This window comes from Triticum urartu, chromosome 7 (assembly GCF_003073215.2).
Source record: "Triticum urartu cultivar G1812 chromosome 7, Tu2.1, whole genome shotgun sequence".
In the NCBI taxonomy this organism is placed as follows: domain Eukaryota; kingdom Viridiplantae; phylum Streptophyta; class Magnoliopsida; order Poales; family Poaceae; genus Triticum; species Triticum urartu.
Window position 1 is genome coordinate 23,168,119 of NC_053028.1, and position 72,089 is coordinate 23,240,207.

General features: G+C 44.5%; 1 protein-coding gene and 1 pseudogene across 1 annotated transcript; both read right to left on the minus strand.

Moving 5' to 3' along the window:
- Window positions 1–29,361: 29,361 nt before the first annotated feature.
- On the minus strand, window positions 29,362–29,883 carry LOC125518203 (probable calcium-binding protein CML28). The gene has a single exon (XM_048683125.1). It carries the CDS (start codon window positions 29,881–29,883, stop codon window positions 29,362–29,364), a length of 522 nt encoding a protein of 173 aa, XP_048539082.1.
- Window positions 29,884–34,476: 4,593 nt separating this feature from the next.
- LOC125518204 lies at window positions 34,477–39,316 on the minus strand (annotated as a pseudogene).
- Between the last annotated feature and the right edge of the window lie 32,773 nt (window positions 39,317–72,089).

The window sequence follows — 72,089 nt, forward strand, 5'->3', positions numbered from 1 at the left end:
ACATGTTTATTCATAATAAGCTGAATCAAGAAGGAGGGACTCATCATATTTACAAAAAACAAAAGAGGTCGAGTTCATACCAGCTTTTCTCATCTTAGTCAGTCCATCATATATCATCATAATTGCCTTTCACTTGCACGACCGAACGGTGTGAATAATAATAAGAGTGCACGTGCATTGGACTAAGCTGGAATCTGCGAGCATTCAATAAACAGGAGAAGACAAGGCAATATGAGCTCTGGGTTAAATCAGCAATAATGCATATAAGATCCACTTCAGCAATTTAATTATGGTCTTCTCCTACTGACCCCCAAAGAAAAGAAAAGAAATAAAACTATTTACACGGGAAAGGTCCAAACAAGCAAAAGAAGAACGGGAAATATTTTTGGGTTTTCTTTTTAATTATTACTACTACAGCAGAAAAATAAACTGCTACTATTTTTTTTGGTTTTTCTTAAGGTTTAACAAACACACAAGAAGAAAACAGGAAAAAGAAAATAAACTAGCATGGATATTACAGTGAAAAAGTATGAGCACTGACATCTCGCAATGAGTGTGTGTGAACATAATTGTTATGTCGGTGAGAAATACGTACTCCCCCAAGCTTAGGCTTTTGGCCTAAGTTGGTCTATGGCCACGGCTGGCCTGGCGGATATCCATAATAGTAGTTGTTGGGGTCGCACTGTGATGAGGAGGAATAGTTGGGATCATACTGATGTGCAGGGGTTATTGCTTGCTGAGCTGCAGCGTGGAGTCGAGCTGCCTCCGCTCTCCTCTTGTACTCTTCCGCCTCCTCTTTGGTAATAACATATCTTCCTTTTGTCTGTGAATCCAAGAAGGCAGGAGCAGGGAGAGTAATACAAAAAACACGTCGTTTATCAAAAATTAAGCGATATAAGAGAGGTGATTCAGGCCTCTCGACAAACTGGTGCGAAGCCATAGAGTCATAATCTAAATATGTAGGAGGCAACTCCATATCACCCTCACGAATGTCTATCTCAAGAAAATGAGCTAAGCGGGTTGCATAAATTCCTCCAAAGAAATGTCCATTATGTCTATTATGATGCAACCTACGAGCTACAATGGCTCCCATATGATAAGATTGGTCTCCTAACACAGCACTCCTAAGAATGCTAAGATCAGGGACACACATGTGACATGCTTCGTCCTTAGCATTTATGCATCTACCGATGAAGAGAGCAAAATAATGTATAGCAGGAAAGTGAATGCTCCCTATGGTAGCCTGCGTTATATCTCTAGATTCCCCCACAGTTATACTTGCAAGAAAGTTTCTAAATTCAGATTTAGGGGGATCCCTAACACTACCCCATGATGGAAGTTCGCAAGCAGAAGTGAAATCCTCTAGGTCCATGGTATAAGATTTGTCATAAAGATCAAACATGACTGAAGGAGAATTACGTGAAGATGAATACTCAAACCTCCTCACAAATGAACTTGTGAGATCATGATACTGGGGGCATTTGTTAGCCTCAAAATCCTCAAGACCGGTATTACGCAAATATGCTTTAAATTCTTCTTTAATTCCCGCATGGTCCATAAAATTTTCCGACGGCCATTCGCAAGGCCGTACTGGAGCGTCTCTTGGTGGAACCTCGTCAGCATCGCGCATGGCAATCTTGGGTCCTTGCTTCTTAGAGGAACCACCTTGGAACATCTTCCTAAACATATTGTTTTTCTCTAAAAAAATTCTGAAATTTTTAGTAACTTCAAAATAAAAGTAAACCAAACTCAATAATATTGATAGCAACTACTCCTACAAGTGCCTAGAGCCTATATCAAGCATTAGAACTACATGGAACCATATAAATTTGACATGCAAGCTCAAGAACATGGTCACCTATGCATCACAAATTTGCAAAGGATAAAGCACTAGAACAAAAACTAATCGGACCAATGGAGGAGTCACATACCAAGGAACAATCTCCCCAAGCAGTTTTTCGAGAGGTGCTTTGAGCAAGGAGATCAAAAATCACAGCAAAAGTGGCTGGAACTCGTGCTTGAGTTGGTTTTTTGGGTTTGTGTGAGACAGAGGAAGAAGATGGGTGCTGGGATAAGTGGAGGAGGGCCACCGTGGGCCCACGAGGCAGGGGGGCGCGCCCTATAGGGGGGGCGTGCCCACCACCCTCGTGGCCAGGTGGCAGCTCCTCCCGCGGTAATTTTTGCACAGTAAATCATCAAATATTCCCGAAAAAATCATATTAAATTGGCATGGCATTCTGAGGACTTTTATTTTCGGGATATTTTTATATTGCACGGATAAGTCAGGAAACAGACTGAAAAATACTATTTTTACTTTATTTAAGCTAAATAACAGAAAGTAAAAGTGGGTACAGAAGTTTGTGCTTCTAGTTTCATCCATCTCATGCTCATCAAAAAGAATCCACTAACAAGGTTGATCAAGTCTTGTTAACAAACTCATTCCGATAATCATGAAACCGGAGAAATTTCGAATAACACTAAGTTACCTCAACGGGGATATGCACATCCCCAATAATAAGAATATCATATTTCTTCTTGACAGTAGGAAGAGGAAATTCAAAACCTCCAAATATAATCGATGAATTTTTTTCCAATAGAGTTGATACTATGAACTTGAGGTTGTTTCCTCGGAAAGTGTACCGTATGCTCATTACCACTAACATGAAAAGTGACATTGCCTTTGTTGCAATCAATAACAACCCCTGCAGTATTAAGAAAGGTCTTCCAAGAATAATAGACATACTATCATCCTCGGGAATATCGAGTATAACAAAGTCCGTTACAATAGTAACGTTTGCAACCACAACAGGCACATCCTCACAAATACCGACAGGTATAGCAGTTGATTTATCAGCCATTTGCAAAGATATTTTAGTAGGTGCCAACTTATTCAAGTCAAGTCTACGATATAGAGAGAGAGGCATAACACTAACACCGGCTCCAAGATCACATAAAGCAGTTTTAATATAATTTCTTTTAATGGAGCAAGGTATAGTAGGTACTCCGGGGTCTCCAAGTTTCTTTGGTATTCCACCCTTAAAAGTATAATTAGCAAGCATGGTGGAAATTTCAGCTTCCGGTATCTTTCTTTTATTAGTAATGATATCCTTCATATATTTAGCATAAGGATTTGTTTTGAGCACATCAGTTAATCGCATACGCAAAAAGATAGGCCTAATCATTTCAGAAAAGCGCTCAAAATCCTCGTCATCCTTTTTCTTGGATGGTTTCGGAGGAAAAGGCATGGGTTTCTGAACCCAAGGTTCCCTTTCTTTACCATGTTTCCTAGCAACAAAGTCTCTTTTATCATAACATTGATTCTTTGATTGTGGGTTATCAAGATCAACAGCAGGTTCAATTTCTACATCATTGTCATTACTAGGTTGAGCATCATCATGAACATCGTCATTAATATTTTTACTAGGTTCATGTTCATTACCAGATTGTGTTTCAGCATCAGACATAGAAATATCATTTGGATTATCAGGTGGTTCAGCAATAGGTTCACTAGGAGTTTGCACAGTTCTATCATTTTTCTTCTTCTTCTTTTTAGAAGAACTAGGAACATCAATATTATTTCTTTGAGAATCTTGCTCGATTCTCTTAGGGTGGCCTTCAGGATACAAAGGTTCCTGAGTCATTCTACCAGTTCTAGTAGCCACTCTAACAGCATAATCATTTTTCTTATTATTCATTTCATTAAGCACTTCTTTTTGAGCCTTAAGTACTTGTTCTACTTGAGTGGTAACCATAGAAGCATGTTTGCTAACAAGTTTAAGTTCACCTTTAATATTAGCCATATAATCACCCAAGCGTCTAATCATGTAAGCATTTTCTTTTAATTGTCTACCACAATAAGCATTGAAGTCGTCTTGCTTAAACATAAAGTTATCAAACTCATCCAAGCACTGACTAGCAATTTTAGTAGGAGGAACTTCAGTTTTATCATATCTATAGAGAGAATTTACCTTTACTACCTGCGTCGGGATATCGGGATCAGGAGGTTCTTCAGTAAATAAAGAATTGAGATCATATGTTTCTTCAACGGGCGGTATATTAAGACCATGTATTTCTTCTATAGGAGGTAAATTCTTAACATCTTCAGCTTTAATACCTTTTTCTTTCATAGAATTCTTTGCCTCTTGCATATCTTCGGGACTGAGAAATAAAACACCTCTCTTCTTCGGAGTTGGTTTAGGAATAGACTCAGTAATTGGAGCAGGAGCTGGCTCAGGAGGTGGCTCAGGAGGTGCCCAATTATTTTCATTTGTCAACATATTATTCAATAGAATTTCAGCTTCATCCGGTGTTCTTTCCTTGAAAAGAGAACCAGCACAACTATCCAGGTAATCTCTGGAAGCATCGGTTAGTCCATTATAAAAGATATCAAGTATTTCAGGTTTCTTAAGAGGATGATCAGGCAAAGCATTAAGTAACTTGAGAAGCCTCCCCCAAGCTTGTGGGAGACTCTCTTCTTTAATTTGCACGAAGTTGTATATTTCCCTCAAAGTAGATTGTTTCTTATGAGCAGGGAAATATTTAGCAGAGAAGTAATAAATCATATCCTGGGGACTACGCACACAACCAGGATCAAGAGAATAAAACCATATCTTAGCATCACCCTTTAATGAGAACGGAAATATTTTGAGTATATAAAAGTAACGCGATCTCTCATCATTAGTGATCAGGGCAGCTATATCATTTAACTTAGTAAGATGTGCCACAACAGTTTCAGATTCATAGCCATAAAACGGATCAGATTCAACCAAAGTAATTATATCAGGATCAACAGAGAATTCGTAATCCTTATCAGGAACACATATAGGTGAAGTAGCAAAAGCAGGGTCGGGTCTCATTTTATCTCTAAGTGATTCTTTGTTCCATTTAATTAATAACCTCTTAAGCTCATATCTATCCTTGCAAGCTAAAATAGTGGCAAAAGATTCCATATCAAAAAGTTAGCCCTCAGGAATAACATGCATATTTTCATCATCACTATCATCATCATATTTAGATTCAATAATTTCTTTTTCTCTAGCCCTAGCAATTTGTTCATCAAGAAATTCACTAAGGGGCACAGTAGTATCAGGCATAGAAGCAGTTTCATCATAAGTATCATGCATAGTAGAAGTGGCATCATCAATAACATGCGACATATCAGAACGAATAGCAGAAGCAGGTGTAGGTGTCGCTAACTTACTCATAACAGAAGGTGAATCAAGTGCAGAGCTAGATGGCAGTTCCTTACCTCCCCTCGTAGTTGAGGGATATATCTTGGTTTTTGTATCTCTCAAGTTCTTCGTAGTGTCCAGCCGATATAAATCCCAAGTGACTCAAAGAATAGAGCTATGCTCCCCGGCAACGGCGCCACAAATTAGTCTTGATAACCCACAAGTATAGGGGATCGCAACAGCTTTCGAGGGTAGAGTATTCAACCAAAATTTATTGATTCGACACAAGGGGAGCCAAAGAATATTCTAAAGTATTAGCAGCTGAGTTGTCAATTCAACCACACCTGGAAACTTAGTATCTGCAGCAAAGTGTTTAGTAGCAAAGTAATATGATAGTGGTGGTAGCGGCAACAAAAGTAAAGACAGCAAAAGCAATGTTTTTGGTATTTTGTAGTGATTGTAACAGTAGCAGCGGGAAAGTAAATAAGCAAGAACCAGTATATGGAAAACTCGTAGGCACCGGATCAGTGATGGATAATTATGCCGGATGCGGTTCATCATGTAACAGTCATAACATAGGGTGACACAGAACTAGCTCCAATTCATCAATGTAATGCAGGCATGTATTCCGTATATAGTCATACGTGCTTATGGAAAAGAACTTGCATGACATCTTCTGTCCTACCCTCCCATGGCAGCGGGGTCCTATTGGTAACTAAGGGATATTAAGGCCTGCTTTTAATAGAGAACCGGAACAAAGCATTAGCACATAGTGAATACATGAACTCCTCAAACTATGGTCATCACCAGGAGTGGTCCCGATTATTGTCACTTCGGGGTTGCCAGATCATAACACACAGTAGGTGACTATAGACTTGCAAGATAGGATCAAGAACTCACATATATTCATGAAAACATAATAGGTTCAGATCCGAAATCATGGCACTCGGGCCCTAGTGACAAGCATTAAGCATAGCAAAGTCATAGCAACATCAATCTCAGAACATAGTGGATACTAGGGATCAAACCCTAACAAAACTAACTCGATTACATGATAAATCTCATCCAACCCATCACCGTCTAGCAAGCCTACGATGCAATTACTCACGCACGGCGGTGAGCATCATGAAATTGGTGATGGAGGATATCCAACCCATCACCGTCTAGCAAGCCTACGATGCAATTACTCACGCACGGCGGTGAGCATCATGAAATTGGTGATGGAGGATGGTTGATGATGATGACGGCGATGAATCCCCCTCTCCGGAGCCCCGAACGGACTCCAGATCACCCTTCCTAAGAGGTTTTAGGGCTTGGCGGCAGCTCCGTATCGTAAAACGCGATGATTTCTTCTCTCTGATTTTTTTCTCTCCGAAAGCAAATATATAGAGTTGGAGTTGGCGTCGGAGGGTTTCCAGGGGGGCCACGAGGTAGGGGGGCGCGCCCTAGGGGGAGCGCCCCCCCCCACCCTCGTGAGAAGGGTGTGGGCCCCATGGTCTTCACCTTTGGCGAGGATTTTTTTATTGTCTTTTCGAAGATGTCCCGTGCAGTTTCAGGTCATTCCGAGAATATTTGTTTTCTGCACATAAAACAACACCATGGCAATTCTGCTGAAAACAGCGTCAGTCCGGGTTAGTTCCATTCAAATCATACAAGTTAGAGTCCAAAACAAGGGCAAAAGTGTTTGGAAAAGTAGATACGATGGAGACGTATCAAGGATCAAACACATAGCTACTGGTACATAACCTCAGCCCCAAGGGTGGACTACTCCCTCCTCGTCATGGAGAGCTCCGGGATGATGAAGATAGCCACCGGAGAGGGATTCCCCCTCCGGCAGGGTGCCGGAACGGGTCTAGATTGGTTTTCGGTGGCTACGGAGGCTTCTGGCGGCGGAACTCCCGATCTATTGTGCTCCCCGAAGTTTTTAGGGTGTATGGGTATATATAAAAGGAAGAAGTACGTCGGTGGATCTTTGGGCTGTCCACGAGGCAGGGGGCGCGCCCAGGGGGGTGGGCATGCCCCTACCCTCGTGGGCAGCCCGAGACTCTCCTGGTCCATCTCCGATACTCCGTGGGCTTCTTCTGGTCCAAAAATAAGTTCTGTGAAGTTTCAGGTCAATTGGACTCCGTTTGATTTTCCTTTTCTGTGATACTCTAAAACAAGGAAAAAAACAGAAAGTGGCACTGGGCTCTAGGTTAATAGGTTAGTCCCAAAGATCATATAAAATAGCATATAAATGCATATAAAACATCCAAGGTTGATAATATAATAGCATGGAACAATAAAAAATTATAGATACGTTGGAGATGTATGAGCATCCCCAAGCTTAATTCCTGCTCATCCTCGAGTAGGTAAATGATTAAAACAGAATTTTTTATGTGGAATGCTACCTAACATATTTATCCATGTAATTCTTTATTGCGGCAAGAATATTCAGATCCATAAGATTCAAGACAAAAGTTTAATATTGACATAAAAATAATAATACTTCAAGCATACTAACTAAGCAATCATGTCTTCTGAAAATAACATGGCCAAAGAAAGCTATCCCTACAAAATCATATAGTCTGGCTATGCTCCATATTCACCACACAAAGTATTTGAATCATGCACAACCCCGATGAAAAGCCAAGCAATTGTTTCATACTTTTGATGTTCTCAAACTTTTTCAATCTTCATGCAATACATGAGCGTGAGCCATGGACATAGCACTATAGGTGGAATAGAATGGTGGTTGTGGAGAAGACAAAAAGGAGAAGATAGTCTCACATCAACTAGGCGTATCAACGGGCTATGGAGATGCCCATCAATAGATACAATGTGAGTGAGTAGGGATTGCCATGCAACGGATGCACTAGAATTATAAGTATATGAAAGCTCAACTAAAAGACCTAAGTGGGTGTGCATCCAACTTGCTTGCTCACGAAGACCTAGGGCATTTTGAGGAAGCCCATCATTGGAATATACAAGCCAAGTTCTATAATGAAAAATTCTGACTAGTATATGAAAGTGATATCATAGGAGACTCTCTATCATGAAGATCATGGTTCTACTTTGAAGAACAAGTGTGTTAAAAGGATAGTAGCATTGTCCCTTCTCTTTTTTCTCTCTTTTTTTATTTGGACCTTTTCTCTTTTTTCATGGCCTCTTTTTTTTAGTCCGGAGTCTCATCCCGACTTGTGGGGGAATCATAGTCACCATCATCCTTTCCTCACTGGGACAATGCTCTATTAATGATGATCATCACACTTTTATTTACTTACAACTCATGAATTACAAGTCGGTTCTTAGAACAAAATATGACTCCATATGAATGCCTCTGGCAGTCTACCGGGATGTGCAATGACTCATGAGTGACATGTATGAAATAATTATGAACGGTGGCTTTGCCACAAATACAATGTCAACTACATGATCATGCATAGCAATATGACAATGATGGAGCGTGTCATAATAAACGGAATGGTGGAGAGTTGCATGGAAATATATCTCGGAATGGCTATGGAAATGCCATAGTAGGTAGGTATGGTGGCTGTTTTGAGGAAGGTATTTGGTGGGTTTATGGTACCGGCGAAAGTTGCGCGATACTAGAGAGGCTAGCAATGGTGGAAGGGTGAGAGTGCGTATAATCCACGGACTCAACATTAGTTATAAAGAACTCACATACTTATTGCAAAAATCTATTAGTTATCGAAACAAAGTACTACGTGCATGCTCCTAGGGGGTTAGATTGGTAGGAAAAGACCACCGCTCGTCCCCGACCGCCACTCATAAGGAAGAAAATCAATAAACAAATCATGCTCCGACTTCGTCACATAACGGTTCACCATACGTGCATGCTACGGGAATCACAAACTTTAACACAAGTATTTCTCAAATTCATAACCACTCAACTAGGATGACTCTAATATCACCATCTTCATATCTCAAAACAATCATCAAGTATCAAACTTCCCATAGTATTCAATGCACTTTATATGAAAGTTTTTATTATATCCTTCTTGGATGCCCATCATATTAGGACTAAATTCACAACCAAAGCAAATTACCATGCTGTTATAAAGACTCTCAAAATAATATAAGTTAAGCATGAGAGTTCATCTATTTCTTCAAAATAAAACCACCGCCGTGCTCTAAAAGATATAAGTGAAGCACTAGAGCAAATGACAAACTACTCCGAAAGATATAAGTGAAGATCAATGAGTAGTCGAATAATTACACAACTATATGAAGACTCTCTAACATTTAAGAATTTCAGATCTTGGTATTTTATTCTAACAGAAAGCAAAATAAAAGAAAATAAAATGACGCTCTAAGAAAAACACATATCATGTGGTGAATAAAAATATAGCTCCAAGTAATGTTACCGATGAACGAAGACGAAAGAGGGGATGCCATCCGGGGCATCCCCAAGCTTAGGCTCTTGGTTGTCCTTGAATATTACCTTGGGGTGCCTTGGGAATCCCCAAACTTATGCCTTTCCACTCCTTATTCCATAATCCATCGAATCTTTACCCAAAACTTGAAAACTTCACAACACAAAACTTAACAGAAAACTCGTGAGCTCCGTTAGTATAAGAAAATAAATCACCACTTAGGTACTGTTGTGAACTCATTCTAAATTCATATTGGTGTAATATCTACTTTATTCCAACTTATCTATGGTTCATACCCTCCGATACTACTCATAGATTCATCAAAATAAGCAAACAACACATAGAAAACAGAATCTGTCAAAAACAGAACAGGCTGTAGTAATCTGTAGGTTCCGAATACTTATGTAACTCCAAAAATCCTGAGAAATTAGGAAATCCTATGCAATTTCTTTAATGATCTACTGCACTTGGAATTGGTATTTTATCGCTCTCTAGTAAGAAATGAAAATTATTCTCGTGAGCGCATACTTTCTGTTTTTTACAGCAAGATCAAATAACAAACACCCAAGAAGGTCCTAAAGGCTTTACTTGGCACAAACACTAATTAAAACATAAAAAACACAATCATAACAGAGGATAGATGATTAATTTATTACTAAACAGGAACAAAAAGCAAGGAACAAAAATAAAATTGCTTTGCCTCCCAACAAGCGCTATCGTTTAACGCCCCTAGCTAGGCATGATGATTTCAATGATGCTCACATAGAAGACAAGAATTGAAACATAAAGAGAGCATCATGAAGAATATGAATATCACATTTAAGTCTAACCAACTTCCTATGCATAGGGATTTTGTGAGCAAACAACTTATGGTAACAATAATCAACTAGCATAGGAGGGCAAAACAAGCATAACTTCAAAACTTTAAGCACATAGAGAGGAAACTTGGTATTATTGCAATTTCTACAAGCATATATTCCTCCCTCATAATAATGTTCAGTAGCAACATGAATAAATTCAACAATATAACCATCACATAAAGCATTCTTTTCATGATCGACAAGCATAGAGATTTTATTACTCTCCACGTAAGCAAATTTATTGTCATGGATAATAGTGGGAGCAAACTCAACAAAATAACTATCATGTGAGGCATAATCCAATTGGAACCTCTTCCGAAATAGTGGATTCATCACTAAATAAAGTCATGACCTCTCCAAATCCACTTTCATAATTATCACAATAAGATTCAACACCCTCCAAAATAGTGGGATCATTACTTCCTAAAGTTGACACTCTTCCAAACCCACTTTCATCAATATAATCATCATAAATAGGAGGCATGCTATCATCATAATAAATTTGCTCATCAAAACTTGGGGGACAAAAAATATCATCTTCATCAAACATAGCTTCCCCAAGCTTGTGGCTTTGCATATTATTAGCATCATGGATATTCAAGGAATTCATACTAACAACATTGCAATCATGCTCATCATACAAAGATTTAGTTCCAAACATTTTAATGCATTCTTCTTCTAACACTTTGGCACAATTTTCCTTTCCATCATACTCACGAAATATATTAAGAAGATGAAGCGTATGAGGCAAACTCAATTCCATTTTTTTGTAGTTTTCTTTTATAAACTAAACTAGTGATAAAACAAGAAACAAAAAGATTCGGTTGCAAGATCTAAAGATATACCTTCAAGCGCTAACCTCCCCGGCAACGGCGCCAGAAAAGAGCTTGATGTCTACTACACAACCTTCTTCTTGTAGACGTTGTTGGGCCCCCAAGTGCAGAGGTTTGTAGGACAGTAGCAAATTTCCCTCAAGTGGATGACCTAAGGTTTATCAATCAGTGGGAGGCGTAGGATGAAGATGTTCTCTCTCAAGCAACCCTGCATGCAACCAAATAAAAAAGAGTTTCTTGTGTCCCCAACACACCCAGTACAATGGTAAATTGTATAGGTGCACTAGTTCGGCGAAGAGATGGTGATACAAGTGCAATATGGATGCTAGATATAAGTTTTTGTAATCTGAAAATATAAAAACAGCAAGGTAACTAATGATAAAAGTGAGCGTAAATGGTATTGCAATGCGTTGAAACAAGGCCTAGGCTTCATACTTTCACTAGTGCAAGTTCTCTCAACAATAATAACATAATAGGATCATATAACTATCCCTCAACATGCAACAAAGAGTCACTCCAAAGTCACTCAAAGAGGAGAACAAACGAAGAGATTATGGTAGGGTACGAAACCACCTCAAAGCTATCCTTTCTTATCGATCTATTCAAGAGTCTGTAGAAAAATAACATGAAGCTATTCTTTCCGTTCAATCTATCATAGAGTTCGTACTAGAATAACACCTTAATACACAAATCAACCAAAACCCTAATGTCACCTAGATACTTCAATGTCACCTCAAGTATCCGTGGGTATGATTATATGATATGCATCACACAATCTCAGATTCATCTATTCAAACCAACACAAAGTACTTCAAAGAGTGCCCCAAAGTTTCCATCGGAGAGTCAAGACGAAAACGTGTGCCAACCCCTATGCATAGGTTCATGGGCGGAACCCGCAAGTTGATCACCAAAACATACATCAAGTGGATCAATAGAATACCCCATTGTCACCACGGGTATCCCACGCAAGACATACATCAAGTGTTCTCAAATCCTTAAAGACTCAATCCGATAAGATAACTTCAAAGGGAAAACTCAATCCATTATAAGAGAGTAGAGGGGGAGAAACATCATAAGATCCAACTATAATAGCAAAGCTCGCGATACATCAAGATCGTATCACCTCAAGAACACAAGAGAGAGAGAGAGACAGAGAGAGAGAGATCAAACACATAGCTACTGGTACATACCCTTAGCCCCGAGGGTGGACTACTCCCTCCTCGTCATGGAGAGCGCCGGGATGATGTAGATAGCCACCGGAGAGGGATTCCCCATCCGGCAGGGTGCCGGAACGGGTCTAGATTGGTTTTCGGTGGCTACAGAGGCTTCTGGCGGCGGAACTCCCGATCTATTGTGCTCCCCAAAGTTTTTAGGGTATATGGGTATATATAGGAGGAAGAAGTACGTCAGTGGATCTCCGGGCTATCCATGAGGCAGGGGGCACGTCCAGGGGGGTGGGCGCGCCCCCACCCTCGTGGGCAGCCCGGGACTCTCCTGGTCCATCTCCGATACTCTGTGGGCTTCTTCTGGTCTAAAAATAATGTTCGTGAAGTTTCAGGTCAATTGGACTCCGTTTGATTTTCCTTTTCTGGGATACTCTAAAACAAGGAAAAAAATAAAAACTGGCACCGGGCTCTAGGTTAATAGGTTAGTCCCAAAAATCATATAAAATAGCATATAAATGCATATAAAACATCCAAGGTTGATAATATAATAGCATGGAACAATAAAAAATTATAGATATGCTAGAGACGTATCACATACCCTCAGCCCCGAGGGAGAACTACTCCCTCCTCGTCATGGAGAGCGCCGGGATGATGAAGATGGCCACCAGAGAGGGATTCCCCCCCTCCGGTAGGGTGCCGGCACGGGTCTAGATTGGTTTTCGATGGCTACGGAGGCTTCTGGCGGCGGAACTCCCGATCTATTCTGCCCTGCGATGTTTCTAGGGTATATTGATATATATAGGAGAACGAAGTCGGTCAAGGGGGCCACGAGGCGGCCACGAGGCAGGGGGGCGCGCCCCCACCCTCGTGGTGGCACTAGTAGAAAAAGGGCCTAATGTGAGACACATTAGTCCCGGTTCGATTTTGGCCCGGTACTAATGGCACCATTAGTGCCGGTTCGAACGGCTATGCATTAATGTCGGTTCGTGTTGAATCTTTAGTACCGGTTCGTGCCACGAACCGGTGCTAAAAGGGGTGGTGGCAGGCTGACGTGAGGCCGGGGCCCCATGATCACCTTTAGTACCGGTTCGTGGCACAAACCGGTACTAAAGGGCTAACCTTTAGTACCGGTTCGTGCCATGAACCGGGACTAAAGGGGTCTGACCTATAGTCCCGGTTGGAGACACAAACCGGGACTATAGGGTAATTTTCAAACTCTACCACTCCCCCCCCCCCCCCCCCCCCGTGTATCGCCATTTCAGTTTTGAAAAAATCAAAAGAAAATGATAAAAACTTCAGAAAATAAAATCCTTCGAGAGGTAGTTATATTACTACACCTACTAGTTATGAAAATTTGAAAACATAAATTTGGACATGTTTTGTAAAAAGTGTAGGGAAAATGTAAAACGTCTATAACTTTTGCATACGATGTCGGAAAAAAACGTATAATATATCAAAAAATTCAGCACGAAAATACGGCCTGTTTGCAATTTTTTAGAATCCACAATTTCCAAAAGGAAAAAAAAGATATGCTCAAATTTCAGTTTTTTTTTAAATTTTGGTCAAACTATGGTCAAACTACTTATTCAAGAGTATTAATGTTACTACATAATTATTCAGGAATATTATTGTTACTAAATAATTATTTCAATTTTTTGAATTTTGGTCAAATCTGGTCAAACTATGGTCAAACTGTGGTCAAACTATGGTCAAACTTATTCAAGAAATATTAGTGTTACTAAATAATTACTATTTTTTAGAATAATAGTTTCAAACTCAAATGGTGAAACGAGTGACCTAATGCTCAAGCTAAACTGCTGAGGGTTAATAGGATTGACAGCTTACATTTGTCAGGAAAACAACAAGTGCAGACTTGGAAAGTAGGGGGAATAGAACTCTGAAGTTAAGCGTGCTCAGGCTGGGGGAGTGAGGGGATGGGTGACCGACCGAGAAGTTAGACGATTTGGAATGAGTGATCCACACTTGAGCAGTTAAGAGGGGTGATTAGAGACTAAATCATCAAATAATTGAATTCAGGAAACTGAAAATTGAAAAAAAATCAAAAAAAAGTCCAAAATTTTCAAAAAAAAAAACCTTTAGTACCGGTTGGTAACAGGTACTAAAGGTCCCCCATGCCACGGCGCGAGCTCACGCCACATGGTGGGCCTTTAGTGGCGGTTCGTGCCGAACCGGTACTAAAGGGGGGGGGCTTTAGTGCCCACACTTTAGTGCCGGTTACAGAACCGGCACTAAAGGCCCTTACGAACCGGTTTTAAAACTCCGTTTTCTACTAGTTTGGCCTCGGGACTCTTCTGTCCCACCTCCGGTACTCGGCGGGCTTCTTCTGGTCCAAAAATAAGTTTCATTAAGTTTCAGGTCAATTGGACTCCGTTTGATTTCTTTTCTTTTCTGCGATACTCTAAAACAAGTAAAAAACAGAAACTGGCACTGGGCTCTAAGTTAATAGGTTAGTCCCAAAAATCATATAATATAGCATATACATGCATATAAAACATCCAAGGTTGATAATATAATAGCATGGAACAATCAAAAATTATAGATACGTTGGAGACGTATAGCATCCCCAAGCTTAATTCCTGCTCGTCCTCGAGTAGGTAAATGATAAAAAAAGAATTTTTGATGTGGAATGCTACATAACATATTTATCCATGTAATATTCTTTATTGTGGCAAGAATATTCAGATCCATAAGATTCAAGACAAAAGTTTAATATTGACATAAAAATAATAATACTTCAAGCATACTAACAAAGTAATCATGTCTTCTCAAAATAACATGGCGAAAGAAAGCTATCCTTATAAAATCATATAGTCTTGCTATGCTCTATCTTCATCACAAAAAATATTTAAATCATGCACAACCCCGATGACAAGCCAAGCAATCGTTTCATACTTTTGATGTTCTCAAACTTTTTCAATTTTCACGTAATACATGAGCGTGAGCCATGGACATAGCACTATAGGTGGAATAGAATGGTGGTTGTGGAGAAGACAAAAAGGAGAAGATAGTTTCACATCAACTAGGCGTATCAATGAGCTATGGAGATGCCCATCAATAGATATCAATGTGAGTGAGTAGGGATTGCCATGCAACGGATGCACTAGAGCTATAAGTGTATGAAAGCTCAAAAAGAAACTAAGTGGGTGTGCATCCAACTCGCTTGCTCACGAAGACCTAGGGCATTTTGAGGAAGCCCATCATTGGAATATACAAGCCAAGTTCTATAATGAAAGATTCCCACTAGTATATGAAAGTGACAACATAGGAGACTCTCTATCATGAAGATCATGGTGCTACTTTGAACAACAAGTGTGGTAAAAGGATAGAAGCATTGCATCTTCTCTCTTTTTCTCTTTTTTTTGTTTTTTTGGGTCTTCTCTTTTTTTTTGGCCTCTTTTTTTTCGTCCGGAGTCTCATCCCGACTTGTGGGGGAATCATAGTCTCCATCATCCTTTCCTCACTTTCATATGTTGGAAGCTATATTTTGTCATCTTAAATATATTTTCCCTTTTAAGTATACATTGTATACAACCATAAATTTAAATTATTTATTAGGCTATTTCAGTTCATTCATAAGGTTTATTAAAACTAATAAATGTTTTTGACTAACAATGAATAATACAGAACTATTACATTTAAATGTGTATCTATGATAAAGTACAATTTTTAGTTTCAACATATGGTACAAGAAGGCATGTATTTATTTGTATTTAATGGTGATGCCTTTGTCTCGGTACATTAGCAAGTGTAAATGTGATTTTTATTAAAAAAATTGTACTGCTAACTTCATGAATTGGTTTTATTGTTTCATTGAGAAGATTTGAAATTTTTTTGAGTTCAACTATGATGTGAAGTACGTAGCCATTCCACATATAGTTTCATGTCCAGTTATTTTGATCTCCCTCATGGCTAGCATACTTTTATTTGGCCAATGTCAAGTTCATATATCACTATATTAAAGCATTGCTTTTGCCGAGTTTCCTAAACCGAAATTGTGATGTCTTGGATGTAAATTACTATATGGTTGAGCGGGTTTCCCATGTCAACCGTGAGGGTGAGTTGGCTACATATTCTCGCATAATCTTTAGCCTAGTATGATTAGTACATAGAACTTGCACCCGCCTAATTTATTAAAATAGAAACTAATTATGGATTATAACCTAATTGGTGAAGCGTTTGATACTTCTGCACTGTTAAATGTTGGATGGCCAAATTTTGCTCTCCTGAATTCACACACAATGATATTGTCAAACTAATATTTTAGATTACCGTGGTGAAATCTTAAACAGCACAACATGTTTATAAAACAATTGGAAAAGTTTGGTACACTAAATTTGATCGTATTTTAATTTAAGATCATGGAAGATCTGCTTAATGGAGGTGTGGCTTTTCTAATTCAATGTACAGATGTAACATTGGAAAGGCATCCCTGAAAAAAAAAAGAATAGCAGAAGCTCAACCGAGGTATTTCGCTGACATAAGTTATGAGCATAGCACATACAATGTTACCCGGATAGATTTTGACCTACCCCGATTTCTCCCATGCATTCATACTTTAGATACGTATTCATATGTATACTTCTTTTATCGTAACTATTTAATCTGCACCCACAAGTGCAATCTGGTAAGAAATAATGATCAGAATTATTACATATGAACTTACTATGAAGGTGACCTTGCCGAAGGTTTGATTGGTCTCGTCCATGGTCTTCGACGTGTCCGGCATGCCGTTTAGCATGCTTGTCATGCATGTATTTGCAATAGAGATACTGTTAGCCACTGTTGGTTGCTTAGATTAGCGTCGCAAGTCCGTGTTTGAATGTACACGCTTCTTCACACCTGGTCCGTGTGCAGAGGATGTACCCAGTACATATAGCTGGCCAACTGGCGAGTGCACTTCTGACTGGCCAAATAGTATCTCGTTCTGCCTATAGTCTCATCCGCGGTCACAGAGGCTGAGGAAACACCTGATTGTGAAGAGGAGGAAAAATTCCGTCATCCGGCTGGTGCATCTCCCTGTCACATCTCACCGGCGCAATGTGATTATCTGGCCGTAGCTGACAAACCTAGACGGGTTTTCGTGCTTGCGACCATGATCTCGTGCACCAACTAACAGTACTTCCATGACCAAACCTGGGCGGATCTTCGTGCTTGTGACCATGATCTCGACGGCCTCCGGGATCAACCGTGTCACTTTGCTGTTGCGCTAGCCCAACACTTCTTTGGATCCTGCCACCCCAGATACATACCCAGCCAATTCCACTTCGTGCCAACCAAGATATCCTCAAGCTTCAACAAAACGTTCTAGCGTTGCGTAGCGGCGATGGTCTCCACGTCGTGGACTTTGTATGGTAGAGCTCATGCATATAGGTGCAATGGGAGAGCGAGCGGGGCTTTTTTTTTTTGAAAGCAAACTAAGGCTTTCTTTTTTAGGAGAGAATAGGCTAAACTTTCCTTTCTAATTTCCTGTAGGGTCACCGGTTTATACGTGTATGTTTTCTGCCCGGAAAGACCAGCCCACCTGTTACCTTTCCATAATGTGTACGTTGCATGGTCTTGCACGTGCTCATGTTGGATTTGGATTACACGTGTACTTTTTTTCTTTTCTTTTTGAGAACAATTGCATGTGTATTTGTTTGTACGTGACTATATCAAATCAGTCGTACTTCCCCTCATCATGTTGTGTACGTGCCCATCCAAACTCCTCTCTTCTTTTAAACTTTTTTTTGACTTGGTTCTTTCCAACTTTTTCATGCATCTTATACATGTCGGTTCAATATACATAACTTTATTACTTTAGGCATGTAACGCATCTTTAAATCTCAGCCATACGTATTGCTGATCAATGATGTATATTATTTTAGATTATTTGGAGGAACGTGGTGTCTTATTTGTCTTTTGTCTTAGTTATATAATAGATAGATAGATTTTCTATAAGTTCCAGTCATAATGTCACTGTAATTTCAAACAGTATGAGTATGTAAATACACTGTAATTTTTAGAGTGCTAATTTGACTGTAAGTGTTGTGTATCTAGACTGTAAACTGCAAGTTACCAGTATACTGTAATGACAGACTAATTTTCTCACAAATGGCTGTAACTAGACTGTAATGATAGTGTTATTTGATTGTATTTTCTGTGTAATGACAGTGTAAGTTGACACAATGGAGATACACATTTGTACAGTATTTTACAAATTACAGGCGCAGCTGTTTTGTGGTCCAGGGGAACCGGATCAAAAGCAACAAACCTCTTTTGGGTTTCGGTGTTTTTGGTCATACTTTTAGCCCGAACATACACATGTGTGGGCTTTGTTCGTTGACATACAGGGAAAGAGACATACAATTGTCCTCTGTCTATTTGTTAGGAAATTTGATTGAAATACATTTGCATTTCAGTCGACTGTCAAATGGACAGTCCCAGACTTCGCACACCACGAACTACCAAGGCACGTGTGCACCAAGGCGGAATAGCACCGCTCCTTACTATGAGGGGCTTCTGTCGGGCACTCTTCTGTGCAGCTTCACATGCAACTAGTTAAAGCATCTCCAATAGAAGATGCAAATTTAGGGTTGGAAAACAGAAGATGTAAAAATTTACATCTTCAAAACGTGTTTTTTGTATCTTAAAAAAAATGCCAACTCCAACAGAAGATGTATATTGGAGATGCAAATGGATATGTAAATCTATACTTCAACTACTACTTCTTCATTTGAAACCTATATTTCAAACATAGAAAATTCAACTACTACTTCATTTCAAACATAATTAAACATAGTTCTAATTCATAAATACATAGGAAACTCAACTACTACTAGTTCACCTACTACTAGTTCGAGGTACTACATTCATCTACTACTACTAGTTCGAATTACTACTACTTGAACTACACTGAAGATGAAACTAGTCCTTGTCATCGGAGTTCTCGAACTCCTTCTAGAACTGATCCTTGTCCGGGTCGTCATAGCCCTTAGCCTCCTCCTCCGAGTCGCCCCAGTCCTCCTCCAAGGACTAGATGGGGATGACCTTCGAGGGGCCGGCCTCATCCTCCTTGTTCTTCTTCTTCTTCTTCTTCTTCTTCTTCTTCTTCTTCTTCTTCTTCTTCTTCTTCTTCTTCTTCTTCTGCTCGGCCTCGCACCTCTAGAAGAACTCCTGCCTGGCCTGCTCACGAGTGAACCTCGCCATCGCTGCCTCATCGCTATCGCCGGGACTGACGACAATTGCGGCCTCTTCTTATTCTTGTTCGTCGTGATCTCTTCCATGTGAGTGCCCCCTGGCACGAGCAACTCCGCATCCGCCTGGGTTTCACTCTCTCGGAAGTTGAGGTCCTTCGTCGGCCTCCCGGCACGCCACACCGCCACGTCGTAGGCACGCACGGCCTCGTGGAAGGTGGGGTACGTGCCAAGCCAAAAGCGGCGGCCGGCATCGGAGAACTCGACCCTGAAGTTGCCGGAGGGCTTCGCCCTCACACCGAAGAACCCCGTCTGGCCCCTCGGCATCATGGCGTCGACGGGGCGGGCTAGTGGGGTGCGGTGCAGCGATCGAGGTGGTGTCGGGGCGGAGGAGGCGGGGCCGGGGCAGAGCGCGACGGTGCCGGGGCGGCAATAGCGGGGTCGGGGTGGAGGGGGAGGGGTCGTTGCGGAGCCGTGGCGGCCTGGCGGGGTCTAGGCGGAGCAGGGTCGGCGATGGAGCGGGCGGCCCGGCGCGGTCTGGGCGGAGCAGAGCGACGGCGGCCCAAATAGGGCCATACGACGGTTGGTGGGAGCCGAAAGTGGACGGAATCGGGAGCAGACGGCAAGGTAGAGGTTGATCCGCGGCGAGGCAGCGGCGGCACACTGATTTGGGCGGCGGCCGAGCGCGTGTGCGGCAGCGGGTGGCGGGAGGATGAAGATTGGGGGGAGGTTGCAGTTCAGCAGTTGGCGGGAGACCGCGTTTTGACATCTCCTGGAGGTGGACATGCAAATTTGCATCGCGAAGTGTTATAGAGATGTAATTTTTTTTTTGCATCTGCATCATCTGTTGGAACACTATTTTTGGCATCTGGAGATGCAAAAGTTAGGTATTTTTTACATCTACATCTTCTATTGAAGATGCTCTTAGCAACTTCACATGCAACTCTGACATTATGTGCACACACATGGAGAAAGTTCTCTTGCCACACATGGATATGCGTCGATCTCTTAGTGGCTTACGAGCACAAGTTTATTGATTACTGCAGGCGATCAGTCAGAGCCTAGTTGGATGATGCGTTGACAGATGCATGAGAGGAACACGTCAAGATGGATGAGCAAAAAATACAAATTAGTGTTATACACATGCAAAACAACGAGATGCGAACTCAGATAGAAATCTTTAAGAAATTTCGATATGCACTCCATACTGCTGTGATGATTTGATAAGTAATCCCAGCTGGATCAGTAGCGGGAATTCTTCTGGTTGAATCCATTGCACTGATGATGTTTTGAACAATACCAATGAACAATGGGCAGTTAACTATTAGTTAAGTTCTTAGTATTATGCATATAGTCAAGATCAGCCCAATGCAAGCAGATACCACTAATTTCAATATGTTAAAAGAATAATAAGACATAAAGATACGAACTTATACACATAAGTTGTGATCCCCCCCCCCCCTTACTTACTAGCAGTCTGTGTAGTTAGAGTGAGCGCCACTAATTACTGTACTATCGGGGCATGCGACACATCGCACAATGCTAATGTGACATTTATTAAATTCCCTAAAAATATGAGAACAAGCCACCCTAAAAAATTGGCATGTAATGAAAAATGTTCTATAACATTGGTACAAACTTTTGAAGTTATAGAGAAAACAATGCTACCATCTAGCTCTCTCAAACCAAACACACTCCCCCATATAAAATAGGATGATTCATTCGATATGTAAGCAACATATATCAAAACCTTTGTATAACACTTTCACATACTGACCACAACTTCAAGTGGTTATATAATGACACCATGCCAGAATTCATAGCTAGTTTCTATTATTTTAGAGCAGATGTTGTATTTTCTATGATTTCAATATGATAAATCAGACTAGCAGTGTGTACTCTCTAACTAGGCACTAATGGCTTCTATGAACCGTGTGTGCATTAAAATGTGTGCTGCTAAATTCCCTACAGAAATTAAAACAAGCCAAAATATTATACCCAAATTTAGGCATGTAACTAACAATGGTCTATAACATTATACAAATATATAAATAGTATACTAGCAGCGTTCCTTTAGCATGGGCACTGCTAGTCACCACTTCTACGTCGGCGGCGCGCCCATGGACCTAAATGCTGCTAATTGTGGTTATAGAGACAGCCCCCTCACGGGATTGCGGAATAACTCTACAAACCCAAGCCTTCCACCAGGCTCGACCTCTCGAGTATTGTCGATGCTCTCTCTTCCTCCCTGGTGACCCTCATTCTCCGTTGTACTGTCGATGCCGTCCCTGGTCGCCGCACGACACGCATCCTTGCTGTTCTCCTTGTCGTCTTTCGACACATCATCGTGTCAGTACGCCCGATGCCCGTTGCCGATGTTCTCACCCACGAGCCCTATAGAAGTCTGGCGTCTGCCATCCTCACCATGTCCTCGTCCCCGGCCGCCATCCTCGCCACCCCTCGATCCACCACTTGGGAGATTTTCGCCCCATCTGATGATAGATTATGCGTATATAATACTCCCTCCGTCCAAAAATACTTGTCCGAGGAATGGATGAATCTAGATGTATTTTAGTTCTAAATACATTCATTTGTATCCATTTCTCCGACAAGTATTTTCGGACGGAGGGAGTACGTTTGGATTAAGTAGTGTATATTGGTAAGTGTTGGTTTAATTTGTAATGTAATGTATTACTGTAGATTTTATTTGTATGGAGGTTAGTGTATAGTTTTAACTTTATTTTTTATTTTTTCCTTGATATATTTGAATTCCTAGCATTCTATTGCCGTAATGGATGGATGTTACCCAACATGTGTCATCGATGATCTAAATAACAACCAATCAAACAACCTAACATATAATTATTTATCCCAAATAATAAGTGCCACACGTGTGGCACAAATCAATATTCTCCAAATGCCCCATTACCATCCATTTTGGGGCATCAAACAGATGACATGACCGGAATCTTTTTGGTTTATCGGACTTTAAAATGTTTTATCTCTTAAATAGAAAATCCGATAAAAAATCCATTTTCATCACTAAATCCCTCTCGACGAGATCTTCAAAACTAGATACCATATTGCTATGTTTTGACGACTCTTTTTGGCCGAAAGTTGCCATGATGTTGCACTGAAATTGTCATAGTGTTTACACTAAAATTGACATGATATGTTTTTTCTAGATTTAAAGCTACAATTGTATTTCAACTATTATTGGAAAATTTTATTAACTGACCATGTAAATTTTTAGTAATTAACCATGGAAAATTTAATTCATGGATCATGGCAATTCATCATGTTAAATTTAGTTTATAGATCATGCCAATTTTAGTTTATAGATCATGTCAATTCTAGTATTTTGAGCATGGAAATTATTTTTGTATGAACCATGGCAAATTTGAGTGCATGTATCATGGCCAATTTTAGTAATTCACCATGGCAATTTTAGTTTCTAGTTCATGGAAAATTGGAGTCATTGACCATGCATTTTTAAAGTAATTGACGACGGATTTTTCTTAATTATGAACCATGTCAAAATTATTTTATGGATCATGGAAAATTTTAGTAATTCACAATGGCAAGTTTAATTTCTTAATTCCCTTTTTGTAACATGTCAAAATTTACTTTAAACATAGAAGAAAACGTAGTTCAAACATAATATCACAACTTCAGTGTAAACATCATGACAATTTATATGCAAATAGACATGGCAACTTTTGACCGCAAAAAGATATCATCGAAACATATTGATATGAGATTTAGTTTTGAAGTCCTCTCCACGGCGGATTTAATGGTGAAAACAGATTCAATCTGATTTTTCATATAAGAGATACAACATTTTAATGTTTGAAAAACCCAAAAGATTCCCGCTGACACCATTTTGTCCATGTGTGAAGTAAAAAAAATGATGTGTCACGATGGGTGGTTAGAAGGACGTTCGACCAGACCTCCTTCAGCCCATACATGTGGCACTTATGTGACACCCCAAAATTTTAACCTTTGTTTTACTAATTAAAATTTTGCCAGGAAAATTAAACTTTTCATTTTTCTGGGTTTTCTTTGATTTCAGTACCATCCTTTCCTGGATTTTTATGGAGTTTTATCCCAAGTGAAAGTTTCCAAATATATTACTGGACTTGTTTTCTCCCTCGAGAAAAACATTTCTCTTAAAAGTGGATTTAATTGCATAACTAATTCTCCCTGAGATTTATTCCTTGAAATGATTTTTTTTAAAGTTTCAGGACCCAATTTGCACTGCAACCTCTTGATATATTTATCTAAAATTTTCACCAAAAATTGGAGGTGTCATGTGATGTTTTTAAATCACTTTTATGCAAAAATATATTTAATTCTTTTAATATTTTGAGCTCTACACCAAGTTTAAAAATCTGGTCCAGAGAGTAATTTTTCACTACAACCTAATTAAATATTTCTTTAAAACTTCGACCAAAATTATGGGATGTTAGTAGTGGTATGTAATTCAACTTTATGCATAAACACTTATATGTTCTTTGAAAAATTTGAGTGAATCAACCTCTTTTGCTTTCTGGTCCAGTTTGGCTTTTTCTACTACAACCCTAGTTAAATTTGCTCTAGTACTCTTGAGCTTTCTACTGCTTATAGCCCATGCTACAAAACCCTTAAGTCCAGAAGAGCGGACCCATTGGAGAATTTTTAGTGCTTGCAACCATGCCGTTTTCTTTCTGTCCAAAACTGATGTTTTGCAAAACTTGCACTAACAAGTTTATGATTTTGTCAAACTAACCTCACCACCCTCTCTTTCAACTAAAGAGACCCCAATCTAGAAATTTGGGCCACCCCAAGAATTTCCTAGATTCCTTTGGCATTTTGTCAAACATCCTATGTGCACAACCAGATTTGGCATGATTTCAAGTTTACATTGTGAACTTGATCCCCTGACTAGACCAGCATGTCACATGGATTTGCCCAAGCCTATAGCCCCACCCTGCTAACTCTCTTGTGGATTGGAGCCCCCTAGCATGCCCTGGCATTTGGTCGAACACGTCGCGTGCGTGCTCTGGGCGCGCCCAGAGCGCACGTTTTGCACGCGCGTGCACCGAGCCGCCGCGTCGCACTGCCGTCGCCTCACGCTCGTTCTGGCCTTTCCCCGCTCGCAGCCAACACCCCGCCCCTTCCCCTCGCCGCAGAGCCACCCCTGGCACTCCACAGGGCCACCGTCAGGTCGGCCACGGCGGCAAGCGGCCGGCCACAGTGGCTCCTGCCCCGGTCGGCGCCGCCCGAGCCCCCCCCGGCTCGCCACCTGCCCCCTGGAGCAGCGCGAGCTCATCCACAAGCGTGTCCCCTAGCGCTTGTCGCCGCCACGACCCCCTGCAACAACAGAGAGGCGGTTCGCCGGCGACCTTATCCACTGCTGCCGCGGAACCGACCTCGTTGCACTATAAAGAGAGACCCCGAGCTCATCTGAGCACCAATGCGACCTCAGTCCACTCCCCTAGTTCCCCCGTAGCCAACAATCGAAGAGAAGAGGTCATCTTCCCCAGCTCCGGCAGGATCAGCCGCCGACGCCCTCCAGTCCATTCGGTCACAACCCGAGCCCCTCCCGTCAAACTAGCGCCACCATTAGAATCCCCGTGATCCCGCGCAGCTGCCCAACACCTCAATCCAGCTCGGGAACCACCATAGCCCCGGCCCCCAAAAGCTCCCAAGGCCACCTTCACCGAGGAGCTCGCCGCCGGCAGCTCCCTCCGGCCTGGCGACCACCGGGAGGACCTCCCTGGGGTGGCGGATCCATCCCCGCCCTCGGGGCCCCGCGAGGAGACGCCAATCGCCGGAGTCACGCCCCCCTCTCGGGCAGAGGAAGAAGAGGGAAAGGAGACCGGTCAAACCTGACAAGTAGGCCCCATGGACCCACTGTCAGTGACCCCGCACCGGTCCACGTGTTTAAGTGAAAATGCATCACCCCAGAGTACGTCTCCTCTGCTTGAAAGCGTATTCTCATCGAAGCGTTTTTCTTTTTTCTGTTTTATTTTAAAAACAGAATTTGACCAAAACTTTGACGGGCTATAACTTTTAAAATATGAATACAAATGACTTGAATCTTTTTCTGTTGTTCCTCAAATATTGTCTAGTTTATTTTCATATTTATTTCAAAATTTCCCAAGCAACTTTTTTGTACTGTTTTTAAACTATGTGTTAATTTAAATATTTCCAAAAATAGGATTTGTGGGAGAGAGAAGAAAACTTTCAAAGTTTTGGAATGCACCCTGACTCTCCACACCTTCAAGGCAAGCATTTCTGAACTCAGGCATAATATTATCGTGTGTTGTTTAATACAGTTACAACACCACCGTGACACGGAGTATCCGTTATGTGTTTGTGACGTTATGATCATACGCTTTGAGTGCAAAGATGAATTTTTTTTTGCTGTTGGAAATGGACATACTTGTGATAGCAATCACCCTCATATGCCTCTCATGCCTACCGGGAAGGATCCGGGAAAGTCTCTGTCTTGGGTAGACACGAGCTTGTCCCTCGTCGAGATGGTTATGACCGGCGGGGCAGGGGGAGATATGATGAGTGGTGGTTGTGTCTGATGGATGTGAAATATTATCCTTGAGCTAATCATGCAGGAAATACTTAAGCCTCCTGAGTCGGCCGTAGATCGAGTCTTGTTCCAGTAACCCCCATACTTGTTTCGTGCTGCCACTTGTCCCTGCCGTATGTAGGGTACGGTTCAGTAAGTTGTCAACCCCCGTCTAGCACACACCGTACAGAGAGACCGCGATGAGGGTTCCATGGCCCTGGATTAAAGCCAGTCATCCGTTCCGGGGGCATGGGTGTTTTCGGTTGTAGCCGAAGGGGGTAGCTCCCCCAGTTTGCGCGCGGTATAAATTTTGTGATCCCATGCTAGTCGAGGTTGTAGCCTCCCCACTTAGAGTTTTGCTTAACAGGTGTCAAGGGTGATTCCAGACACTGGTGAGTTAGGCTGGTGTGTGCGGTCAGGTATGTTTTCAATCAAAAGACCATGGACGGAATTAGTCCCGATGGACTAAAGGAATCTGTTGCTAGTGGGTAAAGAGTACTCCCTCTGCAGAGATATTAAACCTATTCGAATAGCCGTGTCCATGGTTAAGGACTACAGTCTAGGATGGGTCAAGTGTCGGTCTTAGTGTCGGTCTTCGGAGGAGAAACTATTAAACCAGAATATTGATCATGACTTGTGATGCATGATGGTTATGATTATTATTATTATGGACTAACCATTTATGTTATTTGAATTATTGAGTATCCCTAGGACGGTTCTACCTCCTGGATATTCACTATGATTATTTTTATACATAAGCCCTTTATGTGGTGTCGCACAGACGCCCGACTGTGGCATGCTTGTCATTTCATTTACTTATAAGCCCTTTATGCGGTGTTGCACAGACGCCCGACTGTGGCATGCTTGATATTTTATCTACTTATAAGCCCTTTATGTGGTGTCGCTTAGACGCCCGACTGAGGCATACTTTATATTGTTATCCTTTCGAGGCGTCGCTTCAGACACCTGATCGGTGCATTCTATTTCTACTCGCTGATTGCATATTCATATATGACATGATTAACCTGCTTGCATGCATCATGAGCTTCATTTATGACTGACAAAGTAATCATGGAATATTTCAAAGCATGATTATCAGTGGCTATATTATACCTGTGTTCTTAATGTTTGCGAGTACATTCAAAGTATTCACTGGCTTGTCCCTGGCTATTGTCTTGGCCAGATTTCTTGCGTGGAAAGGAACGTTGCGATGACAGCCCCGGAACCTACGCAATGGAGATAGCAGCCTCGCAAAGATAGGAGTTATCCTGGTCAGCTGTTCCTGTGGGAAATGGAGTCCCATAGACGCCGATGATCCGCAAACCGCTTCCGCCATCAACCACTAGAAACCAATTGTTGTACCCATAGGCCAGAATGGTCTTGTACTACATATTTTGTAGTTTGCTTGGAGTTTCTGTAACAAGTTGGTGTCTCATCAGCTAACAGTAATCATGGGACTGGTGAGCAAAAGGGCCGCTTTTAGGAAATTAATATCCCGAAAAACTGGTCCTGACAACTTATCAGGGTCCTTATTTATTCTACCATATGGAAAACTTTAGCTCAATGCACCGACAACACGCGGCATACGCCACGCGAGCATGGCTAGCTAGTCACCAACAAACAGTTAACATCAATGAACTTCAAGAAAAAACAATTAACATCAACACTATGAGATGAGCTGGTATTTCCATCTACAAATTTATGACGTATAACCGAAAAAGGCTCTCACCCCGCTTTTATATATAAAGCAACGACCATACAACCCAGTGCTTACAACTTGACATCACACAAAACACACCCAAGGCAAGATACAATGGTGCAAATTTGCAAAAAAAAAAAAAGATACAATGGTGCAAGACACGGCTACGTCGCCCAAACCACACACAAAGAGATGAAGCTGCGCCCAACGAGGACTCTAAGATGGCGCCTCCAAGAAGATTACGACACCGGAGTGTTGCCGACGCCCGATCCAAAGGATCAAACTATTCACGCCAAAACCACCGGAAGGAAGCCACAACGATGCCGTCAAAAAGTATACAACGCCAACGGACGCCATCACCGTCGGCCTGGCCAAGGCCAGACATGGAATGACCCAGGCAATAAAACCCCGCCTCCGAAAAGTGGTGCGACCAATCACGAGGACACCCGCCGCACCATCCTCATTGAACATCGAGCACCGGTCACCATGCCCCTCTCACGACCATGATAACCAGCCCACACCTGTGCCGTGGTGTCGCCCACGAGCACTGCACCTCCCACCACCAGGCCCGCCACCCTAGCATCCGAGATCCCAACACCACCCCAGTTGAGACGCGCAGCTACGCCGGCGAAAGTGATGAGCGGAAGATCCCTCCTGTCCCACCCTTGGGAAGCCACCATGATGGATGGTGATGGGGAGTGGACCGAGGGCCGAACTAGGCCGCTTGCAAATGAGCCGACGCTTGGCTAGGTGCCAGTCGTTGCCGTAGCCAAACATGCTGATCTACCGTGGATCAACCACGCCGTACGAAGGACACCGCACCCAGGGGACAGAGCCACACCGTGCCGCTGCCATCCACGACAGGAGCAGCAGCCACATCGGGCCACTACCCAACCCACGTCGCCCTCCAAGATCCATGCGTCGGATCTGTCTAGCACGCACCACACGTCGCCCATATCTGGAGAGCCGGGCACCTGCCACCGCAGGTCACAGCACCATGCACTCGCCCGCGAGCAGCCTACCACGACACCGTCGCGACAACCAGCACCGCCGCCTGTCAGCGCTTAGCGCCGCGCCCTGAGCCATGGTTGCGTCCATCTCGTCGTCCGCGATGTAGATCCCTAGGTTGGGGGAGAAGGCTCCCTGCCGCCGAGAGGAGGAAGGAGGGGGTCCAGGCCCAGTGGCGGCGCGTTGCCTCCCCTGCTGCCTACATGATCGTCAAAGGAGTGGATAGGGGGAATACTTGCTTCTTCACCCTAGCGTTTTCCATGATAAATACCATTTACAACGTATAATGAATCCAATCCAGCCAAAAAAATGAAAACATGGACGAAGGCAGCCTCACCCGTCTTTTTAAAAGAGAGGAATTGGTCGTTTCATACTCATGTATTTGTATTTATGTATACAATCCACATTGAATCATTGGCATGTTAAAGTCAATTAATTATCTACAACTACCAATAGTACCACAATGAACCATTCCCATGCAATAAAGTCAATCCTCACGATTGGCCGCGCCACCGCGCATCATCTGGCTGAACTCCTTGAAGTCGACGCGGCCGTCGCCATTGGCGTCGACCTTGTTGATCATTTGGCGGCATTCCTCAACGGTGCGACCCTGCTTGAGGCCGAGGCTTGCCAGCACGGACCGCAGCTCTTCAATGGTGATGTAGCCGTCACCGTTCTGGTCGAAGACACTGAACGCCTCCCTCATCTCCTCCTCCTCATCGCCCATGTTGCCACCGTTAGGCCCATCGCCTTCATCGAGGATGGAGCGATATAGTAGGCCGAACTCCTCGACGTCGATGCAGCCATCACCGTTGGTATCAATCTTGGCCATGGTTGCGTCCATCTCGTCGTCCGCGATGTAGATCCCTAGGTTCTTGAGCAACTCACCTAGCTCCTTCTTGGTGATCTGGCCGTCACCGTTCTTGTCGAACATCTGGAAGACCTTCCTTAGCTCCGACTCATCCACCCTGCTGCTCATGATTTTAGCTCTTGGCCGTTCTATTTGCATTATATGTCGTGCAATCGAATGCTCATGGGGTTAATGTTGGAAACGACATTGGCGAAGTAGTCGGTGATTGGTTTTGTTTTCGAGGAGAATAGGCTGTGTGGTGTGGAGGGAATAGCGGTGCCTCTTTGCCAAGAGAAGAGAGATGGAATTAAGGTGTGGCTTAGTTCTTTTTTTGGCCATACTAGCTATTCTGGACATTCAATGCACACCTTTTTGTCTATTTCTTATCTCTTTTGTCTAAAAAAAGACAAGGTTTAGTCTCTTACCTCAAAACTAGTTGAATGCCCGTGCCTTGCCACAAAATATAGAAATAGAGATATTAATCAAAGCATAGTGAAAAAACTCAAAGTATCATTATAATTTACAATGTGTATGATGATTGTGTTGCGACAAATATTGCCTTAAACTTACCAAATAAGCAAAACCCAAGTGACTTGTACAGTTGTACTTAAATTTCAAGTGCACATATATACATACTAGAAGAACGCCCGTGCGTTGTAACGGGGCCACATTAACTTTAAAAGTTCAATATCAATTATGTTTACTAGTCATCAACCCGTGCCCCAGCACGGGCTAGCTAATGTTTACTATTTATGACTTATGAAACTGAAGAAGTAAAGTTTCAGGGAAGAATAATAATGTTATAAACATGTAATTTTCTTCAATGATACCAGGAAAATAGGATTACAATTGTTTGATGAAGTTGTGATTAGATGGTTTGCATGAATTTTTCCCTTTTGGTCATCCCATTTCTCATAATTTTCAAATAAGTTATTTATTTGACATGAATATGAAGGCAGTATTGCTGGTCCACATAGTTGCAAATGTGAAGTTCGTTTTATATACATTTTCCTCTAACGATCTAAAATTTTAAAATTATATAATTTCTGGGAATCTATGTTTACTTGTAACAGATTGTGAGGTGCGTTGAAAATACACAATTTACAAAATATATGGGAATCTTATATTTCTTTATGCTTCTTCATGAAATATCATTTTATTATCCACAAATCTGTTGAATATGTTTTTTCGTGATTCCTGCAAAGGCATATTATTATGTCAAGATGAGAGGGCAATCATTTGCTTTCATGTTTTGGTCGCCGAGAACAAATTTATGCACGTTGTCCTACATGTAATACATGCAATTCCCGAAACCATAAAAAACACATTTGCCTATATTAAAAATGAATAGTTACCCTAACTTTATTTCTACCAATGCTGGAGTGGAATGACACTAAATTAAATGTATGATTTTTCTCTTTGTTAATTATCTTTTATTTCCATAAATGCTGGATAGATGCCTTGAATTTATTATTTATGCCCTTAGTTAATCATCAGTTTATTATAGAAATAATATATTGAACTGGGGATCTCTAAATATTTTTTTGTAAGACGTATATTTTAGTCACTGGACTCCTAAGTGTACAAATATCTCATTGCTTTTTTAGTCACTGGCTGTAAATATGAAAATATGAGAACATTGTCACGCATCATCCATACAGATAGCTCATTGTTTTTCCTTCTTTGTACGTATACGAAATTCTGGATTTAATGTTGTTCTGTGTTCTTAACAATGAGTTGTTCCATGCACATACATATATGTATGAACAATTGTGCAAAATAGCTAATTAAATAGAACTATTACCCAAGACTACAACGTCATTACCTGGGTTGCCTGCAGAAATTAATAATCAAATATTACTATGCGTCTATGCGCTACTCCAGTCTAGACTCTAGACTACATGATACAATTATTAGTTACCATTGTTGCTTGCATGGCTGAGGCTGTATACTGTAACATGAAAAGCTGTCATCAAGGCACTTGTACGTTGTCATTGATCCACCACTGATTCAAATATCTTTTGCTGAAGATAATCTCACCGTGCAACCATGAGGACTATTATTAATACTCAGCCAATCATGTGAAAAGAAAGAGAGAGAATGTGATGTCTTTCCCCAGTATAGTATGATGATTTGTGGGCAGCGTTGCCTCTTGTCCAGCTTTTTAAATTCAGTACATATAGAAGGCATGGATTTGAGAGATAAAGAATCTAATAGCACATATGCCTCTAAATATAGTTATTTCTAAAATGAGATTGATCGTTGGACTTCCAATCAATGTAATTCATAGGATCCACAAATAAGGATTTCAGTAAATGTTTTCATTCTCTTTGACTGATCACAAACATATTTCTGTGTATCTGCATGAAGCCAATTCCTCTAATCCGTTGGGAACTATTAGAAAAGCATGTGTGCAGACCAAGAAAACATCAAACAAAGAACAAACATTATTATTTCATATTTTTATCCTGCCTACCTGGTCTACTCTCTATTGATCTGCATCACGCAATGTATCTAGTTTCCCTTGGGTAGTCAGATGAGGAAACGTCTATTAAAACGCAGACAACCAAAGCAAGAGAAAGCCAACCTGTACTACAGCTGATAGCCAAGCAAGACTTGCAGGATCTTGACAGCAGGGATTGATCGAGGAGTTGGGTGATCTCATGCCCATGCTACCAAGGGAACCCAACCAAACGTCGTCATCGTCGGAAAGATGCTCGTACAGACCACCCCTGCAGGTTCTCCTCCCCTCCCTCCAATATACAATCTGGTGAACAGAAGTGCTGCAAGATAGACATGGAAAAAGGTCAATTTCTTGATCAGACATTATAGATCCACTCAAATTGGATTTAGAGTGTTATACACATCTTCAGCCCATGCATCAGCCATCTTAAATTGAAAAACTTAGAATATAGATACGATTTAAGGTTGGACGGGAGGGGATGGATTGATTGAGTCATATTCTTGTTGATGGATGCAGTACGGATGGTCGAAGATGACATTAAAATACGGGATGGAGAGATAGAGGATGGTAGAACTGCTCACATGGATCCCAGCCACCGGCGCACCTCCCACATGGCAAGCCCATCTGCAGCATCAGCTGGGTCGGCCGCCACCAGCTTTCTTGGATGAGACTTCGATCGTGCTTTTATTGGACGCAAGAAAAGAGGAGGAGCTACCATGGATTTTGGTTGTGGAAAAAGTCCTGGCAGCAGCGCATCAGGTTGAATCTATACCTGAACGGAGAGGAACCTGGTGATGGTCTTGTTTTAGTAAAAACGTGGTGATGGTCCTGTTCCTTGTGAGATATGGACTCCTATAACATTGTTTTTTTGTGAGATCTCAACTCCTATGACGTAGTTAGTTTAGGAGAATAAAGATTGGTTTTTTTATAACATGGATGCACAAAAGGAGTACTTAGGTAAGTAAAAGTTTATCAACCAATAACCACCAGTAATTATTCCACTTAAATAAATAAATGGTATACTTCAACCAATCAGAAAATTAGTGCAACAAAAAGGAGAGAAGTTATAAAATCAATCTATGTGGAAGATAAAAGATACACGGTAGTCATCTCCACAGATAGAACTGATACTTAGGAAAACAAATTGACTCCATGAAGAAGAAAAAGAAGAAGACACCTCACGCTGCTGTTGCAGATGTTGTCGAACTGCATGGAACACTCACAACAGAGGACATGGTCCTTGGATTTCCCACTAATAGAACTCAGGTCTGTTTCCACAAAAAATAGTTAGAAAGCTAAAGTATGATGGAAAAAATTGTGTGTGTCAAAAATATAGTTGCCCAGATGAAATATCAGTTAATTAGTATTACTCATGAAGAGGCCTACAAATTATCGCGAGCAAATTTCGTACGGCTGCAAAATTGTCCCCAACAGATTCCAGTCCCTCTAGTAACATGGAACATTAAATTAAATAACAACAGTCTGTATATGTAATAAAACACATGTAGATAGAAGACCGAACCGTGAGATGGATTTGGGAGAACAATTAGTTGGGTTTGAGAAGTCAGAAGCAATGTTGTGTATCACCTACAATGTTTCGAATAGTTGTGCCATCTGTACATAGTAGCTCCTTTTCTTGGTGGCCTCATGAATGCCTGACAACAGCTGCTTCCTGATTTGTTTGAAATTGTCCTTAGTAGAGTCCTCCACCTCCTAGATCTGACTCATCTACTAAATACTAATCCAAAAATACATCCTTCTCCACTTCATTGCAGTTTGGTCTGACTCATCTACTAATCCAAAAATACCTCCTTCTCCACGTCATTGCAGTTTGGCCGTGGCATGGCAGCTAAAAGGTTAAAAGGTTAGGGTAGTAGAGATTCAAAGATCATGGAGGAAGGGGATGTGGAAGAAGCTAGTTGGATCTTTTAGAGGACTGCTATGGAAGACAGCAGATTAGACAGCAGGAGAAGTAGCTAGGAGCGCTAGGGTTTGTTGCTGGTAGGACTAGGGTTCCTACCGGCTCTACTGCGTAGGTTGTAGGGGCAAGGAGGGAGTGGACGCGGCGAGGAACGGGCGCGCCGGCGGCAGGGCGCCGTCGCGGCTAGGGTTGAGGGCGGCGGCGGCTTGGCTGCGGCGGCTAGGGTTTCCGGCTCCTCTAGGAGCCGGGCAACAAAAGATAATAATACTCTTTATTGCTTGATCTCAAAACGATGTCTTACATGAGTATTTATAACTTTAGCCTAAGATAACTTGCCTAAGATAACTTGTGGGCCAAGCCCCTAATACTAATGCTCGGTGGGCATCTTCCTAGTATAGACCAAGCCGGTCATAACATCTCTCCCCGCCTGCGCAAACAGCTCGTCCTCGAGCTGAAAGTCTGGATAGTGTTGACGGAAATCCTCACGCTGCTCCCAAGTAGCCTCCTCCTCCGGAAGGCCCGCCCACTGAATTAGGACGAACCAGACGCCACGACGGAGCTGGGCCTGCAACACCTTTGCTGGCTCTGGAAGAATGCGACCATCGACGGTTGGAGGAAGCGCCGGAGGAGCCGCCGGTGGCTCGCCACGGAAAGGCTTGAGCAGCCCCACATGGAACACGTCGTGGATGCGGGCGCGGGCTGGAAGCTGAAGACGATAGACCACCTTCCCAATGCGCTCCACGACAGGGAAGGGCCCGGCGTAGCGAGGGACAAGCTTGCGCTTCGCGCGCGGGTCCAGTGACTGCTTAGAGCGGTGGAGAAGACGCAGCCACACCCAGTCACCCACCGCGAACTCCGCCTCACGATGATGATCGTCGTAGTAGTGCTTGGCCGTCTGCTGGGCCTGAAGGAGATGCTGACGGACCTCAGCCAGCATCTCATCACGGGTGCGGATAAGGTCACCCGCAACCGCCGTCCGAGCCGTCTCCGGGTCGACCGGAAGTATAGGCGGGGGTGGTCGACCATAGACCACCTCAAATGGCGTCGCGCGCAGGGCGGAGTGATAAGAAGTGTTGTAGCAGTACTCCGCCCAAGAGAGCCTGTCCACCCAAGCGCGAGGCCGATCACCTGTCACACAACGCAAATACATGGCAATGACCTTATTAACCACCTCAGACTGACCGTCCGTCTGAGGATGGAACGCCGTACTCAGGCGGAGCTGGACACCCGCCATCCGGAAGAGGTCGCGCCAGACATGGCCCGTGAAGACTGGGTCCCGATCACTGGCGATCGAAGTCGGGAACCCGTGTAGACAGACGATGTCATCGAAGAAGGCCCGGGCCACGGACGCCGCCGTGTACGGATGGCCGAGCGCGATGAAGTGGGCGTACGTAGAGAAGCGATCGACCACCGTGAGGATGACCGACTTGCCCCCCACCTTGGGAAGGCCCTCGATGAAGTCCATGGAGATATCCGCCCAAACTTGAGACGGCACCTCCAAGGGCTGAAGGAGCCCCACCGGCCTCAGGGTCTCTGTCTTGTTGCGCTGGCAAGTCTGACAAGACCGAACCCAGTCGCGGACCAGGGCACGATCGCCAGGGATGTAGAAGTCGGCGCGAAGTCGATGGAGGGTTTTCTGCACACCCTCATGGCCCGCCGAGTGGGCGAGCTGCAACACCTGGTGACGGAGATCATCATGCGCCGGAACAAAGATCCGGCGCCCATGGAGGAGCAGTCCGTCAGAGAAGTGCCAGGGCTCCTCCAAGTCGCCGGCCGCGAGCTGCTGCTGAAGAAGTGCGGCGTCATCTGCCGTCGCAGTGGCGCGTCGAATGTCGGCGAAGAGACCGAACGATGGCCTGGAGCGGATGCATAGGGCCGTCCCGGCGGACGCGTCGGCGGGTGGCGCGAGGTCGGAATCGCGACGGAACATCGCGTCGGCCACGGTGTTAAGACGGCCCGGCCGATACTCGACGGGGAAGTCAAAGCCGAAGAGCTTGCTGATCCACTGGTGCTGCGGCACGGTCGACAGCCGTTGGTCCAGCAAGAACTTCAGGCTGTAGTGGTCCGTGCAAATGTGGAAGGACCGTCCCCACAAGTACGGCCGCCAATGACGAACGGCCTGCACAAGGCCAATGAGCTCCCGCTCGTATGCTGCCAGCCTGAGATGGCGAGGAGCGAAAGGCCGGCTGAAGAAAGCGAGGGGTCCATCGCCCTGATGAAGCACGGCGCCGAAACCAGCGCCCGAGGCGTCACAGTCCACCACGAACGGGCGGTCGAAGTCGGGCATCTGGAGGACGGGGCCTGTCGTGAGGGCCCCCTTGAGGGCCTCGAACGCCATCGTCGCCTCGTCGTCCCAAGCGAAAGCGTCGGGCGGAGCAACCGCGTGAGGGGCGCGGCGATGAGCCCGAACTCCCGGATAAATTTCCGGTAGTAGCCGGCGAGGCCGAGGAACCCGCGGCGAGCGAGGTGTCGGCCATGCGGAGACGGCCGCCACCTTGTCGGCGTCCATAGCCACCCCGTCGGCAGAGATGACATTGCCGAGGTAGGCGACGGTAGGTGTCCCGAACGAGCACTTCGAGCGCTTAAGGTGGAGGTGGTGCGCCCGAAGCTCGTTGAAGACGATGCCGACGTGCTGGAGGTGCTCAGCCCAGGTGGCGCTGTAGATAAGAATGTCATTAAAGAAAACAAGCACAAACCGCCGTAAGTAGGGCCGGAGGACGTCGTTCATCAGGGCCTGGAAAGTCGCTGGGGCGTTGGCGAGGCCGAAGGGCATCACCAAGAACTCGAAGTGGCCATGGTGGGTGCGAAACGCCGTCTTGGCGATGTCGTCTGGATGCATACGCACCTGATGATAGCCTGACCGGAGATCGAGCTTGGTGAAGAAGCGCGCCCCATGGAGCTCATCCAAGAGCTCGTCGACCACCGGTATGGGGAATTTGTCCTTGAGTGTGAGCGCGTTCAGGGCATGGTAGTCGATGCAGAAACGCCAAGTGTCGTCCGACTTGCGGACGAGCAGCACCGGGGCGGTGAAGGGTGACGTGGAGATCCGGATGATGCCCGCGGCAAGCATCAGGGCACACTGGCGCTCCAACTCATCCTTCTGCAGCTGAGGGTAGCGGTAGGGCCGAACCGCCACAGGAGGGGTACCCGGCATGAGGTGGATATGATGGTCGTACACCCGGGTGGGCGGAAGACCCCGTGGCTCGTCGAAGAGGTCGCTGTGCTGCTGCAGACGGGAATCTAGCAGGGGTTGCTCGGCCTCCGAGGATGCGGCGACCAGCTGGAGATGGGGCACGGCTGGCGCAGCGCCCCCAAGGCCGTCCCACCGGACGCGGTGGCCCAGCCGCCAGAACGTCATCGTGAGCACATCGAAGTCCCATAGGATGGGACCGAGGGTCCGTAGAAAATCCACCCCGAGAATGAAGTCGAAGTAGCCGAGGTCGATCCTTGCACATGTAATGGAGAAGTGTTCGCCACCAATGGAGATGGGAACGTCACGGGCAAGCCCATGACACCGGAGGCGATCGCCGTTCGCCACCGTGATCCACAGGCGCTCCCCGCCCGTCGTCGGAAGGGCTAGCCGACGCATGGTTGCCTCGGGCAAGAAGTTATGGCTGGAGCCAGTATCCAGCAGGGCCACCAGCCGCTCGCCATGGATCGTCACCGGCAGCAGCATGGTCCACTCGCCACGGATGCCAGCGAGGGCGTGGAGGGAGACGACGCACGCCGTCGCCGTGGGATCCGCGGGCGTGTCCGCGGCCGCCTCAGGTGATGGTGTCGCGTCGGTCGAGTCGTCCGCCTCGGTGTAGTCGACCGTCTCCAAGTAAAAGAGGCGGGGGCAGACATGGGTCGGCGTGTAGGGCTCATCGCAGTTGAAGCAGAGTCCCTAACGGCGACGCTCCTGCTGCTCGGCCGGTGACAACCGGCGAAAAGTCCGTGTGGTGGCCGGGGGCGTGGTCGTCGCGGCTAGAGGAGGCCGGCCCGGGGCTGGAGGAGTCGGCGCTGGTCGACTGGGCTGGCGGCCGCCCCGTCCAAGCTATTGCTGCAGTGCCTGGGCCCGCTGCTCGAAAGCTCGGGCGTAGTACATGGCCGTCTGGAGGTCGGGGGGATCCCGGAGCTCGACGTCCACGCGAATATGGTCCGGCAGACCGCCCACAAATAACTCGGCACGCTGAATCCCGGAGATGCTCGGCGCGTGGCACGCCAGGGCCTGGAAGCGGTCGGCATAGTCCTGAACCGTGGAGGTGAACTGTAAACGGCCGAGGGCCGCCAGGCGGCTCCCGCGGATAGGAGGCCCGAACCGGAGAAGACAGAGCTCCCGGAAGCGCTCCCATGGTGGCATGCCGCCCTCGTCCTGCTCGAGGGCGTAGTACCAGGTCTGCGCCGCGCCGCGGAGATGATAGGACGCGAGCCAGGTAGGATCCGACGCGAGAGTTCGTGCCCGCGAAAGAACTGCTCGCACTGGTTGAGCCAATTGAGAGGATCCTCCGTGCCCTCATAGGTGGCGAAGTCCAGTTTGGCGAAGCGAGGGGGTGTCAGACCGCCGTGCCCGGGGGTGGCTGCAGTCGGCAGCAGCGAGTGTGTCGGGTCGGGGATCTCCGGGGCGTAGGTCGCCGAGCCGGAGGGACGGTCAAACCGGAGGGAGGGCGTCGGTTGCTCCGGCGCCGTGGTATACACCGAGGCTGGCAATGAGCCGGCCGCCCACGCGGGAATTGGCAATGGCGATGGCGGAAACTGCACCTGGTGCAGGGGCCGACCCGTGGGCTGGGCGCGGGTGGTGATGTAGTCGACGGTGGCGGCGCCTGGAGAAGCTGCGGCGCCGCAGCCAGCGTCGAGGTAGCCGGCGGGGGCGCCTGGAGAAGCTGCTGGGAGGGGTCCCCCAGCGGTACGGTGGCGGCCGGCCACGCGGGCCAAGGGTTCCCCGTGGTTGGGTAGTGCTGCAGCAGCAACGGCGGCGGGGGCGGCCCTCCATAGGGTGACTGGAAGGCCGGGGCGGCCCACGGAAGCGGCGGCGGCCCGTAGGCGGTGGTGGCGGCGCTCGGCGGTGGGGGCTGGGTCCCGGCAAGGTAGAGGCTGATGCCTTTGACCGCCTGGACGAGCTCCCGAAGGGTTCCCGAGACCTCCTCGGGCGAGAGGATGGGGGGCGGCTCTGCCGCGGTGGCGGTCGACGCTGTCGTGGTGGCCGTCCCGGATGTGAGCGCCGGCATGGACGCGGACGGGGTGGGCGGCAGCGTAGGTGAGGCGGTGGTGTTTGGCAGCGGCGGCGGTGATGGAGGAAGCGACATGATCGAGCTGGTGTCTCTGAATACCAAATTGGTAGGACTAGGGTTTCTACCGGCTCTACTGCGTAGGTTGTAGGGGCAAGGAGGGAGTGGACGCGGCGAGGAACGGGCGCGCCGGCGGCAGGGTGCCGTCGCGGCTAGGGTTGAGGGCGGCGGCGGCTTGGCTGCGGCGGCTAGGGTTTCCGGCTCCTCTAGGAGCCGGGCAACAAAAGATAATAATAGTCTTTATTGCTTGATCTCAAAACGATGTTTTACATGAGTATTTATAACTTTAGCCTAAGATAACTTTTCTAAGATAACTTGCCTAATATAACTTGTGGGCCAAGCCCCTAATACTAATGCCCGGTGGGCCTCTTCCTAATATAGACCAAGCCGGTCATAACAGTTGCCTTGGTGGGGTTAACTTCTTGGGATTCAGATTGCACGGGAGGAGAACTTTTTTTCGGGGAGATGGACGGGAGGAGAACTGGATTAGGAGAAGCAGCGCTAGGGCTCGGTGCGTTGGTTGTTTTTTTAGGATGTACGTGGGAGGGTTGGATCAGCGGTGGAAGGAGATTGCTAGCGATGGATTCTTTTTTTTTTGCTGTATTTCTTTTTTGAACTGTTTTTTTATTGTAGATTTTTTTAGGGGATTTATGCTGTAGATGGTTTAATGTGGGATAGAATTCAAGGACTGCTGCCCGTTTTTTTCGTGAACTACTTTTTTTTAACTGTAGGTGGTTTGAGGTGGGACATAATTCAAGGACTCCTTGAGGCATCACATCTAACGGTGGAAAATACTTAATTTGGCTATCGGATGGCTAGTTTTCTTAGTTACCGATATATATAACGTGGTTACTCGTATGGTGCCTTCAATTAGTAAATATAAGATATAAGATATAAGATATTACATTTAATATTCTCATACATATTAAGTGACATTGACGACCTCTTTTACCATCAAATTCTCACACACACACCCTCTCCCTCCCTCTTCCTCACTCTCTCTCCCCCTCTCCCTCACTCGGGACGCGGGACAAAAATAAACTCGGAACAGAGACTACCAACTGAGACATTAGGAGTAGAGATCATTTAGTTGATAAGAATAAATAGAAACGGTGTTAAAAAGGAGAAACAGATTAGAATACATTGAAAAACCAAAAGGACGATGTAAAAGGGGATTCGCCCTGCCCCCACGCCCCCCCGGGCCTTGCCACTGAACCGGCTCAGCGGTCCAGTCCCCACGCGGTCGTCTTCTCCTGTTCTCCGAGCCGTGTTGCTACAGAGCCGGGCTCCCACCCGACCACCTCGCTGGCATCGAAGGGGAATGAATAAGGGTGACGCCCTTCCTTCCCTGCCCCCATGGTCGCACTCCTCCTTGACGCCCCTCCCAAATCCACTTCTCCTCCTCGCTCGCTCGATCCCGTCGATCTGGACGAAGTCAGACGCCACGACCACCATGACCGACCCCGTCCACATGGCCACTGCCCTCCCTGCGGGCTAGGAGCTTGTCGAGGAGCTCCGAACGCCTTCACTACTTCGTCTGCGCCAACGAGATCAAGTCCAGCACCCTCGCATCGACGTCGCTGCCGTCTTCCTGAACCTTGAGCCACCGCGACATTGTCGTTCGATCTGCGCCGCCCCAAGCTCCCATGTCTTCCCCTAGGGCGCCATTGACACCGCCATGATCTCCTCTTGCCTTTCCCCTGTTTCCCCTCTCGTTTGCGTGCCCGAGAACCACCATCCGCCATGGCCATTGCAGGGGTAGCCACCGAGCTCCTCGGATTGACCCCGTGGCACATGCCCGCTCTGTTGGGGAACGTTGCAGAAAACAAAAATTTTCCTATGGTTTCACCAAGATCCATCTATGAGTTCATCTAGCAACGAGTGATTGGATGCATCTACGTACCTTGTAGATCGCGAGCGGAAGCGTTCAAAGAACGGGGATGAGGGAGTCGTACTCGACGTGATCCGAATCACCGGAGATCCTAGCGCCGAACGGACGGCACCTCCGCGTTCAACACACGTACGGTCAGCGTAACGTCTCCTCCTTCTTGATCCAGCAAGGAGGAAGGAGAGGTTGAGGAAGATGGCTCCAGCAGCAGCACGACGGCGTGGTGGTGATGGAGCTGCAGTACTCCGGCAGGGCTTCGCCAAGCTCTATGGAGGAGGAGGAGGTGTTGGAGAGGGAGAGGGAGGCGCTAGGGGCAAGGGTGCAGCTGCCCTCCCTCCCCCCTCTATATATAGGGAGCCTAGGGGGGGCGCCGGCCCTAGGAGATGCAATCTCCTAGGGGGGGCGGCCAAGGGGTGGGGGGCTTGCCCCCCAAGCAAGGGGGCGCCCCCCCCTTTTAGGGTTTCCCCATCCTAGGCGCATGGGCCCCAGGGGAAGTGGCTCCCCAGCCCACTTTGGGCTGGATCTCTTCCCACTTCAGCCCATGGGGCCCTCCGGGATAGGTGGCCCCACCCGGTGGACCCCCGGGACCCTTCCGGTGGTCCCGGTACAATACCGGTGACACCGAAACTTGTCCCGATGGCCGAAATAGCACTTCCTATATATAATTCTTTACCTCCGGATCATTCCGAAACTCCTCGTGACATCCGGGATCTCATCCGGGACTCCGAACAACATTCGGGTTACTGCATATACATATCCCTACAACCCTAGCGTCACCGAACCTTAAGTGTGTAGACCCTACGGGTTCGGGAGACATGTAGACATGACCGAGATTGCTCTCCGGTCAATAACCAACAGCGGGATCTGGATACCCATGTTGGCTCCCACATGCTCCTCGATGATCTCATCGGATGAACCACGATGTCAAGGATTCAAGCAACCCCGTATACAATTCCCTTTGTCAATCGGTATGTTACTTGCCCGAGATTCGATCGTCGGTATCCCAATACCTCGTTCAATCTCGTTACCGGCAAGTCACTTTACTCGTACCGTAATGCATGATCCCGTGACCAGACACTCGGTCACTTTGAGCTCATAATGATGATGCATTACCGAGTGGGCCCAGTGATACCTCTCCGTCATACGGAGTGTCAAATCCCAGTCTTGATCCGTGTCAACCCAACAGACACTTTCGGAGATACCCGTAGTATACCTTTATAGTCACCCAGTTACGTTGTGACGTTTGGTATACCCAAAGTACTCCTACGGTATCCAGGAGTTACACGATCTCATGGTCTAAGGAAAAGATACTTGACATTGGAAAACTCTAGCAAATGAACTATACGATCTTGTGCTATGTTTAGGATTGGGTCTTGTCCATCACATCATTCTCCTAATGATGTGATCTCGTTATCAATGACATCCAATGTCCATAGTCAGGAAACCATGACTATCTGTTGATCAACGAGCTAGTCAACTAGAGGCTTACTAGGGACATGTTGGTGTCTATTTATTCACACATGTATTACGATTTCCGGATAACACAATTATAGCATGAATAAAAGACAATTATCATGAACAAGGAAATATAATAATAATGCTTTTATTATTGCCTCTAGGGCATATTTCCAATAGTCTCCCACTTGCACTAGAGTCAATAATCTAGTTACAATGTGATGAATCGAACACCCATGGAATTCTGGTGTTGATCGTGTTTTGCTCTAGGGAGAGGTTTAGTCAACGGATCTGCTACATTCAGGTCCGTATGTACTTTACAAATATCTATGTCTCCATCTTGAACATTTTCACGAATGGAGTTGAAGCGACGCTTGATGTGCCTGGTCTTCTTGTGAAACCTGGGCTCCTTGGCAAGTGCAATAGCTCCAGTGTTGTCACAGAAGAGTTTGATTGGCCCCGACGCATTGGGTATGACTCCTAGGTCGGTGATGAATTCCTTCACCCAAATTGCTTCATGCGCTGCCTCCGAGGCTGCCATGTACTCCGCTTCACATGTAGATCCCGCCACGACGCTCTGCTTGCAACTGCACCAGCTTACTGCCCCACCATTCAAAATATACACGTATCCGGTTTGTGACTTAGAGTCATCCAGATCTGTGTCGAAGCTAGCGTCGACGTAACCTTTTACGACGAGCTCTTCGTCACCTCCATAAACGAGAAACATTTCCTTAGTCCTTTTCAGGTACTTCAGGATATTCTTGACCGCTGTCCAGTGTTCCTTGCCGGGATTACTTTGGTACCTTCCTACCAAACTTACGGCAAGGTTTACATCAGGTCTAGTACACAGCATGACATACATAATAGAACCTATGGCTGAGGCATAGGGGATGACACTCATCTCTTCTATATCTTTTGCCGTGGTCGGACATTGAGCTGAGCTCAATTTCACACCTTGTAACACAGGTAAGAACCCCTTCTTAGACTGATCCATATTGAACTTCTTCAATATCTTATCAAGGTATGTGCTTTGTGAAAGACCTATGAGGCGTCTCGATCTATCTCTATAGATCTTGATGCCTAATATGTAAGCAGCTTCTCCAAGGTTCTTCATTGAAAAACGTTTATTCAAGTAGGCCTTAATGCTATCCAAGAGTTCTATATCATTTCCCATCAAAATTATGTCATCTACATATAATATGAGAAATGCTATAGAGTTCCCACTCACTTTCTTGTAAACGCAGGCTTCTCTATAAGTCTGCGTAAACCCAAACGCTTTGATCATCTCATCAAAGCAAATGTTCCAACTCCGAGATGCTTGCACCAGCCCATAAATCGAGCGTTGGAGCTTGCACACCTTGCAGCATTCTTAGGATCGACAAAACCTTCCAGCTGCATCATATACAATTCTTCCTTAAGGAAACCATTAAGGAATGCCGTTTTGACGTCCATTTGCCATATCTCATAATCATAGAATGCGGCAATTGCTAACATGATTCGGACGGACTTTAGCTTCGCTACCGGTGAGAAAGTATCATCGTAGTCAACCCCTTGAACTTGTCGATAACCCTTAGCGACAAGCCGAGCTTTATAAATGGTCACATTTCCATCCGCGTCTGTCTTCTTCTTAAAGATCCATTTATTTTCTATGGCTCGCCGCTCAACGGGCAAGTCAGTCAAAGTCCATACTTCGTTTTCATACATGGATCCTATCTCGGATTTCATGGCTTCTAGCCATTTGTCGGAATCCGGGCCCGCCATAGCTTCTTCATAGTTCGAAGGTTCACCGTTGTCTAACAACATGATTTCCAAGACAGGGTTGCCGTACCACTCTGGTGCGGAACGTGTCCTTGTGGACCTACGAAATTCAGTAGCAACTTGATCTGAAGTTTCATGATCATCATCATTAACTTCCTCTCTAGTCGGTGCAGGCACCTCAGGAACATTTTCTTGAGTTGCGCCATTTTCCGATTCAAGAGGTAATACTTCATCAAGTTCTACTTTCCACCCACTTACTTCTTTCGAGAGAAACTCTTTCTCTAGAAAGGACCCATTCTTGGCAACAAAGATCTTGCCTTCGGATCTGAGGTAGAAGGTATACCCAATAGTTTCTTTAGGGTATCCTATGAAGACGCATTTTTCCGACTTGGGTTCGAGATTTTCAGGTTGAAGTTTTTGACATAAGCATCGCATCCCCAAACTTTTAGAAATGATAGCTTAGGTTTCTTCCCAAACCATAATTCATACGGTGTCGTCTCAACGGATTTCGACGGTGCCCTATTTAAAGTGAATGCGGCAGTCTCTAAAGCATAGCCCCAAAAAGATAGCGGTAAATCGGTAAGAGACATCATAGATCGCACCATATCTAATAGAGTGCGATTACGACGTTCGGACACACCATTACGCTGAGGTGTTCCAGGCGGCGTCAGTTGTGAAACTATTCCACATTTTCTTAAGTGTGTGCCAAATTCGTGACTCAAGTATTCTCCTCCACGATCTGATCGCAAGAACTTGATTTTCCTGCCACGTTGATTCTCAACCTCACTCTGAAATTCCTTGAACTTTTCAAAGGTCTCAGACTTGTGTTTCATTAAATAGATATACCCATATCTACTCAAGTCATCAGTGAGGGTGAGAACATAACGATAGCCACCGCGAGCCTCAACACTCATTGGACCGCACACATCAGTATGTATGATTTCCAGTAAGTTGGTTGCTCGCTCCATTGTTCCTGAGAACGGAGTCTTGGTCATTTTACCCATGAGGCATGGTTCGCACGTGTCAAATGATTCGTAATCAAGAGACTTTAAAAGTCCATCTGCGTGGAGCTTCTTCATGCGTTTGACACCTATGTGACCAAGGCGGCAGTGCCACAAGTATGTGGGACTATCATTATCAATCTTACATCTTTTGGTACTCACACTATGAATATATGTAGCATTACGCTCGAGATTCATTAAGAATAAACCATTCACCATTGGAGCATGACCATAAAACATATCTCTCATATAAATAGAACAACCATTATTCTCGGATTTAAATGAGTAGCCATCTCGTATTAAACGAGATCCTGATACAATGTTCATGCTCAAACTTGGCACCAAATAACAATTATTGAGGTTCAAAACTAATCCCATAGGTAAATGTAGAGGTAGCGTGCCGACGGCGATCACATCGACCTTGGAACCATTCCCGACGCGCATCGTCACCTCGTCCTTTGCCAGTCTCCGCTTATTCCGCAGCTCCTACTTTGAGTTACAAATGTGAGCAACTGCACCGGTATCAAATACCCAAGAGCTACTACGAGTACTGGTAAGGTACACATCAATTACATGTATATCACATATACCTTTCGTGATACCGGCCTTCTTGTTCGCTAAGTATTTGGGGCGGTTCCGCTTCCAGTGACCACTTCCCTTGCAATAAAAGCACTCAGTCTCGGGCTTGGGTCCATTCTTTGGCTTCTTCCCGGCAGCTTGCTTGCCAGGCGCGGCAACTCCCTTGCCGTCCTTCTTGAAGGTTTTCTTACCCTTGCCTTTCTTGAACTTAGTGGTTTTATTCACCATCAACACTTGATGTTCCTTTTTGACTTCTACCTCTGCTGATTTCAGCATTGCAAATTCTTCAGGAATGGTCTTTTCCATCCCCTGCATATTGAAGTTCATCACAAAGCTCTTGTAGCTCGGTGGAAGCGACTGAAGGATTCTGTCAATGACCGCATCATCCGGGAGATTAACTCCCAGCTGAGTCAAGCGGTTATACAACCCAGACATAGTGAGTATGTGCTCATTGACATAACTGTTTTCCTCCATCTTACAGCTGAAGAACTTGTCGGAGACTTGATATCTCTCGACCCGGGCATGAGCTTGGAAAACCAATTTAGCTCTTCGAACATCTCATATGCTCCGTGTCTCTCAAAACGTTTTTGGAGCCCCGGCTCTAAGCTGTAAAGCATGCCGCACTGAACGAGGGAGTAGTCATCGGTACGTGCCTGCCAAGCGTTCATAACGTCTTGTTCTGCAGGGAGAATAGGTGCGTCACCTAGCGGTGCTTGTAGGACATAATCTTTCTTGGCAGCTATGAGGATGATCCTCAGGTTCTAGACCCAGTCCGTGTAGTTTCTGCCATCATCTTTCAGCTTGGTTTTCTCTAGGAACGCGTTGAAGTTGAGGACTACGTTGGCCATTTGATCTACAAGACATATTGTAAATATTTTAGACTAAGTTCATGATAATTAAGTTCATCTAATCAAATTATTTAATGAACTCCCACTTAGATGGATATCCCTCTCTAGTCATCTAAGTATAACATGATCCGAGTTAACTAGGCCGTGTCCGATCATCACGTGAGACGGACTAGTCAACGTCGGTGAACATCTTCATGTTGATCGTATCTCCTATACGACTCATGCTCGACCTTTCGGTCTTCTGTGTTCCGAGGCCATGTCTGTACATGCTAGGCTCGTCAAGTCAACCTAAGTGCTTGCATCTGTAAATCTGTCTTACACCCGTTGTATGTGAACGTTGGAATCTATCACACCCGATCATCACGTGGTGCTTTGAAACAACGAACTGTCGCAACGGTGCACAGTTAGGGGGAACACTTTCTTGAAATTATTATGAGGGATCATCTTATTTAGTACCGTCGTTCTAAGTAAACAAGATGCAAAAACATGATAAACATCACATGCAATCAAATAATAATAGTGACATGATATGGCCAATATCACATAGCTCCTTTGATCTCCATCTTGGGGCTCCATGATCATCTTGTCACCGGCATGACACCATGATCTCCATCATTATGATCTCCATCATCGTGTCTCCATGAAGTTGCTCGCCAACTATTACTTCTACTACTATGGCTAACGCGTTTAGCAATAAAGTAAAGTAATTTACATGGTGTTTCTCAATGACACGCAGGTCATACAAAAAATAAAGACAACTCCTATGGCTCATGCCGGTTGTCATACTCATCGACATGCAAGTCATGATTCCTATTACAATAGCATGAACATCTCATACATCACATATATATCATTCATCATTCATCACAACTTTGGCCATATCACATCACAAAACACTTGCTGCAAAAACAAGTTAGACGTCCTCTAATTGTTGTTGCAAGTTTTACGTGGCTGCAACAGGGTTCTAGCAAGAACGTTTTCTTACCTACGTGAAAGCCACAACATGATTTGTCAACTTCTATTTACCCTTCATAAGGACCCTTTTCATCGATCCGCTCCAACTAAAGTGGGAGAGACAGACACCCGCCAGCCACCTTATGCAACTAGTGCATGTTAGTCGGTGGAACCGGTCTCACGTAAGCGTACGTGTAAGGTTGGTCCGGGCCGCTTCATTCCACGATACCGCTGAAGAAAAATAAGACTAGTAGCGGCAGGAAAGTTGACAACATCTACGTCCACAACAAATTGTGTTCCACTCGTGCAAAGAGAACTACACATAGACCTAGCTCATGATGCCACTGTTGGGGAACGTTGCAGAAAACAAAAATTTTCCTACGGTTTCACCAAGATCCATCTATGAGTTCATCTAGCAACGAGTGATTGGATGCATCTACGTACCTTGTAGATCGCGAGCGGAAGAGTTCAAAGAACGAGGATGAGGGAGTCGTACTCGACGTGATCCGAATCACCGGAGATCCTATCGCCGAACGGACGGCACCTCCGCGTTCAACACACGTACAGTCAGCGTAACATCTCCTCCTTCTTGATCCAGCAAGGAGGAAGGAGAGGTTGAGGAAGATGGCTCCAGCAGCAGCACGACGGCGTGGTGGTGATGGAGCTGCAGTACTCCGGCAGGGCTTCGCCAAGCTCTATGGAGGAGGAGGAGGTGTTGGAGAGGGAGAGGGAGGCGCTAGGGGCAAGGGTGCGGCTGCCCTCCCTCCCCCCTCTATATATAGGGAGCCTAGGGGGGGCGCCGGCCCTAGGAGATGCAATCTCCTAGGGGGGCGGCCAAGGGGTGGGGGGCTTGCCCCCCAAGCAAGGGGGCGCCCCCCCTTTAGGGTTTCCCCATCCTAGGCGCATGGGCCCCAGGGGAAGTGGCTCCCCAGCCCACTTTGGGCTGGATCTCTTCCCACTTCAGCCCATGGGGCCCTCCAGGATAGGTGGCCCCACCCGGTGGACCCCCGGGACCCTTCCGGTGGTCCCGGTACAATACCGGTGACCCCGAAACTTGTCCCGATGGCCGAAATAGCACTTCCTATATATAATTCTTTACCTCCGGAATCATTCCGGAACTCCTCGTGACGTCCGGGATCTCATCCGGGACTCCGAACAACTTCGGGTTACTGCATATACATATCTACAACCCTAGCGTCACCGAACCTTAAGTGTGTAGACCCTACGGGTTCGGGAGACATGTAGACATGACCGAGATTGCTCTCCGGTCAATAACCAACAGCGGGATCTGGATACCCATGTTGGCTCCCACATGCTCCTCGATGATCTCATCGGATGAACCACGATGTCGAGGATTCAAGCAACCCCGTATACAATTCTTTGTCAATCGGTATTACTTGCCCGAGATTCGATCGTCGGTATCCCAATACCTCGTTCAATCTCGTTACCGGCAAGTCACTTTACTCGTACCGTAATGCATGATCCCGTGACCAGACACTTGGTCACTTTGAGCTCATAATGATGATGCATTACCGAGTGGGCCCAGTGACCTCTCCGTCATACGGAGTGACAAATCCCAGTCTTGATCCGTGTCAACCCAACAGACACTTTCGGAGATACCCGTAGTATACCTTTATAGTCACCCAGTTACGTTGTGACGTTTGGTATACCCAAAGTACTCCTACGGTATCCAGGAGTTACACGATCTCATGGTCTAAGGAAAAGATACTTGACATTGGAAAACTCTAGCAAACGAACTATACGATCTTGTGCTATGTTTAGGATTGGGTCTTGTCCATCACATCATTCTCCTAATGATGTGATCTCGTTATCAATGAAATCCAATGTCCATAGTCAGGAAACCATGACTATCTGTTGATCAACGAGCTAGTCAACTAGAGGCTTACTAGGGACATGTTGGTGTCTATTTATTCACACATGTATTACGATTTCCGGATAACACAATTATAGCATGAATAAAAGACAATTATCATGAACAAGGAAATATAATAATAATGCTTTTATTATTGCCTCTAGGGCATATTTCCAACACGCTCCTGCCGCTCTTCTTCCACGCCCGCAGGGCCACTCCCTCTCCATGCCCACGCCCGTGCTACACCGCGTCGGTCGCGCCCGCCGCTGCCGTCGCGCTCGCCACAGCCACCACACCATTGTGCCCCGAGCGACAAATACCCTGGCCGTGCGCCACACTCTCGCTGGCTGCGCTCGCTCCGTCTGCTGCCGCCTATCCCTTCGCTCGCCCCGCTGTCGCGCCCCTGCCTCATGCCGCCTCCAGTCGTGGCCATCTTCTGCCGGCCGCCCCCTTAGCCACGCCGGCCGCATCTCTGCCCTCCATCGTCGGCCGCTCGCCTCGCCTGCTGCGTGTTGCTTCCTGCTACTCTACCGCTGGTACGCTGCTGCGCCATGCCCTCGACACCGCCGTGGACAAATGTGGCGGAGGGATTATTAATGGAGTACGAGAAGGAGGTGGCGGAGAAGGTGTGGAGAGGCAGGAGGTCTGGGGCGGTGTCACCTGGCTGTGGTGGAGGTTTTTATGCGAGAAGGAGCCGAAGTGAAAGGAGAGGTCACAATTGGAAAGAATCACAAAAAAAAATCATAACCCAGAGATCTCAGTTCAAAAAAATGCTAATATCGATGGAGGGGTGATTTCCTTCAATACGTGAAAACATAGGAAATATTGGTTGTTATCAAGGAAAGATAAAAATTTAGGAAAGTTAGGATTTTTGAACTCATTTCTATGCAAATGGGGTTTTATTGTTTGGCAACGTGATATCAGTACCTGCCCGTTTGTGACGTGTCTAGTTAGGAAAGTTTGCAAATGTTAAGAAACTATTTATTGGGAGGAAAGTTGTGACGTGTTTGTTATTTGTTTCCTAAAACAAATTTCACTAATAAGAGAAATCGATTGATTTAGATAAGTTAGGAAAGTCAGATTAAAATGTATTATTTCTTTCCTGAAAATATGTTATTCGTTTCCTACGACAAATTGAACCAATAAAAAGAATCGATTGATTTGCATAATTTAAGGAAGTTACATTAAAATGTATTATTTGTTTCCTGAAAATCTGTTATTTGTTTCCTAAGACAAATTGAACCAATAAAAGAAATTGATTAATTTGCATAATTTAAGGAAGTTAGATCCGTGATTTGTTATACGTTAGGAATTTCTGGTTGTAATAAAGAGTGGAGAGAAAAATAAACTGATGGACCAGAGTGGGAGGGGGTGGTGGGAGGAGAGACGAAAATAAAGCAGCGAAAATAAACCGCGGACCAGGGTGGGAGGGGGTGGTGGGAGGAGAGACAAGAAAAAAACCAGCGAAAATAAACCGCGAAGACGATTCACCAACTCGTCCATTAGAAGTAGAGATATCATACTCAATATATAAAATGTTTATCTTGGTGGGGAGAAGGTGCCAACGTTTGCACTTTGTATCGACCCACACGCAAGGACAAATCCACATGGTGCCGTACTACACAATGGAACCTCTCTCCCTACCCCCCCCCTCCCCTCTCTCACATTGATCAATACTGCACCGTCTATACCTAGCTTGGCTCTATGGGCTTAAAGGATGGGCAACCTAGCAGAGATGCTCTTAGAGCATCTAGAGCCAGGCACTTCAAACCGGTCTCAAAAGTCCGGACGGATGGACCAGTCGTTGACTGGTAAAAAAACAACCTAGACAGGCTCCTCTTACCGTTCCTAAACGCACGGGCTGACCCGCACCTCTCACATCAAGCCAAAATCTAGGGCGGGTATGAGGAGACCCTAGCGCGTCCGCCATGTCAGACCAGACAGCCTGACCCCATCACAAATTGCATCAAATCTTCGAATTCCACCAAACACACTACTGATGACTCACAAGTATAGTGAATCAATCATAGTTCTTTCGATAAGTAAGAGTGTCGAACCCAACGAGGAGTAGAAGGAATTGATAAGTAGTTTTCAGCAAAGTATTCTCTGCAAGTGCTGTGAGTAGTAGTAACAGATAGTTTGGTAGCAAGATAATTCGTAACAAGTAGCAAGTAAGAAGAGTAACAAAGGTGCAACAAGTTGGCTCAATATTTTTTATATCAAAGGACAAGCCAACAATACTTCTTGTAATGAACGAATGTTCTCGAGGGGCCTTCCCATTTGGAGAGAAGTTTACCTGCAAAAAAATCTAAGACGAGAATTGTACAAAATAACTTGCACTAGTAGAAAAAGGGCCTATTGTCCCGGTTCGTAAGGACCATTTGTCCCGGTTTTTGAACCAGGACTAAAGGGTCGTTACTAAAGCCCTAGGCCTTTAGTCTCGGTTCTTACACGAACCGGGATAGATGGGCCTCCACGTGGCCGATGCAGCGAGCCCAAGCAGGAGGGCCTTTAGTCCCGGTTGGTGGCACCAACCAGGACCAATAGGCATCCACGCGTCAGCAGCTGGCAGGAGCTGAGGTTTTTGTTTTTTCCTGAAAGGGGGTGGTTTAGGGGGTAATTTAGGGTGTGTTAGCTAGCTAACAGAGAGAAGTGTCCTCTCTTATTTCCGTGCTTGGTTTACCAAGGCTACTGCTATGCCTAAACATGGCTTAGATTAAAGTGAAGGCAACATGTGGTGCATGTCAAAAGTAATACTAATCCTAACTTGATCAAGTTTGGATTAGTACTAATTTCCACAAGCACCACATGCATGTTGCCTTTGCTATGTCTTGAGCTTGCGTTGGTTTTACCCGAAGAGGAAGGGATGATGCAGCAGAGTTGCGGAAGTATTTCCCTCCATTTTTGAGAACCAAGGTATCAATCCAGTAGGAGCCCACGCTCAAGTCCCTCGTACCTGCACAAAGCAATAGCTACCCGCAACCAACGCGATTAGGGGTTGTCAAGCCCTTCACAGTCACTTACGAGAGTGAGATCTGATAGATAGAATATTTTTGGTATTTTTGATATAAAGATGCAAAGTAAAAAGTAAAAGCAAAGTAAATAGCAAAACAATATAAAAGTGATGGAGATTGATATGATGAGAATAGACCCGGGGGCCATAGGTTTCACTAGTGGCTTCTCTCGAGAGCATAAGTTTTCTACGGTGGGTGAACAAATTACTGTTGAGCAATTGACAGAATTGAGCATATATAGTTATGAGAATATCTAGGCATGATCATGTATATAGGCATCACGTCCGTGACAAGTAGATCGAAACGATTATGCATCTACTACTATTACTCCACTCATCGACCGCTATCCAGCATGCATCTAGAGTATTAAGTTAAAAACAGAGTAACGCTTTAAGCAAGATGACATGATGTAGAGAGATAAATTCATGCAATACGAAATAAACCCCATGTTGTTATCCTCGACGGCAATGATACAATACGTGTCTTGCTGCCCCTTCTATCACTGGGAAAGAACACCGCAAGATCGAACCCAAAGCTAAGCACTTCTCCCATGGCAAGAACTACCAATCTAGTTGGCCAAACCAAACGGATAATTCGAAGAGACTTGCAAAGATAACCAATCATACATAAAAGAATTCAGAGAATATTCAAATATTGTTCATAGATAGACTTGATCATAAACCCACAATTCATCGGTCTCAACAAACACACCGCAAAAGAAGAAGATTACATCGAATAGATCTCCACAAGAGAGGGGGGGAACATTGTATTGAGATCCAAAAAGAGAGAAGAAGCCATCTAGCTACTAACTATGGACCCGAAGGTCTGAGGTAAACTACTCACACTTCATCGGAGGGGCTATGATGATGTAGAAGCCCTCCGTGATGACGGCCCTCTTCGGCGGAGGTCCGGAACAGGCCCCAAGATGGGATCTCGTGGATACAGAAAGTTGCGGTGGTGGAATTAGGTTTTTGGCTCCTGTTCTGATCGTTTGGGGGTACGTGGGTATATATAGGAGGAAGGAGTACGTCGGTGGAGCACCGAGGGGCCCACAAGGCAGGGGGTGCGCCCTGTAGGGGGGGCGCCCCCTACCCTCGTGACCGCCTCCTGTACTTCTTGGGGTAGGGTCCAAGTCTCCTGGGTCTTATCCGAGAAGAAAATCACATTCCAAAAAGGATTTTTCTGTTTGGACTCCGTTTGATTTTCTGTTTCTTCAAAACGCTGAAATAGGCAAAAAAACAGCAATTCTGAGCTGGGCCTCCGGTTAATAGGTTAGTCCCAAAAATAATATAAAAGTGGAAAATAAAGCCCAATATAGTGCAAAACAGTAGATAATGTAGCATGGAGCAATCAAAAATTATAGATACGTTGGAGACGTATCAGGCATCCACAAGCTTAATTCCTGCTCGTCCTCGAGTAGGTAAATGATAAAAAGAGAATTTTTGATGCGGAGTGCTACTTGGCATAATTTCAATGCAAAATTTCTTAATTGTGGTATGGATATTCAGATTAGAAAGATTCAAGACAAAAGTTCATATTGACATAAAGAATAATAACACTTCAAGCATACTAATAAGGTAATTATGTCTTCTCAAAATAACATGGCCAAAGAAAGTTATCCCTACAAAATCATATAGTCTGGCTATGCTCTATCTTCACCACACAAAGTATTTAAATCATGCACAACCCCGATGACAAGCCAAGCAATTGTTTCATACACTAACTTTTTCAAAACTTTTTCAATCTTCAGGCAATACATGAGCGTGAGCCATGGACATAGCACTATGTGGAATAGAAGGGTGGTTGTGGAGAAGACAAAAAGAGGGGAAGATAGTCTCACATCAACTAGGCGTATCAACGGGCTATGGAGATGCCCATCAATAGATATCAATGTGAGTGAGTAGGGATCGCCATGCAATGGATGCACTAGAGCTATAAGTATATGAAAGCTCATCAAAAGAAACTAAGTGGGTGTGCATCCAACTCGCTTGCTCACGAAGACCTAGGGCAATTTGAGGAAGCCCATCATTGGAATATACAAGCCAAGTTCTATAATGAAAATTCCCACTAGTATATGAAAGTGACATAACGAGAGACTCTCTATCATGAAGATCATGGTGCTACTTTGAAGCACAAGTGTGGTAAAAGGATAGTAACATTGTCCCTTCTCTCTTTTTCTCTTATTTTTTTATTTGGGCCTTTTCTCTTTTTTTATGGCCTCTTTTTTTTCGTCCGGAGTCTCATCCCGACTTATGGGGGAATCATAGTCTCCATCATCCTTTCCTCACTTGGGACAATGCTCTAGAAAATGATGATCATCACACTTTTATTTTTCTTACAACTCAACAATTACAACTCGATACTTAGAACAAATATGACTCTATATGAATGCCTCCGGCGGTGTACCGGGATATGCAATGAATCAAGAGTGACATGTATGAAAGAATTATGAATGGTGGCTTTGCCACAAATACGATGTCAACTACATGATCATGCTAGCAATATGACAATGATGGAGCGTGTCATAATAAACGGAACGGTGGAAAGTTGCATGGCAATATATCTCGGAATGGCTATGGAAATGCCCTGATAGGTAGGTATGGTGGCTGTTTTGAGGAAGGTATATGGTGGGTGTATGATACCGGCGAAAGGTGCGCGGTATTATAGAGGCTAGCAATGGTGGAAGGATGGGAAAAAGTGCATATAATCCATGGACTCAACATTAGTCATAAAGAACTCATATACTTATTGCAAAAATCTAGAAGTTATCAGAGCAAAGTATTACACGCATGCTCCTAGGGGGATAGATTGGTAGGAAAAGACCATCGCTCGTCCCCGACCGCCACTCATAAGGAAGACAGTCAATAAATAAATTATGCTCCGACTTCATCACATAACGGTTCACCATACGTGCATGCTACGGGAATCACAAACTTTTACACAAGTATTCTTTAAATTCACAACTACTAAACTAGCATAACTCTAATATTATCACCTCCATATCTCAAAACAATTATCATGCTTCAATCTTCTCTTAGTATTCAACGCACTCAAAACAAAATTTCACATATCTTGAACACCAAGCATATTTATATTAAGCAAATTACCATGCTATTAAGACTCTCAAAATAATTTAAGTGAAGCATGAGAGATCAATAGTTTCTTTAAAACAAACCACCACCCTGCTCTAAAAGATCTAAGTGAAGCACAAAGAGCAAAATTATAACGCTCAAAAGATATAAGTGAAGTGCATAGAGCAAAACTACATAGCTCAAAAGATTTAAGTGAAGTGCATAGAGCAAAACTACATAGCTCAAAAGATTTAAGTGAAGCATATAGAGTATTCTATCAAATTTCAATTCAAGTATGGCTCTCTCAAAAGGTGTGCATAGCAAGGATGATTGTAGCATACTAACAAAAAAGACACAAATAATACAAGACGCTCCAAGCAAAACACATATCATGTTGGTGAATAAAAATATAGCTCCAAGTAAATTACCGATGGAAGTAGACGAAAGAGGGGATGCCTTCCGGGGCATCCCCAAGCTTTGACTTTTTGGTGTCCTTGGATTATCTTGGGGGTGCCATGGACATCCCCAAGCTTAGGCTTTTGCCACTCATTGTTCCATAATCCACCAAAAGAACTCACCCAAAACTTGAAAACTTCACAACACAAAACTCAATAGAAATCTCGTGAGCTCCGTTAGATAAAGAAAACATAAAACCACTTCAAGGTACTGTAATGAACTCATTCTTTATTTTTTTTGGTGTTAAACCTACTGTATTCCAACTTCTCTATGGATTATAAACTATTTTACTAACCATAGATTCATCAAAATAAGCAAACAACACACAAAAAACAGAATCTATCAAAAACAGAATAGTCTGTAGTAATCTGTAACTAACGCAAACTTCTGGAACTCCAAAAAATCTACCAAAATTAGAAGACCTAGATAATTTGTTTATTGATCAGCAGAAATTTGAATCAGTATTTTATCACGTTCTGATGATTTTTAGTAATTCGGGCACTGAACCCAAAGTTTCTGGATATTACAGCAAGATCAAATAACTATCATCCAAAAAGATCCAATAGGTCTAGCTTGGCACAAACACTAATTAAAACACAAAAACACATCCAAACAGAGGGTAGATGGGTTATTTATTCCCTAACGGAAGAAAAACACAAAAAAACAAAAAATAAAATTGGGTTGCCTCCCAACAAGCGCTATCGTTTAACGCCCCTAGCTAGGCATAAAAGCGAGGATAGATCTAGGTATTGCCATCTTTGGCATTAGGAAAGAAAAGAGCAAATTTCCTTTCTATGGCATTTATTCTCCTATTTTGGGAAAGCACATGGCCATTAATGGATGAAGTAAGATTAAGAACGTTACGGAAATTTGCATCTATAGTAGATTTCATCTCTTTGATAATTTCGTTTTGATAGAAGCATAAGAGGGTGGTAGATTCAACTTTATCATTCATGGGGTGCCCAAATATAGTTTTCATCCTTTCATAAGTATCTATAGCATCCCCTTCAAGAAAACCCTCTTGAAAAATAGAATCTACCACTTGTTTAAAAGAGGTAGGTAATCCGACATAAAAACCTTTTAAGTAAACCTCAATTTGATATTGTGGTATATAGCTAGCCCTAATCCTTAATAACCTATCCCAAGCATATTTTAAAGACTCATCAATTAAATAGCAAAAAATTCCAGAGTCATCTTCATCAAGATTATTTAAACTCTCATTGGTGACCCCGGTGGGTCTCTCAATAGCATCATTAATTCTGAGTTTAGAGAGGATAGAGGGATCATCCAGGGTACTAAGACCTTGGAAAGGACCCTTTGTTCTATTTGATTTGGCCATGGCAATGGGAAGACAGGCGAAAAAAAGGCAAACGGAGAAGGAGAAGGAGAAAGAGGAGGAGAAAGAGAGGGCGAATAAAATGGCAAGGGTGAAGTGGGGGAGAGGAAAACGAGAGGCAAATGGCAACTAATGTAATGCGAGAGATAGCGATTGTGATGGGTACTTGGTATGTTGACTTTTTGCGTAGACTCCCCGGCAACGGCGCCAGAAATCCTTCTTGCTACGTCTTGAGCTTGCGTTGGTTTTTCCCAAAGAGGAAGGGATGATGCAGCAGAGTAGCGTAAGTATTTTCCTCAGTTTTTGAGAACCAAGGTATCAATCCAGTAGGAGCCCACGCTCAAGTCCCTCGTACCTGCACAAAGCGATAGCTACCCGCCAGGGCCGGTCCTGAGATTTTGGGGGCCCAGGGCGAAACTAAAACTAAGGGGCCCTTAATATATATTGTTTTGACAAGTCTATAGGCCTATTGATATGATCATCATAGCAATTATAGTAGATACAAGCGTATATATATTACCAACAAACATTACAGTAAATTTGCCAAAAAAATTAATAATAATTCCGAAATCAGTATTGATATGAAATTGTTTATACACACAATGTTGAAATAAAGAAATTTTGCATCAAAAGTACTCCCTCCTTTCCTAAATAAAAGTCCTTTTAGAGATTCAAATAGAGACTACATATGAAGCAAAATGAGTGAATCTATACTCTAAAATATGTCTATATACATAAGTATGTAGTCCGGATTAAGATCGCAAAAGATTTATATTTAGAAACGGTAGGAGTATGACAAACAAACAATGCATCATGTTGATAAAGATAATTACTTAATTATCAATTAACGTATAAAGAATAATGAATGATAGTTTGACCAATGATTAAAATCGTCAAAGAAAGGAAAACGCAGCAACCAAATTTACAACAAAATTTTAGCCTAAATCAGCATGACCAAATTTACAACAAAATGTTACCCTAAATCAGCACGATCTCCTGTGATCTTGGCCTAAATGTCAATCGCGGAGAAATTTTCATGCAGGATTGCGCTGCAATCTTGGCCATGTCGCCCGCCATACAAAATCATGAATATGATATTACCTTAGATCGGTTGAATCGGTGTCAATAATTGTCTGATCGGGTGCTCGGCATTGACGCGGCATGTGTATGCGTCTGGAGCAAGCGCTTGGCTATGTGATGATCACGTGTGTGCTGGCCTGCTCGGTGATTCCCGTGATGGCGTTGATGGAGTAGAGCACTAGAGATGAAAGAACGGAGTTCAGCCATGAAACGGCAACTCCGTTTAGAGCTCGCAATCGCAGCTGGGATACTCGAAGACTTTAAGCCTCGATCTGATTTGAGAATGAAATTAGGGAAACTCTTTTAAAAATAGATGTGAATTAGGATACTTCTTTTAAGGAAGGGAATTATAGGAAGCTTGAACAGACATCACGCGATCAACTCGTATGACCCTACAACGACTACAAGGAGTTCGACCTATACATGGGCCCTGACTGAACGAGTGGGATATGTGCATGCGTGTGGGCTACCGAGATGCATGTCGTGACTGGTTGCCCAGCCCAGGGCCAGTGCGTAGCTGCCAAACTGCTGCATATCTGCCGATCTTTAGGTCGGTAGGCTGCCACGTACGTACCTGGGTGGGGGCCCCTGGAGTTGGGGGGGCCGGGGCGGCCGCCCCCCTGCCCCCCCTCAGGGCCAGCCCTGCTACCCACAACCAATGCGATTAGGGGTTGTCAAGCCCTTCACGGTCACTTACGAGAGTGAGATCTGATAGATAGAATATTTTTGGTATTTTTGATATAAAGATGCAAAGTAAAAAGTAAAAGAAAAGTAAATAGCAAAACAATATAAAAGTGATGGAGATTGATATGATGAGAATAGACCCGGGGCCATAGGTTTCACTAGTGGCTTCTCTGGAGAGCATAAGTTTTCTACGGTGGGTGAACAAATTACTGTTGAGCAATTGACAGAATTGAGCATAGTTATGAGAATATCTAGGCATGATCATGTATATAGGCATCACGTCCGTGACAAGTAGATCGAAATGATTCTGCATCTACTACTATTACTCCACTCATCGACCGCTATCCAGCATGCATCTAGAGTATTAAGTTAAAAACAGAGTAACGCTTTAAGCAAGATGACATGATGTAGAGAGATAAATTCATGCAATACGAAATAAGCCCCATCTTGTTATCCTCGATGGCAATGATACAATACGTGTCTTACTGCCCCTTCTGTCACTGGGAAAGAACACCGCAAGATCGAACCCAAAGCTAAGCACTTCTCCCATGGCAAGAACTACCAATCTAGTTGGCCAAACCAAACGGATAATTCGAAGAGACTTGCAAAGATAACCAATCATACATAAAAGAATTCAGAGAAGATTCAAATATTGTTCATAGATAGACTTGATCATAAACCCACAATTCATCGGTCTCAACAAACACACCGCAAAAGAAGAAGATTACATCGAATAGATCTCCACAAGAGAGGGGGAGAACATTGTATTGAGATCCAAAAAGAGAGAAGAAGCCATCTAGCTACTAACTATGGACCCGAAGGTCTGAGGTAAACTACTCACACTTCATCGGAGGGGCTATGATGATGTAGAAGCCCTCCGTGATGACGGACCTCTTCGGCGGAGCTCCGGAACAGGCCCCAAGATGGGATCTCGTGGATACAGAAAGTTGCGGCGGTGGAATTAGGTTTTTGGCTCCTGTTCTGATCGTTTGGGGGTACGTGGGTATATATAGGAGGAAGGAGTACGTCGGTGGAGCACCGAGGGGCCCACGAGGCAGGGGGCGCGCCCTATAGGGGGGGGGGGTCTACCGTCGTGACCGCCTCCGGTACTTCTTGGGGTAGGGTCCAAGTCTCCTGGGTCTTATCCGAGAAGAAAATCACGTTCCAAAAAGGATTTTTCTGTTTGGACTCCGTTTGATATTTTGTTTCTTCGAAACACTGAAGTAGGCAAAAAACAGCAATTCTGGGCTGGGCCTCCGGTTAATAGGTTAGTCCCAAAAATAATATAAAATTGGAAAATAAAGCCCAATATAGTCCAAAACAGTAGATAATGTAGCATGGAGCAATCAAAAATTATAGATACGTTGGAGACGTATCAGCCTTCACTTCAATCCAATCCATGTCCATTTCACCCACTGATATATAATAACTCTTCATGCTCGCATCATGCATCATCATAATAATAAGTCCTACTAATCATCATCATACAACTTCTACTCGTTATTAATAAAAAGTCATACGATCATCATCCTCATAGTCATCGAACCAACCCTACTTAATTGTTCTAGGCACATGATCATTAGTATTAGGTAGGACCTAAATACCCTCTTTAAGGTAAAATAGCATAATATAGACCTTGACTCTCCATTATGGAGAATGGAGATCATCCTTCCTCCAATTCTTTCGCTTCGCTTCCTTTTGCTTCCAAGAACCTCCTTACGACTGTCCATACATTTTTTCCATTCCTTGATTTTCATGTCGCCACTTCTTTTAGAAATCCGGTATGGACAGTTGAGATTCGTAGGATGACCTGAACATATGTTCAAAACATCAAGGCGACCACTCTGATACATCAGATGAGGCACACAATCATTCGGGATTTCCTGTTGAAAAACATATAGTAATTACTTCGTAGTTAGCAATGTAGTTAAGTTTTAAAAGAATTTATGCAAAAGATGCACGAATGTCGTAATACTAAAATATCTTACCATGGCATCTCCATGGATATTACCGTAGTTCAACACATGCACTAGTGGCACGTCTTGACCATAATGTGGAGGAGTTTTACAATAGATGTTGTAATTCTCAAGATCAGTACAAAATGCGACCAGATGATTTTTCTCCTTATAAGTTAACTCAGAGCCATCAGTGTAGTAGGTTCTATCTACCATGTTCCACACATTGTTTGAACAATCAAAATAAGCTATCAATTCAAATAAGCTGTCAACTATTTTGAAATGAACAATATAAATTAGTTAATAACTATGTTTGAGAAACTCACATAGTGGTAGAATTGGAGGCGTATCAACAAGGACCCAAATGTCCATATTGTCTTGGTCGATGTCAGGATCACCAAAATCCATGGTGACAAGCATACCCTCATCAAAATCATACATCTTGCAAAATGCTTCCCAATTTTTGCAACCAAAATGGGTTACGCTCTCTGAATTATGCAGATTTACTTGAAAATCCATATCATGATGGGTCCTTAGGTGAATTTCATTTGTTTCCATACTTTCATGGTCTTCAAAACCCATCCTCTCCAAGACATAGCGTCTTGCATGGCATGGGATAAGCTAGTCGAATTGTAAAAGATGAAAATTACACGTTGAAATAGTTGAAGTCGTGCTTAATTACGAAAAAATAACACTTGTCGTCGTTGCATACCATTTGAACATCGAAGGTCTCCTCCAGCTTAATGCTGAAGCGCCGACCTTCGTCCAGCTGAGGCCTGTCACACAGACCTCGGTCGTCGTGTCACCAGTCGCACTCCCCCGGGAGACTTTCGTCATCCGAGTACGAAATTTCCTCTGTTCATAATTCAAATATTAAACTTGTACAATTAAATATAAGTACTAAAAAACCTAAATTAGATCATTATTATTTAACACGGGTTGACTATCGGTCTGTCGAGTCTTTTCTTGAAAACTCTCAGCTCACGTGGTGTACATATTCGACCGTCGGTGATGGTAGCTCCTCCTTTCATCCCCGAGTGCATTACACCAAGTTGTCTAGAACACGTGAATGAAGGAGAAGCTACCCCCACGACAATAGTTGGGATTCTTCGTCCTCTCATATATATATGGTGGAGACTCTCCCTCACTGATTCCTCTCTGACATTCCCACCGTCGGTAATGGTAGCTCCTCCTTTCGTTCCCGAGTGCAATACACCAAATTGTCTAGCACATGGGAACGAAGGAGAAGCTACCCCCACGACAACAGTCGGGATTCTTCATCCTCTCATATATGGTGGAGACTCGACAGACTTAAAGTCAACCCAAAATATCGTTTAATTATCTTTCTAAAAAAGGACATATCGAGCGCCTGAAATTTGCCGAAACGGAAATATACATGTTTTTATCTACATCATATGAGCATTCAAACTTGATGGCCATTACATTTCAATGGTTGAATATATGAGAAAAAAAATTAAAAATATCTTATAGGACTCACATTGACATGGAGATTTGGCTGGTCTCACCTCGAGGTCGGAGGGGGGTCGGTGACGGGGACGATGGAGGGGCTCCTAGATTTCTGCAAAAACAAAAACCCTATAAGCTATCAACTAAACAAATGCATACGCCTTGCATAGTGCTCTGCAATTTTAGCATTCAAAGGAGGAGTACTTTTCCAATTTGAGTATTCAATAAGCAAAACCAAATCGTAAAATAAAGTAGTATTCAAATTAGCATGCATTCAATTATAAGCAAAACTACATCATCTATTGCGTCCGTACATCGTCGAATATTATCACTAATACACCTCGAATACTATCATAGATATAGCATCTCTAATACAGCTAGAACCGTAGCGCCCGACGGGTATCGGTGCGGGCGGTGGACACCCAAAGAGAAGGAACCATCACAGGATCATAGCTCCAGTGAGATCCCTGAAGAACCTGCCAGGTATTGTCAAACCCGCCCTCCAACTCAACCATGTAGCGACGGACGTGCTCGTCCTCCTCGCTGACACGGTGATGTACCACCTCCGCGGTGTCCGGAAGCCTCGGCACCGTCACTGGCTCACGCGACCGCCACCAAACAAGGATCGGGTCAATGACGGGCTGGCTCCTCACCAACCTACGCCCCCGGAAGGTAGCACCTCCCAATACTAGCCCGGCGGAGCCCAGTCCCGGACATGGCCCCTCAGATCAAGCCGGCCTCCTCCGCCGAGTCGACGACGAGGATGCGGGATAGGCATCATCGACGTCGATGCGGGAATAATTGCTTGAACTAAAAAATAAACTAGTTCTATTAATTTTCTTGCTAAAAATAAACTACTTCTATATATAGTAAAATAAAGTATTTTTTATTAAATCAACTAGTTCAACTAGCTACTAAGCACTTACTATAAATAAAATATGGTAGTACTTACTAAAAATAAACTACTTCTATATATAGTAAAATAAAGTAGTTTTATTAAATCAACTAGTTCAACTACTAAGCACTTATTATAAATAAAATAAAGTAGTACTTACTAAAAATAAACTACTTCTATATATAGTAAAATAAAGTAGTTTTATTAAATCAACTAGTTCAACTACTAAGCACTAACCTAAAATCAAGTAGTACTTAATAATTTTACTTTTTCCTCTACACTAACCTTAAATCGATATCTACTAACAACCTAAATAAAAAATTAATACATATATAAAAAACATATATGAACAAAAAAATTCTATGAACATTATATTCATACGTACATAGCCACATCCATTCATCATATAGGTACCACATACATATATACATTATATATATGAAAAAAAATGCAATGAACAAAAAAAATACACATTATATGAAAAAAAAAGCACTGAACAGAGCCGTGGCGGCAGCGGCTCACATCGGGGCCGGCCGGTGAGGGCGACGGCGGGGGCGGCGAGGGCGTCGGCGACGGCCACGGTGGGCGGCGCGGGCCGGGGCAGGGGTATGGCCGGCAACGACGGTGACGGTGGGGGCGGGTCGTGGCGCGGGGGCGCGGCCGGGCGCGCTCGGGGGGCGGCGGCGTGGGCTCGGGGGCGGCGGACGGCGTCGGCGTGGGCTCGGGGGCATGGGCGACGGCGACGGCGGTGGGGCAGCCTGGCGGCGTCGAGGAGGTCGGCGTCGTCGGGGGCAACTGGCGATGAAATTCTGAATTTTCGCCAAGTGTTTCTTATATAGGAAAGGCTTTTTGGTCTCAGTTCGTCACACCAACCGGGACCAATGCCACCTTTAGTCCCGGTTGGTGCCACCAACCGGGACCAAAGGTCTATTTTCAGCAGCCCAAAGAATGGGAAGCAGAGGCCTTTGGACCCGGTTGGTGGCGCACCAACCGGGACTAAAGGGTGGCATTGGTCACGGTTCGTGGCACCAACCGCTTCCCGCCCTTTGGGCTGCTGAAAAGAGGACTTTGGTCTCGGTTGGTGGCACCAACCGGGACTAAAGGCGCGGTGCGGTGGGATGTTTAGTCCCACCTCGCTAGCTGAGGAGCGGCAGGACCTGTTTATAAGCACTGCCCCACCATCTCTGTTGAACTCCTCTGAACTGCAGGCCTCTGGGCCTAATCTCACACTGCTATGCCTGTGGGCCTGTTGAGCCTTCTGCGGGCCTGAATCCTGGCCCATGGATGGGTTTCTAGTCGTATTCAGGCCGTGGTGGCCCAGTAGGTGGTATTTTTCTATTTTTTTCCCCAGTTTTTTCTTTTCTTTTTTGCTTTATTTATTTTATTTTTTTTCTACTTACAACAAAATACTTATTGTTGCTATTCTATTTATTCCAGGAAAATTCTTTTTGCTTACAATGTTTTGAACAGAAAATACTTTGGTAATTTTAGGTCCATAAATTTTATATATGTTATTAAAGTTTATTTTATTTTATTTTGTTTCTACTTATATATTTTATTAAAGTTTATTTTATTTTATTTGGTTTCCACTTACATCATCAATTTTCATCCCTTTATGACTTCATTTGTTATTTTTCATGCCTTTACTGATTATTTTGAGCTATAAGATCCTGAAATTGAAAAGCATTTCAAATGAACTCTGAAAAGGTTCAAAGTCGGCATGGTATCATCATTTCATCCATATAGCATGTGCAAGAAAGTTGAGAGGGTTACGGCAAAAACTGGATGCACTTCGTGTATAAAACAGACAATCTCTTTCGAAGTATCAGGATTTCATACGGAAACTCGTCTGTTACAAAGGGATTTTATTTTTTAAAACTTATTTGAACTCCTGACTTTTTGTGTGTTCAAAATGCACCATTCAAAGGCACATCATCAATTTTCATCCCTTTCTGACTTCATTTGTTATTTTTCATGCATTTACTGATTATTTTGAGCTATAAGACCCTGAAATTGAAAAGCAGTCCAAATGAACTGTGTGAAAGTGCGTTATATCGACTAGACGGGGGGTGAATAGGCGATTTTTATGAAAGTCTTCAAAACGTGGAAGTTTTGAAGACAAACTATAGAAATAAACCTATTATCATGCAGCAGAGGTAGACTACACTAGGCAAGCCATAGTCAAGTATTCAATGAAGTGAAAGCACAATGACTAATAGCAGCTAGGTAGTAAGGATCTCAGATAGGAAGATATTATGAAGCCAATCAGATCAAGCAGTCACTCAGTGAAGACAAAAGATAATGCAATCATACAATGACATCACAAGGACCAACAGTAAGTAAAGGGAAGGGAAGGATGAAACCAGTGACTTGTTGAAGACAATGATCTGTTGGACCAGTTCCAGTTGCTGTAACAACTGTACGTTTGGTTAGGGCGGCTAGGTATTTAAACCTGAGGACACACAATCCCGGACACCCAGTCCTGAACACGCAGCTTAGGACACCCAGTCCTCACCGTATTCCCCTTGAGCTAAGGTCACACAGACCTCGCCCAATCACTCTGGTAAGTCTTCAAGGTAGACTCCCAAACCTTCACAGACTTCGTTCACCGGCGATCCACAATGGCTCTTGGATGCTCAGAATGTGACGCCTAACCGGCTGAAGGATTCACAGTCCTCAAGTGTAATAAGTCTTCAGATCACACAGACATGAAGACTTAAGTGATGCCTAACACTCTTTGGCTCTGGGTGGTTAGGGCTTTATCCTCGCAAGGAATTCTTTCTCAAAGGCTTTGAGGTGGGTTGCTCTCAAACGACAAAAGTCGTACTCTAACTCTGAGCAGCCAACCGTTTATGGCTGTACGGGGTGGGCTATTTATAGCCACTAGGCAACCCGACCTGATTTGTCCGAAATGACCCTGGGTCACTAAGGAACTGACACGTGTTCCAACGGTCAGATTTGAAACACACACGGCAACTTTACTTGGGCTACAAGCAAAGCTAACTTGTCCGACTCTGGACAAGATTCGCTCTCATAGTCTTCACTCGAAGACATAGGTTTTGGTTAAGCATCACTTCAGTCATTCTGACTGGTTCTCTTGGACCCCACTTAACAGTACGGTGGTTCCTATGACTCAACAAAGAAGAAAAAGAACTACAAAAGATCTAAGTCTTCGAGCTCCATATGCTTCATGCGACGTCTTCTCGTGTCATAGTCTTCAATATGAATATCTTCACATACCACCTTTGACATCAATGTCTTCATACATTTTTAGGGGTCATCTCTGGTAGGAAAACCGAATCAATGAGGGACTTCTACCTGTGTTATACTGCAATTCTCACAAACACATTAGTCCCTCAACTAGGTTTGTCGTCAATACTCCAAAACCAACTAGGGGTGGCACTAGATGCACTTACAATCTCCCCCTTTTTGGTGATTGATGACAAACTAGTTGAAGTTTTCAACGGGGAATATAATATGTGAAATTGTAAAAGGATAAGGAATTGTCTTCATAAGCTGTAAGGGCTCCCCCTGAAGATGTGCATATAAGTAATTTGCTTTTGGAATGCAAATGCACATGGCAGGTTGTGCTTGTGGAGATCCCCTTCAACTTATGATGACAATCCACTATGCATGAGAAGCTATGTGAAGATAATGACATGCATAATGGAAAATGGACGTCTGCAAAATGATCTAAGTGCGGAATTTATCGTCGCACATGCGGAACTTATCATCGCATCACAAGGTAGCAAATAAGTAGCAGACGACCAACGAGAGTTTAAGTGTTACAACTCAAAGAACCAAATGTATCAAAACGAGAGTTGTAAACACTAGTCAAAAAATATAAAGCAACCGCCCATATGGACCCGCTTGAAGACTATCAAACTCATATGCTTCTCCCCCTTTTGCCAGTAAGGACCAAAAAGGGTTGAAGACATAGAGCATCTACTCGTTCCCATGAAGAGTAGGTGAAGCAGCAGGGTCGTCGGTGGTGTTCGGAGGTGCAGAAGAACTTGGAGCAGTGTCGAAGTGTGCTGAAAAAGGGGGCGGTGAAGTAGCATCGTCTTCGTCCTCTATCACTCTGGCATTCATAGTTGCCGCAGAGGAAGAGAACTCAGAGTCTTCAAGAGATGGAGTTCGTCGCAGCACTACCCTTCGAGGAGGTGTGGAGTCAAACTTGAAGCATTCAGAGAAGCCATCCTCTTGAAGATCATCTTCAGAGCACATAAGCGTCAGCCCTTTCCATGTGCGTCGAGAGGTTTCATGGGCAACAAAGGCATTCTTGGTGGCAAGATTGCGAATGCGGTTGACATCCACCAAGAGGCTTTGCATTTGGCGCTTCAGCCAGTCATGAGGCCTATCCTGTTTCTGATGAAGAGCCACCAGAAGCTCTCGGTCATTAAGAACACGAGTGCGCTTCTTGGGTCGTTGGGCAATTGTGCTTTCGGTGGCTTCAGTAAGGGCAGGATGTGGTGCACGTGTAGTTCCAGCCAAAGGATAAACACGAGTGACTGCTTCAACTCCTTCAATGTTCTGAGAGAAACTTTGATGCTCCGCATTTTGAAGACTAAGAGTTTCCTTGACAGGCTCAGGATAAATGGCTTCAACAGACATATCCACATCAGGCAGAAAGATCCGATGATTGCGAGCAGATGGCTGATATGAGATAGCGGAGTGGAGTGTAATTAGCCGCATTATCCATGGAGCGTAGAACTTCAAGCCAAAAAGATCAGAGCCTGATGCAGCAAGTTGGCGAATGAAGAAGTCCTGTGCATTGAAGCATTTGCCATGAAGAATATAGAAGACCAAAGTCTTCATTGCACCTTCGAGCTTGGCATATGGGGAATGTCCTTTGATGGGCCAGAGAGTTCGCCTTATGATGTGATAGATGGTCCTTGGCAGATACTCAAGGTCTTCAACAAAGAACTCCTTAGGATATGCAGCATCTTGTGGCAAGGGCTTCATCATACTGAGCATCTGACTCATGTTTGGTTCAGGCTTCTGAAAGATGCTCTCCATAGCTTCACTGTGAAGCTGACAGCCAGGTTCGTAGAGATCGCCAGGAGTGGGCAGACCAGTGAGCTCAATGATATCAAAGGCTTTGGCTTCGTGATGAACATTTCCTGTCATCCACTCCAGGACCCAAGTCTTCGGATCTCGGTTGTACCCACGGATGTGAAGTGTGGCATAGAATTGGAGCAGCAACTCTTCATTCCAGTGCTCTTGGTTGGTGACAAACGGCAACAATCCAACCTCTTTGAAGCAATCCAGAGCTTCTTCCAGACAGGGCAGACCAGCTATTGCTTCGTTGTCAAGGCGCTTATGTGGGAAGATGCGACCTTGATTGTACAGAATGCAGGAGTAATAGCTTCGCTGCGGATAGCTCCAGAACTGATCAGAAGATATTCTTTCCCTTGAGTAGGGGTTCTGGGAGCTATTCAAGAAAGTATTGTCTGCTTTGAAGCCGTTGACATTGAAGGATCCAGGAGCTGATGCAGGACCTGGAAACCTGGGCAACCTTGGAATTGGCTTCTGTACCTGAGGCCTATGCTCAACATGATAGTCAAACTGAGGACCAGCAGCAGGCGCAGGAACAAGAGCAGTAGCATTTGCTTCACTAACTTCGGGTTCTTGGGTTGGTGGAGGCTCCACATTTGCTTCAGCCATGACAGCGTCAGTGGCTTCATTGGTGTTGGTGGTGGCAGCCTCAAGATTTTCTACCTCCACTTGATGAGCTAGAGGGTCGGGAACAGACACGTTCTCCTCGAGAACAGCTTCTTGGTGAGACGGGGATGTAGCAACTCTTGGGGTTTCTTTTTCATCGGCTGATGCAGCCGGAATGTCTTCAGCAGCTTTAGCTTCAGACTCGAAGACTGGAGGCCTTGGTCCTTTGCGAAGCCTGCGTAACGCTGGCGACGCCTGTGGAGTTGTCTGGGCCTCAAATTCATCTTCCTCTTGCGCTTGTGGGTGATCAGCCTAAAAGTGCGTTATATCGACTAGAGGGGGGGTGAATAGGCGATTTTTATGAAAGTCTTCACAACGTGGAAGTTATGAAGACAAACAGAATAGACAGGCCTTTCACTAAGCAGCGGAAGTTAGATTACACTAGGCAAGCCATGGTCAAGTATTCAATAAAGTGAAAGCACAGTGACAAAAGCTTCAGTGTAATAAGGATCAGGTAGGAAGAAGTTATGAAGCCAATCAAATCATACAGTTATGTTGTGAAGACAAAAGATAGAGCAAGCATGCAATGGCTTCACAATGAATAACAGTAAGTTGAAGGGAAGTGAAGATGAAACCAGTGACACGTTGAAGACAATGATTTGTTGGACCAGTTCCAGTTGCTGTGACAACTGTACGTCTGGTTGGAGCGGCTAGGTATTTAAACCAAAGGACACACAGTCCCGGACACCCAGTCAAGGACACTTGGTCCAAGACACCCAGTCCTCACCGTTTTCTCCTTGAGCTAAGGTCACACAGACCTCGCCCAATCACTCTGGTAAGTCTTCAAGGTAGACTCCCAAACCTTCACAGACTTTGTTCACCGGCAATTCACAATTTCTCTTGGATGCTCAGAACGCGACGCCTAACCGTCTGGAGGATGCACAGTCCTCAAGTGTAATAAGTCTTCAGATCACACAGACACGAAGACTTAAGTGATGCCCAATTTACTCTGGCTCTGGGTGGTTAGGGCTTTTCTCCTCACTAGGAATTTTTCTTTCAAAGGCTTCGAGGTGGGTTGCTCTCAAACGACAAAAGCCGTGCACTGAAATCTGAGCAGCCAACCGTTTATGGTTGTGGGGGGTGGACTATTTATAGCCACTTGGCAACCCGACCTGATCTGTCCGAAATGACCCTGGGTCACTAAGGAACTGACACGTGTACCAACGGTCGGATTTCGAACTCACACGGCAACTTTACTTGGGCTACAAGTAAAGCTGACTTGTCTGACTCTGGACAAGATTTTCTCTCATAGGCTTCGCTTGAAGACATAGGATTTGAATTAGGCATCACTTCAGTCATTCTGACTGGTTCTCTTCGACCCCACTTAACAGTACGGTGGTTCCTATGACACAACATGAATGAAATAAAACTACGAAGGATCTAGGTCTTCGAGTTTCAAAAGCTTCATAGGGAGTCTTCTCATGTCATTGTCTTCAATATGAATATCTTCATAAACCACCATTGTCTTCAATGTCTTCGTACATTTTTAGGGGTCATCTCTGGTAGTAAAACCGAATCAATGAGGGACTTCTACCTGTGTTTTCCTGCAATTCTCACAAACACATTAGTCCCTCAACTAGGTTTGTCGTCAATACTCCAAAACCAACTAGGGGTGGCACTAGATGCACTTACAATCTCCCCCTTTTTGGTGATTGATGACAAACTAGTTGAAGTTTTCAACGGGGAACATAATTTGTGAAATAGTAAAAGAATTTGTCTTCATAAGTTGCAAGGGCTCCCCCTGAAGATGTGCATATAAGTAATTTGCCTTTTGAATGTAAATGCACATGGCAGGTTGTACTTGTGGAGATCCACTTCAACTTATGATGACAATCCATTATGCATGTGAAAGTATAAGAAGATAATGACATGCATAATGGAAAATGGACGTCTGCAGAATGAGATGAGTGCGGAATTTATCGTCGCACATGCGGAATTTATCTTCGCATAACGGAGTGATAAGCAGGTAGCAGACGGCCATCAAGGCTAAGTGTTACAACTCAAAGAAGCAAATGAAGCAAAAACGGGAGTTGTAAGCACGAAGCAAAATGTAGCAAAATATGAAGGCACCCGCCCATAGTGACCCGCTTGAAGACTATTACCATCATATGCTTCTCCCCCTTTTGTCAGTGATGACCAAAAAGGTTTGAAGACATAGAGGTTTCTACGCGTTCCCAGGCGCAGCAGGGTTGGTGGAGTTGTTTGGTGGCGGTGCAGACGAGCTTGGTGCAGATTCGACGCGCGTTGAAGCAGGTGGAGATGATGTCGCGTCGTCTTCTTCGTCAATAATCCGGGCAGACACGGTGGCAGCAGAAGAAGAGAATTTTGACTCTTCAAGTGATGGTGTGCTACGCATCACCGCTCTTCTTGGAGGCGTGGAGTCAAATTTGAAGTGCTCTGTGAAGCCATCCTCATGCAGTTCAGCTTCAGGGCACATCATGGTGAGGCCCTTCCAAGTGCGGCGACAGGTCTCGTGTGTGACAAATGCATTCTTGGTTGCCAGATTTCTGATGTGATTGACTTCTTGCATGATGCTTTTCATCTGCCTCTTGAGCCAGTCGTGATGCCTATCTTGCTTTTGGTGAAGAGCCACAAGAAGCTCTCTGTCATTGAGTGTACGAGCGCGCTTCTTGGGTCTCTTTGCAGCTGTGCTGTTAGTGGCTTCAGTTGATGCA

Coding starts and splice junctions, on each gene's coding strand:
- LOC125518203 (XM_048683125.1), bottom strand. CDS start 29,883: ATGCAAATAGAACGGCCAAGAGCTAAAATCATGAGCAGCAGGGTGGAT.